We start from the raw sequence: 72,089 nt of genomic DNA, 5'->3' as shown, positions 1-72,089 counted from the left end.
CAATCAAAAAAGGTTGTTTATTGTAAACAAAACTATTAACATTAAACAAAGAAAAAGGAATGAGGTGTGCAAGTATCCTAATGTAAGGTGTATGCAAAGTGCAGGGATGTGTGAATCTGTGTGAATGACTGACTGATTGAAAACTATGCAACACTACAAAGGAACAAACAAAACAGGATCATACCTGGAGGAGCAGAGAGAAGAGTGATTAGAGAAGCCGTTTAAATGTCCTGAGCCCAGCTGACTCCAATCACTAATGACCCTCCTCTGCCTGCAGGAGGAACCGCCCCTGCACTGCAGAGGAGGAGCCGTGGCACTGTATATAGACTATTTGTTTTCTTTTGTTCTACTGTATTATTGACTGTTTTGCTTATTCCATGTGTAACTCTGTGTTGTTGTCTGTTCACACTGCTTTGCTTTATCTTGGCCAGGTCGCAGTTGCAAATGAGAACTTGTTCTCAACTAGCCTACCTGGTTAAATAAAAGTGAAATAAAATTTAAAAAATAAACATAGTGATCTCCAGCCTTGTCCTCGTCAACACTCACACCTGTGTTAACGAGAGAATCACTGACATGATGTCAGCTGGTCCTTTTGTTGCAGGGCTGAAATGCTGTGGAAATGTTTTTTGGGATTCAGTTCATTTTTATGGCAAAGAAGGACTTTGCAATTAATTGCAATTCATCTGATCACTCTTCATAACATTCTGGAGTATATGCAAATTGCCATCATACAAACTGAGGCAGCAGACTTTGAAAATTAATATTTGTGTCATTCTCTAAACTTTTGGCAATGACTGTACACACAATCACATTAGTGGAAACAGAGGGTGTTCTCAGGGCAGGCCTGGTTGTAGCTAGATCCTAACCCATTTCCTAACCTTAACCTAATTCGCCAAACCTGCCACTTTAATTATACTAACCTGCGTAAGTTCTCCTAATCTGCTACGAACAGTCACTTCTAGTCAAAACCGGCAGGCCTGCCCTGAGAACTGTGTGGGTCGTGAATAACGCGATACTCCTGCATATGCACCATTCAACCCAGGTATTTCTGCTGCGTTTCACAAACTAGTTGACTCAGAGATTGTGTGTGTGAACACGTTTTAATGCGGTTTACGAAAGTTCAGTAAATAAGGCTGGTCTGAATGTCTTGTCATTTTCACATTTTTATCCAGTAAGCACAATATAATTCACATCGTTTCCTATCCCAGTGGCATTGCGTGTCACATGGTAGTGTTTACAATGTGACCTCATGAGCAGAGCAGGTGTTTTATATGGTAGCTTTTAGTTCACCTTGGAAGCATAGCGTCACATCTCTCCTTCACTAGTGGCAAGCTTGCGGAATGTCACTCGTCTTTTCACTTCGGCCTATGAGCAAGGCACACTAAGGCAATTCCACCACACTTCCTGAATAACCTATGACCTCACTTGTGCAATAATCACTCGGTTCTTTTCAAGCAATGGGCATAAGCCTATGGGAGTATTGATGTCAACTCATCTCTTGTCTCTCACTTGCTGTTTTGTAGCAACAGTCTTCCAACGACCTTCCACCACCAACTAAAGGCCCGTCATCGTATGCATGTTCTCCTAGACAGGGGATCAATGCCAGCTGCTCAGCAGTCCTCTGAGACGAGGCCTACTCCAAACTATTCAAGACAATTCCATGTTGCGTTTTGTCTTTGTTGTCATTCAGTAAAGCCTGTACTCCCGGAAGTCCTCACCAGAACAGTAAACCAATCGGAAGTCCTCACCAGAACAGTAAACCAACCGGAAGACCTCACCAGAACAGTAAACCAACCGGAAGACCTCACCAGAACAGTAAACCAACCGGAAGTCCTCACCAGAACAGTAAACCCACCGGAAGTCCTCACCAGAACAGTAAACCAACCGGAAGTCCTCACCAGAACAGTAAACCAACCGGAAGTCCTCACCAGAACAGTAAACCAACCGGAAGTCCTCACCAGAACAGTGAAACCAACCGGAAGTCCTCACCAGAACAGTAAACCAACCGGAAGTCCTCACCAGCACAGTGAAACCAACTAAAATTCAGAGAACTGAGACTTTTTCTGGTCCTCACTTCTAAAAACTGTTTTAGGGGTTAGGGAAAATAGGAATTTGAATTGGAATCAATTGTTGGTCCTCAAGTATAGTAAGACATAGCTGTGTGTGTAGCTGTTTGGCACAGTGGATGCAGGCAGTCCCTGATGGAGTCTCAGTACCCAGGATTTTCTGTCCAGTATTGGTCACATTAAAGCCACAGAGCCTGTTTCATGGAAACCAATTCCACTAAGACGGAGTTACTTAGAAACACTTATTGGCAATGTACAGTAGTACCATGGTCTGTAGACTAAGGGGTTAAGGAGCTAAGGTGTTGGGATCATCCACTGTACATCTGGTCTGCTACGTACACACATAATCACATTAGTGGAAACGGAGGGTGATTTCAGGACAGGCCTGATTGTAAACTAGATATTTCCGAGTCGCTTCAGGGAGAATTTGAACATTTTAGCTAATCCTAAACTTTGCCTGACCTTAACCTAATTCTCCTTAACCTGCTGTGTAAGATCTCCTAACCTCTGCAAAATTCCCTTATTGTAGACAAAACCGGCATGCCTGCCCTGAGAACAGCGTGTGTTGTGAATAACGTGATACTCCTACATATGCACCATTTAACCCTGGTATTTCTGCTTCGTTCTCGTACGAGTCGGAACTCTGAAAAATCCGTCTTGCTAACTGGTGGAACGTGGCATGTGTATAACTACAACCAGTTAGCAAGTTGGAAATGTCTGAGTTCCGTCTAACACGTGAACGTGTCAGAAACCATGTCCCAGAGTTCAGCGCCCATATCCACTTCTAATAGGCTTGCCAGGCTACCACTACAGCTTCTCGGAAAGAGATTCCTTAATGAAACCCAGAAAAGAAGCTACGTGGTGACAGTCCCATCTGTTACTTTTATTTTTTCTACACTAATGACGCACTCTCTCCTCTGCCTCGCCAGCCCATCAGGAGCATCGAGTTCTAGTTCTAGTTCTAAATAGTTATTTGACCATCTCAGTCTCAGGACTTTAACCCCATTGATAACCTGTTGGTTTGAATTTAAGAGGACAGGACATAAGTGCAGATTAATGATATGAAAGATCGAGAAAGATTCTGTATGGAGGAATGGTCTAAGATCAGTGGAGGCTGGTGAGAGGAGCTTTAGGAGGACGGGCTCATTGTAATAGCTGGAATGGAATAAAATCAAATGCATGGAAACCACGTTTGACTCTGGTCCATTTATTCCATTCCATTACATTAAGCCTGTCCTATAGCTCCTCCCACCAGCCTCCTCTGTTTAAGATTCCTACCAATGTGTCCAATCTCATAAAAAATTATCCTCCCAAAGTAAGGTATTGAAAGTTATTGAAACAGGGGTGCCAATAATTTTGATAACTCTTTTTGGAAGAAATTATACTATATGTTAAACAAAATGTCTTTCTCCGAGCAATTGTATTAGTATAAAATAATATCATATTATTTTTATTTTTTTGCTTGCAATATACACTACATGACCAAACATCTCATTCCAAAATCATGGGCATTAATATGGAGTTGATTCCCCCTTTGCTGTTGTAACTGTCTCCACTCTTCTGTGAAGGCTTTCCACTAGATGTTGGAACATTGCTGCGGGTGTCATGCCCTGACCTTAGTATTCTTTGTTTTCTTTATTATTTTGGTTAGGTCGGGGTGTGACAAGGGTGATGTACAGTGCCTTGCGAAAGTATTCGGCCCCCTTGAACTTTGCGACCTTTTGCCACATTTCAGGCTTCAAACATAAAGATATAAAACTGTATTTTTTGTGAAGAATCAACAACAGGTGGGACACAATCATGAAGTGGAACGACATTTATTGAATATTTCAAACTTTTTTAACAAATCAAAAACTGAAAAATTGGGCATGCAAAATTATTCAGCCCCTTTACTTTCAGTGCAGCAAACACTCTCCAGAAGTTCAGTGAGGATCTCTGAATGATCCAATGTTGACCTAAATGACTAATGATGATAAATACAATCCACCTGTGTGTAATCAAGTCTCCGTATAAATGCACCTGCACTGTGATAGTCTCAGAGGTCCGTTAAAAGCGCAGAGAGCATCATGAAGAACAAGGAACACACCAGGAAGGTCTGAGATACTGTTGTGAAGAAGTTTAAAGCCGGATTTGGATACAAAAAGATTTCCCAAGCTTTAAACATCCCAAGGAGCACTGTGCAAGTGATAATATTGAAATGGAAGGAGTATCAGACCACTGCAAATCTACCAAGACCTGGCCGTCCCTCTAAACTTTCAGCTCATACAAGGAGAAGACTGATCAGAGATGCAGCCAAGAGGCCCATGATCACTCTGGATGAACTGCAGAGATCTACAGCTGAGGTGGGAGACTGTCCATAGGACAACAATCAGTCGTATATTGCACAAATCTGGCCTTTATGGAAGAGTGGCAAGAAGAAAGCCATTTCTTAAAGATATCCATAAAAAGTGTTGTTTAAAGTTTGCCACAAGCCACCTGGGAGACACACCAAACATGTGGAAGAAGGTGCTCTGGTCAGATGAAACCAAAATTGAACTTTTTGGCAGCAATGCAAAACTTTATGTTTGGCGTAAAAGCAACACAGCTCATCACCCTGAACACACCATATCCACTGTCAAACATGGTGGTGGCAGTATCATGGTTTGGGCCTGCTTTTCTTCAGCAGGGACAAGGAAGATGGTTAAAATTGATGGGAAGATGGATGGAGCCAAATACAGGACCATTCTGGAAGAAAACCTGATGGAGTCTGCAAAAGACCTGAGACTGGGACGGAGATTTGTCTTCCAACAAGACAATGATCCAAAACATAAAGCAAAATCTACAATGGAATGGTTCAAAAATAAACATATCCAGGTGTTAGAATGGCCAAGTCAAAGTCCAGACCTGAATCCAATCGAGAATCTGTGGAAAGAACTGAAAACTGCTGTTCACAAATGCTCTCCATCCAACCTCACTGAGCTCGAGCTGTTTTGCAAGGAGGAATGGGAAAAAATTTCAGTCTCTCGATGTGCAAAACTGATAGAGACTTACAGCTGTAATCGCAGCAAAAGGTGGCGCTACAAAGTATTAACTTAAGGGGGCTGAATAATTTTGCACGCCCAATTTTTCAGTTTTTGATTTGTTAAAAAAGTTTGAAATAACCAATAAATGTCGTTCCACTTCATGATTGTGTCCCACTTGTTGTTGAAAAAAATACAGTTTTATATCTTTGTTTGAAGCCTGAAATGTGGCAAAAGGTCGCAAAGTTCAAGGGGGCCGAATACTTTCGCAAGGCACTGTATGTGCAATCTTAATTTGGTCACTGCACAGCAAGAAATACAAACCTGTACTGTAAAGAGGCTACCAAAGTTTGTCATTTATACTTTAAAATATCAGACTTGATTTACCCTAACAATTTTTTTTATCAAACCCTACAAAAATGTTCATTCATTATAATTCCCATTTTCTGTTGATGTAGGATTAATTTCCTGCTGTGAGAAACTGGTAAAAAGATGACACACCTGACGGTCTTAGAAGCTACAACGTTGACCTTACCACCTCCACCTGGGCCACAAGTTTAGGGCAGGCACCTGAAGGTCTTAGGAGCTACAACGTTGACCTTACCTCCTCCACCTGGGCCACAAGATTAGGGCAGGCCGCCAAGAGAGGGAGGAACTCCACTGCGTTGTTACAGAGAATTTCAATACTTATTACATTGCTCACGTATATGCTTGTAGACTTTCAAGGACTTAGCTGGTTGGGAGGACGAGGTGCACTGCTACCAGAACTTCCATCTGCTGTCATTTACAACTTGTCAGATAGAGGAACCACAATGCACGGCTCAGCATTGGAAGAGGATGTGTGTACTGTAAGTTACCTGGATAGAGGTAAGTATATTTACACATGCTGCTACTGACATTACGGCTGTTTATTTTGATTTGATAGTACTACTACCACTTAGTTACAACTACTATTTGTTGTTGAAGATATCATTATTGTTCAAATAGATGTTCATTTCATTGCAGTCTGTTTTTCCAATGGCAAAAGGTATAGGCTACTTCATTTGAATAGATCTATTGTCTCTCCTTGAAAAATAAATAAAATCAAAGACAGGTTTAGAAGTTTTTTGGGGGGGGGAAAGTAACTACAGTATTTATTCATAGACCTATGTTTCAAGGGTCAAAGATTTACTGTTTCATCTTTCAACTGGTCCATTCCATACTTTATTGGTCTTGTTGATAAATGTAGCTAGCTGTACATAACATATGATTTGGTCTTGTTGATAAATGTAGCTAGCTGTACATAACATATGATTTGGTCTTGTTGATAAATGTAGCTAGCTGTACTTAATATATGATTTGGTCTTGTTGATAAATGTAGCTAGCTGTACATAACATATGATTTGGTGTTGTTGATAAATGTTGCTAGCTGTACATAACATATGATTTGGTCTTGTTGATAAATGTAGCCAGCTGTACATAATATATGATTTGGTCTTGTTGATAAATGTAGCTAGCGGTGCATAATATATGATTTGGTCTTGTTGATAAATGTAGCTAGCTGTACATAACATATGATTTGGTCTTGTTGATAAATGTAGCTAGCTGTACATAACATATGATTTGGTCTTGTTGATAAATGTAGCTAGCTGTACATAATATATGATTTGGTCTTGTTGATAAATGTAGCTAGCTGTACATAACATATGATTTGGTCTTGTTGATAAATGTAGCTAGCTGTACATAACATATGCTTTGGTCTTGTTGATAAATGTAGCTAGCTGTACATAACATATGCTTTGGTCTTGTTGATAAATGTAGCTAGCTGTACATAACATATGCTTTGGTCTTGTTGATAAATGTAGCTAGCTGTACATAACATATGCTTTGGTCTTGTTGATAAATGTAGCTAGCTGTACATAACATGTGATTTGGTCTTGTTGATAAATGTAGCTAGCTGTACATAACATATGATTTGGTCTTGTTGATAAATGTAGCTAGCTGTACATAACATATGATTTGATAAACACATGTTGATAATTTCAGATCAGATTTTTTAACTAACTGGCAAATTGACATTGTTTTTATGGAAGAGATACTGTATGTTAAAGCCAAGCGGTGCACATGTGACAAAGCCAGATACAGGAATAAGTCCAGGTACCTTCATGCATTGAACATAATGAATAAATGTCAGGTAGTATCAGATGTGAATTGTTCATATCAGCGTCAAATATACCCAAATGTTTTCCAACTGAAGGGAACTTGATTGTTACCGTAGTAATATGCATTAAAACCAATATGATTGTTACCGTAGTAATATGCATTAAAACCAATATGATTGTTACCGTAGTAATATGCATTAAAACCAATATGATTGTTACCGTAGTAATATGTATTAAAACCAATATGTCATTGCATAACCTTTTACTGCAGTGGTCTAAATCAGTGTCACACAGTGATTCTTGGTCGTGTTAAACAAATATACTTTGAAACAAAAGTATAAAACCTCACACACATGGTTATGACCTGCACCATGTCATATAGAGAGTTGAAATGTATTCCATGTTGAGTTTGCATCCCAATATTACACTTCATATACATCACAGAACACTGACATATAACAAAACCGTTTGACATAAAAACACTGGATTTTCGGTGCGCAAAACAAATATATGTTGACTAATTATGAAAAATATGAATAACATTCCACCCTTGAGGCCACTAGAGGGCATTTCTGGTCATTCGACTGCAGGAAAGGGCTACGAAACAATATTAGCAAGAGGCATATGCAAGTTGCACACGTGCACTTTCACAACAGACCCGTTCTGCAAAACCCTGTGTTCATGAGATCAACGTGTCTAACTACCCCTGTTTTACAGTCTGACAGGAAGTCCAAGGACAGACACATCTGCATCCCCCATCAAAGTGCTCTTTGACAACATACTGCTTTTCTTGGACATATTTGTCAATGGATACCTTGGGAATGATGAACGATGGCTGCCTGCCACCAGACAATGACATGGTGACGGGAGGAGGGTCAAGCGGAGGAGGCCGGCTCCGCAGCGCTGACCTGATCCTGGGCTTCAATAAGGACCAGTACATCCTGCTCACTCCCGTAGGGTCCGAACGGATCCATGAGGTGGACACTGAGGGCCTGGAGAACTACCAGGGGAAGCAGGGCCAGTCAGACCCCTACAGATACCTGGCCAGCCTGGAGGACAGCACCCACCACTCTGCCTTTCACGGTCAGTACCTTGGTTGTTATTGATTTATAGGCTCATTCATTGATTGACCAGGTGATGTTGTTTATTACATGAAGACAAGGTAAAGTGTGGCAGGTAGCCTAGTGGTTAGAGAGTTGGGCCAGTAACCAGCAGGTAGCCTAGTGGTTAGAGCGTTGGGCCAGTAACCAGCAGGTAGCCTAGTGGTTAGAGAGTTGGGCCAGTAACCAGCAGGTAGCCTAGTGGTTAGAGCGTTGGGCCAGTAACCAGCAGGTAGTCTAGTGGTTAGAGCATTGGGCCAGTAACCAGCAGGTAGCCTAGTGGTTAGAGAGTTGGGCCAGTAACCAGCAGGTAGCCTAGTGGTTAGAGCATTGGGCCAGTAACCAGCAGGTAGCCTAGTGGTTAGAGAGTTGGGCCAGTAACCAGCAGGTAGCCTAGTGGTTAGAGAGTTGGGCCAGTAACCAGCAGGTAGCCTAGTGGTTAGAGCGTTGGGCCAGTAACCAGCAGGTAGCCTAGTGGTTAGAGCGTTGGGCCAGTAACCAGCAGGTAGCCTAGTGGTTAGAGAGTTGGGCCAGTAAACGAAAGGTTACTAGATCGAATCCCTGAGTTGACAAGGTTAAAAATCTGTCGTTCTGCCCCCGAACAAGGCAGTTAACCCACTGTTCCTAGGCCGTCATTGTAAATAAGAATTTGTTCTTAATTATAACTGACTTGCCTAGTTAAATAAAGGTCAAATAAAATAAATAAAAGTAACACTTCCTATGAATACCCTCTTATGAGATATGCATAATGCATTATAATGGACAACATAGGCACTAATAACTGCTCATAAACATCTATAACATATACAGCAACAATATCAGTGAAATAGCAGTTCATATAAGACTTATATCCAAGACTTTCACTTCTCCACAGTAAAATGAGTCACAATGTTTACTTAGATTACCTCATCCAGGAGGAAAGGCAGAGACAGTTCTAACCTCATCCAGGAGGAAAGGCAGAGACAGTTGAAAGCATACAGCGCTAACCTCATCCAGGAGGAAAGGCAGAGACAGTTGAAAGCATACAGGGCTAACCTCATCCAGGAGAAAAGGCAGGGACAGTTGAAAGCATACAGTGCTAACCTCATCCAGGAGGAGAGGCAGGTATAGTTGAAATCATACAGTGCTAACCTCATCCAGGAGGAAAGGCAGAGATAGTTGAAAGCATACAGTGCTAACCTCATCCAGGAAGAAAGGCAGGGAAAGCTGAAAGCATACAGCGCTAACCTCATCCAGGAGGAAAGGCAGAGACAGTTGAAAGCATACAGTGCTAACCTCATCCAGGAGGAAAGGCAGAGATAGTTGAAAGCATACAGTGCTAACCTCATCCAGGAGGAAAGGCAGGGACAGTTGAAAGCATACAGTGCTAACCTCATCCAGGAGGAAAGGCAGAGATAGTTGAAAGCATACAGTGCTAACCTCATCCAGGAGGAAAGGCAGGGACAGTTGAAAGCATACAGCGCTAACCTCATCCAGGAGGAAAGGCAGGGACAGTTGAAAGCATACAGCGCTAACCTCATCCAGGAGGAAAGGCAGGGACAGTTGAAAGCATACAGCGCTAACCTCATCCAGGAGGAAAGGCAGAGACAGTTCTAACCTCATCCAGGAGGAAAGGCAGAGACAGTTCTAACCTCATCCAGGAGGAAAGGCAGAGATATTTGAAAGCATACAGTGCTAACCTCATCCAGGAGGAAAGGCAGAGATAGTTGAAAGCACACTGTGCTTGGATTGTAATTTTCTCAAGATTCAGAGACTACAGTTTATCACTACAGTATAGCTACAATGTTAAACTTAACGTTTCCACCTTTACACAACCAGATCTAGGACCAGGCTTGGATAAGAAATAGCAGGTTGGATATCGACTGACTGACTAAGTAGGCCTGGCTGGCATGAATAAGGGACTGGTGTACCAAGTATTTTGTTTATTAGAACATAACATTATATCCTTCTATTACTGTAACATTACAGCATAGTGACTTAAGGAGACCACTTTTCCTGCCTCACGTGTTTGTTACCAAGTCAACGATCTGATGATAATCTTGAGCCTCAATTGATTTGGATTAATACATTAACAAGGTCAGATTAGATATATCAGCCATGTGTAGTGGGGCTTCAACCTCACCCCGTTTTCTACTATCCATTAGCCATGTGTAGTGGGGCTTCATCCTCACCCCGTTTTCTACCATCCATTAGCCATGTGTAGTGGGGCTTCATCCTCACCCCGTTTTCTACCATCCATCAGCCATGTGTAGAGGGGCTTCGTCCTCACCCCGTTTTCTACCATCCATTAGCCATGTGTAGTGGGGCTTCAACCTCACTCTGTTTCCTTAGAAAAGATGATCTGGTCTGGGGCGGAGCAGAGGACAGTCTTGGTGTAGATTAGAGCTATCTATTCCCACATGAGGACACTCAGGTTCAACAGGTGGCATCTGTCCCCATGGGACTATGAGATCACCCGTAGAGAGAGCTGCATATTAGGTCGCCTTCTGATAAGTAGAGCTGGCACTGCCGAAGGAACCGAGCGCAAGAAGACAGATACCTAAACACACACGTCTCTCCTGTTCGACTGTCTCCTCTTCAGAGTCACGCCTTTTCTCCAGGGACGAGTGTGCCGGGGACCTGGGAGATCTCCAGAAGGAGCTGGGCAGCGGGGAGAAGTCCCCCGAGCCTCCAAAGGAGGAGCGCCCTAAGAAGAAGCACCGGCGTAACCGCACCACATTCACCACCTTCCAGCTCCATGAGTTGGAGAAGGCCTTCGAGAAGTCCCACTACCCCGACGTCTACAGCCGGGAGCTCCTGGCCATGAAGGTCAACCTCCTTGAGGTCCGTGTCCAGGTATGTAACCTCCACCTATCTAATAATACTATACACTATTAATACTGTATAGTCTCTACCTATCTAATACTACTACTATTATACACTATTAATACTGTATAGTCTCTACCTATCTAATACTACTACTATTATACACTATTAATACTGTATAGTCTCTACCTATCTAATACTACTATACACTATTAATACTGTATAGTCTCTACCTATCTAATACTACTACTACTATACACTATTAATACTGTATAGTCTCTACCTATCTAATACTACTACTACTATACACTATTAATACTGCATAGTCTCTACCTATCTAATACTACTACTATTATACACTATTAATACTGTATAGTCTCTACCTATCGAATACTACTACTACTATACACTATTAATACTGCATAGTCTCTACCTATCTAATACTACTACTATTATACACTATTAATACTGTATAGTCTCTACCTATCTAATACTACTATACACTATTAATACTGTATAGTCTCTACCTATCTAATACTACTACTATACACTTAATACTGTATAGTCTCTACCTATCTAATACTACTACTACTATACACTATTAATACTGTATAGTCTCTACCTATCTAATACTACTACTACTATACACTATTAATACTGTATAGTCTCTACCTATCTAATACTACTATACACTATTAATACTGTATAGTCTCTACCTATCTAATACTACTACTATTATACAATATTAATACTCTATAGTCTCCACCTATCTAATACTACTATACACTATTAATACTGTATAGTCTCTACCTATCTAATACTACTACTATTATACAATATTAATACTCTATAGTCTCCACCTATCTAATACTACTATACACTATTAATACTCTATAGTCTCCACCTATCTAATACTACTATACACTATTAATACTGTATAGTCTCCACCTATCTAATACTACTATACACTATTAATACTGTATAGTCTCTACCTATCTAATACTACTACTATACACTATTAATACTGTATAGTCTCTACCTATCTAATACTACTACTACTATACACTATTAATACTGTATAGTCTCTACCTATCTAATACTACTACTACTATACACTATTAATACTGTATCGTCTCTACCTATCTAATACTACTACAACTATACACTATTAATACTGTATAGTCTCTACCTATCTAATACTACTACTACTATACACTATTAATACTGTATAGTCTCTACCTATCTACTACTATACACTATTAATACTCTATAGTCTCCACCTATCTAATACTACTATACACTATTAATACTGTATAGTCTCTACCTATCTAATACTACTACTACTATACACTATTAATACTGTATCGTCTCTACCTATCTAATAATACTACTACTACTACTACTATACACTATTAATACTGTATAGTCTCTACCTATCTAATACTACTACTATACACAATTAATACTGTATAGTCTCTACCTATCTAATACTACTACTACTATACACTATTAATACTGTGTAGTCTCCACCTATCTAATACTACTACTACTATACACTATTAATACTGTATAGTCTCTACCTATCTAATACTACTACTACTATACACTATTAATACTGTGTAGTCTCCACCTAATACTACTATACACTATTAATACTGTATAGTCTCTACCTATCTAATACTACTACTACTATACACTATTAATACTGTATAGTCTCTACCTATCTAATACTACTATACACTATTAATACTGTATAGTCTCTACCTATCTAATACTACTATACACTAATACTACTGTATAGTCTCTACCTATCTAATCCTGCTACTACTATACACTAATAATACTGTATAGTCTCTACCTATCTAATACTACTATACACGAATAATACTGTATAGTCTCTACCTATCTAATACTACTACTACTATACACAATTAATACTGTATAGTCTCTACCTATCTAATACTACTACTACTATACACTATTAATACTGTATAGTCTCTACCTATCTAATACTACAACTACTATACACTAATAATACTGTATAGTCTCCACCTATCTAATACTACTATACACTATTAATACTGTATCGTCTCTACCTATCTAATACTACTACTATACACTATTAATACTGTATAGTCTCTACCTATCTAATACTACTACTATACACTATTAATACTATATAGTCTCTACCTATCTAATACTACTACTACTATACACTAATAATACTGTATAGTCTACCTATCTAATACTACTACTATACACTAATAATACTGTATAGTCTCTACCTATCTAATACTACTACTATACACTAATAATACTGTATAGTCTCTACCTATCTAATACTACTACTATACACTAATAATACTGTATAGTCTCTACCTATCTAATACTACTACTACTATACACTAATAATACTGTATAGTCTCTACCTATCTAATACTACTACTACTATACACTATTAATACTGTATAGTCTCTACCTATCTAATACTACTACTATACACTAATAATACTGTATAGTCTCTACCTATCTATTACTACTACTACTATACACTATTAATACTGTAGTCTCTACCTATCTAATACTACTACTACTATACACTATTAATACTGTATCGTCTCTACCTATCTAATACTACTACTACTACTACTATACACTATTAATACTGTATAGTCTCTACCTATCTAATACTACATTTACATTTACATTTAAGTCATTTAGCAGACGCTCTTATCCAGAGCGACTTACAAATTGGTGAATTCACCTTCTGACATCCAGTGGAACAGCCACTTTACAATAGTGCATCTAAATCATTTAAGGGGGGGGGTGAGAAGGATTACTTATCCTATCCTAGGTATTCCTTGAAGAGTTGGGGTTTCAGGTGTCTCCGGAAGGTGGTGATTGACTCTGCTGTCCTGGCGTCGTGAGGGAGTTTGTTCCACCATTGGGGGGCCAGAGCAGCGAACAGTTTTGACTGGGCTGAGCGGGAACTGTACTTCCTCAGTGGTAGGGAGGCGAGCAGGCCAGAGGTGGATGAACGCAGTGCCCTTGTTTGGGTGTAGGGCCTGATCAGTGCCTGGAGGTACTGCGGTGCCGTTCCCCTCACAGCTCCGTAGGCAAGCACCATGGTCTTGTAGCGGATGCGAGCTTCAACTGGAAGCCAGTGGAGAGAGCGGAGGAGCGGGGTGACGTGAGAGAACTTGGGAAGGTTGAACACCAGACGGGCTGCGGCGTTCTGGATGAGTTGTAGGGGTTTAATGGCACAGGCAGGGAGCCCAGCCAACAGCGAGTTGCAGTAATCCAAACGGGAGATGACAAGTGCCTGGATTAGGACCTGCGCCGCTTCCTGTGTGAGGCAGGGTCGTACTCTGCGGATGTTGTAGAGCATGAACCTACAGGAACGGGCCACCGCCATGATGTTGGTTGAGAACGACAGGGTGTTGTCCAGGATCACGCCAAGGTTCTTAGCGCTCTGGGAGGAGGACACAATGGAGTTGTCAACCGTGATGGCGAGATCATGGAACGGGCAGTCCTTCCCCGGGAGGAAGAGCAGCTCCGTCTTGCCGAGGTTCAGCTTGAGGTGGTGATCCGTCATCCACACTGATATGTCTGCCAGACATGCAGAGATGCGATTCGCCACCTGGTCATCAGAAGGGGGAAAGGAGAAGATTAATTGTGTGTCGTCTGCATAGCAATGATAGGAGAGACCATGTGAGGTTATGACAGAGCCAAGTGACTTGGTGTATAGCGAGAATAGGAAAGGGCCTAGAACAGAGCCCTGGGGGACACCAGTGGTGAGAGCGCGTGGTGAGGAGACAGATTCTCGCCACGCCACCTGGTAGGAGCGACCTGTCAGGTAGGACGCAATCCAAGCGTGGGCCGCGCCGGAGATGCCCAACTCGGAGAGGGTGGAGAGGAGGATCTGATGGTTCACAGTATCGAAGGCAGCCGATAGGTCTAGAAGGATGAGAGCAGAGGAGAGAGAGTTAGCTTTAGCAGTGCGGAGCGCCTCCGTGATACAGAGAAGAGCAGTCTCAGTTGAATGACTAGTCTTGAAACCTGACTGATTTGGATCAAGAAGGTCATTCTGAGAGAGATAGCGGGAGAGCTGGCCAAGGACGGCACGTTCAAGAGTTTTGGAGAGAAAAGAAAGAAGGGATACTGGTCTGTAGTTGTTGACATCGGAGGGATCGAGTGTACTACTACTACTATACACTAATACTGTATAGTCTCTACCTATCTAATACTACTACTACTCTGCACTTTTAATACTGTATTGCCTCTACCTATCTAATACTACAACTACACACTAATAATACTGTATAGTCTCTAACTATCTAATACTACTATACACAATTAATACTGTATAGTTATACACAATTAATACTGTATAGTCTCTACCTATCTACTACTATACACTATTAATACTGTGTAGTCTCTACCTATCTAATACTACAACTATACACTAATAATACTGTATAGTCTCTACCTATCTAATACTACTATACACAATTAATACTGTATAGTCTCTACCTATCTAATACTACTACTACTATACACTATTAATACTGTATAGTCTCTACCTATCTAATACTACTACTACTATACACTATTAATACTGTATAGTCTCTACCTATCTAATACTACAACTACTATACACTATTAATGCTGTATAGTCTCTACCTATCTAATACTACACGTACTATACACTAATAATACTGTATAGTCTCTACCTATCTAATACTACTACTACTATACACTATTAATACTGTATAGTCTCTACCTATCTAATACTACTACTACTATACACTATTAATACTGTATAGTCTCTACCTACTTAATACTACTACTACTATACACTATTAATGCTGTATAGTCTCTACCTATCTAATACTACTACTACTATACACTATTAATACTGTATAGTCTCTACCTATCTAATACTACTACTACCATACACTATTAATACTGTATAGTCTCTACCTATCTAATACTACTATACACTATTAATACTGTATAGTCTCTACCTATCTAATACTACTACTACTATACACTATTAATACTGTATAATCTCTACCTATCTAATACTACTACTAATATACACTATTAATACTGTATAGTCTCTACCTATCTAATACTACTACTACCATACACTATTAATACTGTATAATCTCTACCTATCTAATACTACTATACACTATTAATACTGTATAGTCTCCAACTATCTAATACTACTACTATACACTATTAATACTGTATAGTCTCTACCTATCTAATACTACTACTACTATACACTATTAATACTGTATAGTCTCTACCTATCTAATACTACTACTACCATACACTAGTAATACTGTATAATCTCTACCTATCTAATACTACTATACACTATTAATACTGTATAGTCTCTACCTATCTAATACTACTACTACTATACACTGTTAATACTGTATAGTCTCTACCTATCTAATACTACTACTACTATACACTATTAATACTGTATAGTCTCTACCTATCTAATACTACTACTACTATATAGTCTCTACCTATCTAATACTACACGTACTATACACTAATAATACTGTATAGTCTCTACCTATCTAATTCTACTACTACTATACACTATTAATACTGTATAGTCTCTACCTATCTAATACTACTACTACTATACACTATTAATACTGTATAGTCTCTACCTATCTAATACTACTACTACTATACACTATTAATACTGTATAGTCTCTACCTATCTAATACTACTACTACTATACACTATTAATGCTGTATAGTCTCTACCTATCTAATACTACACCTACTATACACTAATAATACTGTATAGTCTCTAACTATCTAATACTACAACTACTATACACTAATAATACTGTATAGTCTCTACCTATCTAATACTACTACTACTATACACAATTAATACTGTATAGTCTCTACCTATCTAATACTACTATACACAATTAATACTGTATAGTCTCTACCTATCTAATACTACTATACACTAATAATACTGTATAGTCTCTACCTATCTAATACTACTATACACAATTAATACTGTATAGTCTCTACCTATCTAATACGACTACTACTATACACTATTAATACTGTATCGTCTCTACCTATCTAATACGACTACTACTATACACTATTAATACTGTATAGTCTCTACCTATCTAATACTACTACTACTATACACTATTAATACTGTATCGTCTCTACCTATCTAATACGACTACTACTATACACTATTAATACTGTATCGTCTCTACCTATCTAATACGACTACTACTATACACTAATAATACTGTATAGTCTCTACCTATCTAATACTACTATACACTATTAATACTGTATAGTCTCTACCTATCTAATACTACTACTACTATACACTATTAATACTGTATAGTCTCTACCTATCTAATACTACTACTACTACTATACACTATTAATACTGTATAGTCTCTACCTATCTAATACTACATTTACATTTAAGTCATTTAGCAGACGCTCTTATCCAGAGCGACTTACAAATTGGTGAATTCACCTTCTGACATCCAGTGGAACAGCCACTTTACAATAGTGCATCTAAATCATTTAAGGGGGGGGGGGTGAGAAGGATTACTTATCTTATCCTAGGTATTCCTTGAAGAGTTGGGGTTTCAGGTGTCTCCGGAAGGTGGTGATTGACTCTGCTGTCCTGGCGTCGTGAGGGAGTTTGTTCCACCATTGGGGGGCCAGAGCAGCGAACAGTTTTGACTGGGCTGAGCGGGAACTGTACTTCCTCAGTGGTAGGGAGGCGAGCAGGCCAGAGGTGGATGAACGCAGTGCCCTTGTTTGGGTGTAGGGCCTGATCAGAGCCTGGAGGTACTGCGGTGCCGTTCCCCTCACAGCTCCGTAGGCAAGCACCATGGTCTTGTAGCGGATGCGAGCTTCAACTGGAAGCCAGTGGAGAGAGCGGAGGAGCGGGGTGACGTGAGAGAACTTGGGAAGGTTGAACACCAGACGGGCTGCGGCGTTCTGGATGAGTTGTAGGGGTTTAATGGCACAGGCAGGGAGCCCAGCCAACAGCGAGTTGCAGTAATCCAAACGGGAGATGACAAGTGCCTGGATTAGGACCTGCGCCGCTTCCTGTGTGAGGCAGGGTCGTACTCTGTGGATGTTGTAGAGCATGAACCTACAGGAACGGGCCACCGCCATGATGTTGGTTGAGAACGACAGGGTGTTGTCCAGGATCACGCCAAGGTTCTTAGCGCTCTGGGAGGAGGACACAATGGAGTTGTCAACCGTGATGGCGAGATCATGGAACGGGCAGTCCTTCCCCGGGAGGAAGAGCAGCTCCGTCTTGCCGAGGTTCAGCTTGAGGTGGTGATCCGTCATCCACACTGATATGTCTGCCAGACATGCAGAGATGCGATTCGCCACCTGGTCATCAGAAGGGGGAAAGGAGAAGATTAATTGTGTGTCGTCTGCATAGCAATGATAGGAGAGACCATGTGAGGTTATGACAGAGCCAAGTGACTTGGTGTATAGCGAGAATAGGAGAGGGCCTAGAACAGAGCCCTGGGGGACACCAGTGGTGAGAGCGCGTGGTGAGGAGACAGATTCTCGCCACGCCACCTGGTAGGAGCGACCTGTCAGGTAGGACGCAATCCAAGCGTGGGCCGCGCCGGAGATGCCCAACTCGGAGAGGCTGGAGAGGAGGATCTGATGGTTCACAGTATCGAAGGCAGCCGATAGGTCTAGAAGGATGAGAGCAGAGGAGAGAGAGTTGGCTTTAGCAGTGCGGAGCGCCTCCGTGATACAGAGAAGAGCAGTCTCAGTTGAATGACTAGTCTTGAAACCTGACTGATTTGGATCAAGAAGGTCATTCTGAGAGAGATAGCGGGAGAGCTGGCCAAGGACGGCACGTTCAAGAGTTTTGGAGAGAAAAGAAAGAAGGGATACTGGTCTGTAGTTGTTGACATCGGAGGGATCGAGTGTACTACTACTACTATACACTAATACTGTATAGTCTCTACCTATCTAATACTACTACTACTCTGCACTTTTAATACTGTATTGCCTCTACCTATCTAATACTACAACTACACACTAATAATACTGTATAGTCTCTACCTATCTAATACTACTATACACAATTAATACTGTATAGTTATACACAATTAATACTGTATAGTCTCTACCTATCTACTACTATACACTATTAATACTGTGTAGTCTCTACCTATCTAATACTACAACTATACACTAATAATACTGTAGAGTCTCTACCTATCTAATACTACTATACACAATTAATACTGTATAGTCTCTACCTATCTAATACTACTACTACTATACACTATTAATACTGTATAGTCTCTACCTATCTAATACTACTACTACTATACACTATTAATACTGTATAGTCTCTACCTATCTAATACTACTACTACTATACACTATTAATGCTGTATAGTCTCTACCTATCTAATACTACACGTACTATACACTAATAATACTGTATAGTCTCTACCTGTCTAATACTACTACTACTATACACTATTAATACTGTATAGTCTCTACCTATCTAATACTACTACTACTATACACTATTAATACTGTATAGTCTCTACCTATCTAATACTACTACTACTATACACTATTAATACTGTATAGTCTCCACCTATCTAATACTACTACTATACACTATTAATGCTGTATAGTCTCTACCTATCTAATACTACACCTACTATACACTAATAATACTGTATAGTCTCTACCTATCTAATACTACTACTACTATACACTATTAATACTGTATAGTCTCTACCTACTTAATACTACTACTACTATACACTATTAATGCTGTATAGTCTCTACCTATCTAATACTACACCTACTATACACTATTAATACTGTATAGTCTCTACCTATCTAATACTACTACTACCATACACTATTAATACTGTATAGTCTCTACCTATCTAATAATACTATACACTATTAATACTGTATAGTCTCTACCTATCTAATACTACTACTACTATACACTATTAATACTGTATAGTCTCTACCTATCTAATACTACTACTACTATACACTATTAATACTGTATAGTCTCTACCTATCTAATACTACTACTACCATACACTATTAATACTGTATAATCTCTACCTATCTAATACTACTATACACTATTAATACTGTATAGTCTCCAACTATCTAATACTACTACTACTATACACTATTAACATTTACATTACATTTAAGTCATTCAGCAGACGCTCTTATCCAGAGCGACTTACAAATTGGTGAATTCACCTTCTGACATCCAGTGGAACAGCCACTTTACAATAGTGCATCTAAGTCATTAAGGGGGGGGGTGAGAAGGATTACTTATCCTATCCTAGGTATTCCTTGAAGAGGTGGGGTTTCAGGTGTCTCCGGAAGGTGGTGATTGACTCCGCTGTCCTGGCGTCGTGAGGGAGTTTGTTCCACCATTGGGGGCCAGAGCAGCGAACAGTTTTGACTGGGCTGAGCGGGAACTGTACTTCCTCAATGGTAGGGAGGCGAGCAGGCCAGAGGTGGATGAACGCAGTGCCCTTGCTTGGGTGTAGGGCCTGATCAGAGCCTGGAGGTACTGCGGTGCCGTTCCCCTCACAGCTCCGTAGGCAAGCACCATGGTCTTGTAGCGGATGCGAGCTTCAACTGGAAGCCAGTGGAGAGAGCGGAGGAGCGGGGTGACGTGAGAGAACTTGGGAAGGTTGAACACCAGACGGGCTGCGGCGTTCTGGATGAGTTGTAGGGGTTTAATGGCACAGGCAGGGAGCCCAGCCAACAGCGAGTTGCAGTAATCCAGACGGGAGATGACAAGTGCCTGGATTAGGACCTGCGCCGCTTCCTGTGTGAGGCAGGGTCGTACTCTGCGGATGTTGTAGAGCATGAACCTACAGGAACGGGCCACCGCCATGATGTTGGTTGAGAACGACAGGGTGTTGTCCAGGATCACGCCAAGGTTCTTAGCGCTCTGGGAGGAGGACACAATGGAGTTGTCAACCGTGATGGCGAGATCATGGAACGGGCAGTCCTTCCCCGGGAGGAAGAGCAGCTCCGTCTTGCCGAGGTTCAGCTTGAGGTGGTGATCCGTCATCCACACTGATATGTCTGCCAGACATGCAGAGATGCGATTCGCCACCTGGTCATCAGAAGGGGGAAAGGAGAAGATTAATTGTGTGTCGTCTGCATAGCAATGATAGGAGAGACCATGTGAGGTTATGACAGAGCCAAGTGACTTGGTGTATAGCGAGAATAGGAGAGGGCCTAGAACAGAGCCCTGGGGACACCAGTGGTGAGAGCGCGTGGCGAGGAGACAGATTCTCGCCACGCCACCTGGTAGGAGCGACCTGTCAGGTAGGACGCAATCCAAGCGTGGGCCGCGCCGGAGATGCCCAACTCGGAGAGGGTGGAGAGGAGGATCTGATGGTTCACAGTATCGAAGGCAGCCGATAGGTCTAGAAGGATGAGAGCAGAGGAGAGAGAGTTAGCTTTAGCAGTGCGGAGCGCCTCCGTGATGCAGAGAAGAGCAGTCTCAGTTGAATGACTAGTCTTGAAACCTGACTGATTTGGATCAAGAAGGTCATTCTGAGAGAGATAGTCTCTACCTATCTAATACTACTAATACTACTACTACTATACACTATTAATACTGTATAGTCTCTACCTATCTAATACTACTACTACCATACACTATTAATACTGTATAATCTCTACCTATCTAATACTACTATACACTATTAATACTGTATAGTCTCTACCTATCTAATACTACTACTACTATACACTATTAATACTGTATAGTCTCTACCTATCTAATACTACTACTACTATACACTATTAATACTGTATAGTCTCTACCTATCTAATACTACTACTACTATACACTATTAATGCTGTATAGTCTCTACCTATCTAATACTACAACTATACACTAATAATACTGTATAGTCTCTACCTACTGTATAGTATCTATAATACTACTACTACCACTACTATACACTAATAATACTGTATAGTCTCTACCTATCTAATACTACTACTACTATACACTATTAATACTGTATAGTCTCTACCTACTTAATACTACTACTACTATACACTATTAATGCTGTATAGTCTCTACCTATCTAATACTACACCTACTATACACTATTAATACTGTATAGTCTCTACCTATCTAATACTACTACTACCATACACTATTAATACTGTATAGTCTCTACCTATCTAATACTACTATACACTATTAATACTGTATAGTCTCTACCTATCTAATACTACTACTACTATACACTATTAATACTGTATAGTCTCTACCTATCTAATACTACTACTACTATACACTATTAATACTGTATAGTCTCTACCTATCTAATACTACTACTACCATACACTATTAATACTGTATAATCTCTACCTATCTAATACTACTATACACTATTAATACTGTATAGTCTCCAACTATCTAATACTACTACTACTATACACTATTAATACTGTATAGTCTCTACCTATCTAATACTACTACTACTATACACTATTAATACTGTATAGTCTCTACCTATCTAATACTACTACTACCATACACTATTAATACTGTATAATCTCTACCTATCTAATACTACTATACACTATTAATACTGTATAGTCTCTACCTATCTAATACTACTACTACTATACACTATTAATACTGTATAGTCTCTACCTATCTAATACTACTACTACTATACACTATTAATACTGTATAGTCTCTACCTATCTAATACTACTACTACTATACACTATTAATGCTGTATAGTCTCTACCTATCTAATACTACAACTATACACTAATAATACTGTATAGTCTCTACCTACTGTATAGTATCTATAATACTACTACTACCACTACTATACACTAATAATACTGTATAGTCTCTACCTATCTAATACTACAACTATACACTAATAATACTGTATAGTCTCTACCTATCTAATACTACTACTACTATACACTATTAATACTGTATGGTGTCTACCTATCTACTACTACAACTACTATACACTAATAATACTGTATAGTCTCTACCTATCTAATACTACTACTACTATACACTAATAATACTGTATAGTCTCTACCTATCTACTACTACAACTACTATACACTAATAATACTGTATAGTCTCTACCTATCTAATACTACTACTACTATACACTATTAATACTGTATCGTCTCTACCTATCTAATACGACTACTACTATACACTATTAATACTGTATTGTCTCTACCTATCTAATACTACAACTATACACTAATAATACTGTATAGTCTCTACCTATCTAAGACTACTATACACAATTAATACTGTATAGTTATACACAATTAATACTGTATAGTCTCTACCTATCTAATACTACTACTACTATACACAATTAATACTGTATAGTCTCTACCTATCTAATACTACTTCTACTATACACAATTGATACTCTATAGTCTCTAACTATCTAATACTACAACTACTATACACTAATAATACTGTATCGTCTCTACCTATCTAATACTACTACTACTATACACTATTAATACTGTATAGTCTCTACCTATCTAATACTACTGCTACTATACACTAATAATACTGCATAGTCTCTACCTATCTAATACTACTATACACTAATAATACTGTATCGTCTCCAACTATCTAATACTACTACTACTATACACTAATAATACTGTATAGTCTCTACCTATCTAATACTACACCTACTATACACTAATAATACTGTATAGTCTCTACCTATCTAATACTACTACTACTATACACTCATAATACTGTATAGTCTCTACCTATCTAATACTACAACTATACACTAATAATACTGTATAGTCTCTACCTACTGTATAGTATCTATAATACTACTACTACCACTACTATACACTAATAATACTGTATAGTCTCTACCTATCTAATACTACAACTATACACTAATAATACTGTATAGTCTCTACCTATCTAATACTACTACTACTATACACTATTAATACTGTATGGTCTCTACCTATCTACTACTACAACTACTATACACTAATAATACTGTATAGTCTCTACATATCTAATACTACTACTACTATACACTAATAATACTGTATAGTCTCTACCTATCTACTACTACAACTACTATACACTAATAATACTGTATAGTCTCTACCTATCTAATACTACTACTACTATACACTATTAATACTGTATGGTCTCTACCTATCTACTACTACAACTACTATACACTAATAATACTGTATAGTCTCTACCTATCTAATACTACTACTACTATACACTAATAATACTGTATAGTCTCTACCTATCTACTACTACAACTACTATACACTAATAATACTGTATATTCTCTACCTATCTAATACTACTACTACTATACACTAATAATACTGTATAGTCTACCTATCTAATACTACACCTATACACTCATAATACTGTATAGTCTCTACCTATCTAATACTACAACTATACACTAATAATACTGTATAGTCTCTACCTATCTAATACTACTACTACTATACACTAATAATACTGTATAGTCTACCTATCTAATACTACACCTATACACTCATAATACTGTATAGTCTCTACCTATCTAATACTACAACTATACACTAATAATACTGTATAGTCTCTACCTATCTAATACTAATACTACTATACACTATTAATACTCTATAGTCCCCACCTTTCTAACACTACTACTACTATACCATATTAATACTCTATAGTCTCCACCTATCGAATACTACTATACACTAATAATACTGTATAGTCTCTACCAATCTAATACTACTGCTACTATACACTATTAATACTGTATAGTCTCTACCTATCTCATACTGCTATACACTAATAATACTGTATAGTCTCTACCTATCTAATACTACTACTACTATACACTATTAATACTGTATAGTCTCTACCTATCTACTACTACTACTACTACTATACACTAATAATACTGTATAGTCTCCACCTATCTAATACTACTACTATACACTAATAATACTGTATAGTCTTCACCTGTCTAATACTACTACTATACACTAATAATACCATACTACTACTATTAACACCACTACTATTACCACCACCACTATTACCACCACTACTATTACCACCACCCCCACTACTATTACCACCACCAGTACCATGACTACTAATACTATTACCACCACTACTACTACTACTATTACCACCATCACCACTACTACTATTACCACCACGACTACTAATATTACCACCACCACTACTACTACTATTGTCACCACCAACACCGCTACTATTACTATTACCACCACTACTATTGTCACCACCACCACCATTACTACTTCTATTACCACCACTACTATTGTCACCACCCTCACCACTACTACTATTACCACCACTACTATTACCACCACCACCACTACTATTACCACCACCATCATTACTATAACCACCACCACCACTACTACTATTACCACCACCACCATTACTATAACCACCACCACCACTACTACTACCACCACTACTATTACCACCACCACCACCACCACCACTACTATTAATATTACCACCACAACCACCACCACCACTACTACTATTAACACCACTACTACTATTACCACCACCACTACTATTACTATTACCACCACCACTATTACCACCACCATCAACACTACTATTACAACCACTACTACTACTAATATTACCACCACAACCACCACTACTACTATTAACACCAAAACCACCACCACCACTACTATTAACACCAAAACCACCACTACTATTAACACCAAAACCACCACCACCACTACTATTAACACCAAAACCACCACCACCACTACTATTAACACCAAAACCACCACCACCACTACTATTAACACCAAAACCACCACCACCACTACTATTAGCACCAAAACCACCACCACCACCACTACTATTAGCACCAAAACCACCACCACCACTACTACTATTAACACCAAAACCACCACCACCACTACTACTATTAACACCAAAACCACCACCACCACTACTACTATTAACACCAAAACCACCACCACCACTACTACTATTAACACCAAAACCACCACCACCACTACTACTATTAACACCAAAACCACCACCACCACTATTAACACCAAAACCACCACCACCACTATTAACACCAAAACCACCACCACCACTATTAACACCAAAACCACCACCACCACTATTAACACCAAAACCACCACCACCACTATTAACACCAAAACCACCACCACTACTACTATTAACACCAAAACCACCACCACTACTACTATTAACACCAAAACCACCACCACTACTACTATTAACACCAAAACCACCACCACCACTACTATTAACACCAAAACCACCACCACTACTACTATTAACACCAAAACCACCACCACTACTACTATTAACACCAAAACCACCACCACTACTACTATTAACACCAAAACCACCACCACTACTACTATTAACACCAAAACCACCACCACCACTACTATTAACACCACCACCACCACTACTACTATTAACACCAAAACCACCACCACCACTATTACCACCACCGCTGCTACAACTATTATCACAACGCCCACCAATACCAGCACTACTACTCTCACCACCACCACCACCACCATTACTATCACCACCAACACCACTACTACTACTATTACCACCACTACTATCACCACCACCACCACTACTATTACTATCACCACCACTACTATTACCACCACCACTACTATTACCACCACCACTACTATTACCACCACCACCACCACTACTACTACCACCACCGCTACTATTACCACCACCACCACTACTACCACCACCGCTACTATTACCACCACCACCACTACTACTACCACCACCGCTACTATTACCATCACTACTATTACCACCACCACTACTATTACCACCACCACTACAATTACCATTACCACCACTACTATTACCACCACCACTACTACTACTAATATTACCACCACTACTATTACCACCACCACTACTACTACTAATATTACCACCACTACTATTACCACCACCACTACTATTACCACCACCACTACTATTACCACTACTATTACCACCACCACTACTATTACCACCACCACTACTATTACCACCACCGCTACTATTACCACCACCACTAATATTACCACCACTACTATTACCACCACCACTACAACTACCATTACCACTACAACTACTATTACCACCACTGCTACTATTACCACCACCACTACTATTACCACCACCACTACTATTACCACCACCGCTACTATTGCCACCACCGCTACTACTACTAATATTACCACCACTACTATTACCACCACCGCTACTACTACTAATATTACCACCACCACCACTATTACCACCACCCCCACTACTATTACCACCACCACCACTACTATTACCACCACCACCACTACTATTACCACCACCACTACTACATCTATTACCACCACAACCACAACCACCACTACTAATATTACCACCACCACCACTACTACTATTACCACAACCACCACTACTATTGCCACCACCACCACTACTATTACCACCACCACCACTACTATTACCACCACCACCACTACTATTACAACAACCACAACTACTAATATTACCACCACCAACACCACTACTACTATTATTAACACCAAAACCACTACCACTACTACATCTATTACCACCAAAACCACCACCATTACTATTACCACAACCACCACTACCACTATTACCACTACTACTATTACCACCACCACCTCTACTATTACCACCACTACCACTTCTACTACTATCACCACCACCACCACTATTACCACCACCACAACTACTAATATTACCACCACCACCACTACTACTATTAACACCAAAACCACTACCACATCTATTACCACCAAAACCACCACCATTACTATTACCACAACCACCACTACCACTATTACCACTACTACTATTACCACCACCCCCACTACTATTACCACCACCACCACTACTATTACCACCACTACCACTTCTACTACTCTCACCAGCACCACCACTATTACCACCACCACAACTACTAATATTACCACCACCACTACTACTATTAACACCAAAACCACTACCACTACTACATCTATTACCACCAAAACCACCACCACTACTATTACCACCACCACCACTACTACTATTACCATTACCACCACTACTACTGTAATCACCACCACCAGCACACATTTTTGGACAAGTGTTCTCCTCTTTCAAATGTTGGAACGGGATGGGAAATTTCGCCCATGCTTTGGCTGAGAGATTCTATTTAGGAGACTTCTCATACATTTTCTCATACAGTTGCCTTCAAATATATTGGTACACTGGCACTTTTTAAACTGGAGTGAAGCAAAATGTTTTCTCTTTTTAAAAACTGGTTCAATTACTATGTTTAACCTGTAGGGACCAGTAGCTTACCACAGGTTAAATAAATTACACAGAATTACACAGCCTCTAACTAAATTACACAGCCTCTAACCAAATTACACAGAATTACACAGCCTCTAACCAAATTACACAGCCTCTTACACAGCCTCTAACCAAATTATTTTGAATTCTGAATAATTTAGTCCAGGTCATAAAAAAAAAAAAAAAAAAAATTAAGCAAAACATCAACAACAACAAAATCTACAAATACTATTATGACTACCATTATTGTGATGTAGTGTGCACTACGTCGATGTAGTGTGCACTGCTGAATGACTACTGTAGACTAATACTATGGTATCCTCTCTTCCGTGTCCAGGTGTGGTTCCAGAACCGTCGGGCTAAGTGGAGACGTCAGGAGAAGATGGACTCCAACTCAACAAAGCTCCGCCACTCCCCCATGTTGTCTTTCAACCGGTCGCCCATGCCCTCCAATGTGGGGCTCATGTCCAACCCATTACCCCTGGACCCCTGGCTGGCATCGCCCATGTCCAGCGGCAACCCAATGCACACTATCCCCGGATATGCAGGCCCAGGGCAGGGCCCTCACTTTCAGCCTGCCTACCCCAGCCACTCCCACTCCCACTCTCACAGCCACAGCTTCCTCGACAGTCCCCCAGGACATGGCATGGTGCACCAAGGGATGGTACAGGGCATGCAGGGGATGCAGTCTGTGGCCCCGTCACTCTACCAGTGCCCCTGCAGCTTCAATGATAAGTACCCTCTGCTAAGGACCTGGAACATGGTTCCAGCATCGCAGCACTGAGGTTGAAGGCTAAGGAGCACATCCGTTCCATGGATAAAACCTGGAAGCCTGACATTCATTTAAGGATGGTCAACCACAACAAGTGATCACAACAAAGATATTATGTTAAGGATGGTCAACCACAACAGGTGATCACAACAAAGATATTATGTTAAGGATGGTCAACCACAACAGGTGATCACAACAAAGATATTATGTTAAGGATGGTCAACCACAACAGGTGATCACAACAAAGATATTATGTTAAGGATGGTCAACCACAACAGGTGATCACAACAAAGATATTATGTTAAGGATGGTCAACCACAACAGGTGATCACAACAAAGATATTATGTTAAGGATGGTCAACCACAACAGGTGATAACAACAAAGATATTATCTTAAGGATGGTCAACCACAACAGGTGATAACAACAAAGATATTATCTTAAGGATGGTCAACAGCAACAGGGGATCACAACAAAGATATTATGTTAAGGATGGTCAACTTCGACATGATCAAAACAAAGATATTTTTATAAAGGATGCTAAACTTCAACATAATCAAAACAAAGACATTCTATAAAGGATGATTACTTCAGCAGGTAATCAAAACAAAGATATTCTGTAAAAGGGATGGTGAACTTCAGAACAAAGACATTCTGTATAGTTTATACATTTTTTTTGTTAATTTTATTTAACCTTTATTTATTTAAGTCAGATAAAGAGATATGGTCAAAAGTTATACATGATATAGGGAATAGGGTGCCTTTTAGGTTGTGTTCTGTGTATTTAAAAGGCTTATTGTCTCCATTAAGTTTTTTTCTTATCACTTATTTATATTTGCATATTTGTACTCAGTAAATTCCTTCTGGATGTGAAATAAAATGAACTTATGTTTTTTTTTTTTTTTTAGGAATAATTCAGAGGTGCTACCATATTGAAATGTCAGTACTAGTGATCATGTGAAATGTTATCATATTGGGATTGATTAAAGATTGTTTACACCTAATATTAGCTTTGTGTTACAGTAACTAGATGGGGGCAGAGTGGGGTGTGTTACAGTAACTAGATGGGGCAGAATGGGGTGTGTTACAGTAACTAGATGGGGGCAGGGTGGGGTGTGTTACAGTAACTAGATGGGGCAGAGTGGGGTGTGTTACAGTAACTAGATGGGGGCAGGGTGGGGTGTGTTACAGTAACTAGATGGGACAGGGTGGGGTGTTACAGTAACTAGATGGGGGCAGGGTGGGGTGTGTTACAGTAACTAGATGGGGGCAGGGTGGGGTGTGTTACAGTAACTAGATGGGGGCAGGGTGGGGTGTGTTACAGTAACTAGATGGGGGCAGGGTGGGGTGTGTTACAGTAACTAGATGGGGCAGAGTGGGGTGTGTTACAGTAACTAGATGGGGGCAGGGTGGGGTGTGTTACAGTAACTAGATGGGACAGGGTGTGTTACAGTAACTAGATGGGGGCAGGGTGGGGTGTGTTACAGTAACTAGATGGGGGCAGGGTGGGGTGTGTTACAGTAACTAGATGGGGGCAGGGTGGGGTGTGTAACAGTAACTAGATGGGGGCAGGGTGTGTTACAGTAACTAGATGGGGCAGGGTGTGTTACAGTAACAAGATGGGGCAGGGTGGGGTGTGTTACAGTAACTAGATGGGGAAGGGAGGGGTGTGTTACAGTTTTATTTTTATTTTTTTATTTCACCTTTATTTAACCAGGTAGGCTAGTTGAGAACAAGTTCTCATTTACAACTGCGACCTGGCCAAGATAAAGCATAGCAGTGTGAACAGACAACACAGAGTTACACATGGAGTAAACAATTAACAAGTCAATAACACAGTAGAATAAAAAAGGGGAGTCTATATACAATGTGTGCAAAAGGCATGAGGAGGTAGGCGAATAATTACAATATTGCAGATTATCACTGGATTGATAAATGATCATGTACAGGTAGAGATATTGGTGTGCAAAAGAGCAGAAAAGTAAATAAATAAAAACTGTGGGGATGAGGTAGGTGAAAATGGGTGGGCTATTTACCAATAGATTATGTACAGCTGCAGCGATCGGTTAGCTGCTCAGATAGCTGATGTTTGGAGTTGGTGAGGGAGAGAAAGGTCTCCAACTTCAGCGATTTTTGCAATTCGTTCCAGTCACAGGCAGCAGAGTACTGGAACGAAAGGCGGCGAATGAGGTGTTGGCTTTAGGGATGATCAGTGAGATACACCTGCTGGAGCGCGTGCTACGGATGGGTGTTGCCATCGTGACCAGTGAACTGAGATAAGGCGGAGCTTTACCTAGCATGGCCTTGTAGACGACCTGGAGCCAGTGGGTCTTGCGACGAATATGTAGCGAGGGCCAGCCAACTAGAGCATACAAGTCGCAGTGGTGGGTAGTATAAGGTGCTTTAGTGACAAAACGGATGGCACTGTGATAAACTGCATCCAGTTTGCTGAGAAGAGTGTTGGAAGCAATTTTGTAGATGACATCGCCGAAGTCGAGGATCGGTAGGATAGTCAGTTTTACTAGGGTAAGCTTGGCAGCGTGAGTGAAGGAGGCTTTGTTACGGAATAGAAAGCCGACTCTTGATTTGATTTTCGATTGGAGATGTTTGATATGGGTCTGGAACACAGTAACGAGATGGGGGCAGGGTGTGTTACAGTAACTAGATGGGGCAGGGTGGGGTGTGTTACAGTAACTAGATGGGGCAGGGTGGGGTGTGTTACAGTAACTAGATGGGGCAGGGTGGGGTGTGTTACAGTAACTAGGTGGGGCAGGGTGGGGTGTTACAGTAACTAGATGGGGCAGGGTGTGTTATAGTAACTAGATGGGGCAGGGTGTGTTACAGTAACGAGATGGGGCAGGGTGGGGTGTGTTACAGTAACTGGATGGGGCAGGGTGGGGTGTGTTACAGTAACTAGATGGGGCAGGGTGTGTTACAGTAACTAGATGGGGCAGGGTGTGGTGTGTTACAGTAACTAGATGGGGGCAGGGTGTGTTACAGTAACTAGATGGGGGCAGGGCAGGGTGTGTTACAGTAACTAGATGGGGCCAGGATGGGGTGTGTTACAGTAACTAGATGGGGCAGGATGGGGTGTGTTACAGTAACTAGATGGGGCAGGGTGGGGTGTGTTACAGTAACTAGATGGGGCAGGGTGTGTTAGTGTAACTAGATGGGGACAGGGTGGGGTGTGTTACAGTAACTAGATGGGGCATGGTGGGGTTTGTTACAGTAACTAGATGGGGGCAGGGTGTGTTACAGTAACTAGATGGGGGCAGGGTGGGGTGTGTTACAGTAACTAGATGGGGCAGGGTGTGTTACAGTAACTAGATGGGGCAGGGTGTGTTACAGTAACTAGATGGGGGCAGGGTGGGGTGTGTTACAGTAACTAGATGGGGCAGGGTGTGTGTTACAGTAACTAGATGGGGCAGGGTGGGGTGTGTTACAGTAACTAGATGGGGCAGGGTGGGGTGTGTTACAGTAACTAGATGGGGCAGGGTGGGGTGTGTTACAGTAACTAGATGGGGCAGGGTGTGTGTTACAGTAACTAGATGGGGCAGGGTGGGGTGTGTTACAGTAACTAGATGGGGCAGGGTGGGATGTGTTACAGTAACTAGATGGGGCAGGGTGGGGTGTGTTACAGTAACTAGATAGGGCAGGGTGTGTTACAGTAACTAGATGGGGGCAGGGCAGGGTGTGTTACAGTAACTAGATGGGGCAGGGTGGGGTGTGTTACAGTAACTAGATGGGGGCAGGGTGGGGTGTGTTACAGTATCTAGATGGGGGCAGGGTGGGGTGTTACAGTAACTAGATGGGGGCAGGGTGGGGTGTGTTACAGTATCTAGATGGGGGCAGGGTGGGGTGTTACATTAACTAGATGGGGGCAGGGTGTGTTACAGTAACTAGATGGGGGCAGGGCAGGGTGTGTTACAGTAACTAGATGGGGGCAGGGTTTGTTACAGTAACTAGATGGGCAGGGCAGGGTGGGGTGTGTTGCAGTAACTGTATGTGGCAGGGCAGTGTGGGGTGTGTTGCAATAGCTAGATGTGGGGTGAATGTGGAAATGTGTGTTGTGTGTGGGGTGTGTGTTTGTGTGGGGTATGTGTGGTAGGTGTGTTGTGTGTGTGTGTGTGGGGTGGGGTTGTATGGGAAGTGTGTAGGGTGTGTGTGTGTGTGTATTGGGTGCATGTGGGAGGTGTGTGGAGGGGTATGTGGGGGGTGGGTGGGTGTGTGTGGGAGGTGTGTGTGGTGTGTGTATTCGGTGTGTGTGTATTGGGTGCATGTGGGAGGTGTGTGTGGTAGGTGTGTTGGGTGTGTAGGGGGTGGGTTTGTATGGGAGGTGGGTGGGTGTGTGTGTTGGGTATGTGTTGGGTGTGTGTGGGGTGGGTGTGTGTGGGAGGTGTGTTGGGTGTGTGGGGGGGGTATGTGTTGGCTGTGTGTGGGGTGGGTGTGTGTGGGAGGGAGGTGTGTGGGGTGTGTGTGTATTGGGTGTGTGTGTGTATTGGGTGTGTGTGTGTATTGGGTGTGTGTGTAATGGGTGTGTGTACGGTGGGTGTGTGTACGGTGGGTTTTTATTTTTTTTAACCTATTTTACTAGGCAAGTCAGTTAAGAACAAATCCCTATTTTCAATGACGGCCTAGGAACAGTGGGTTAACTGCCTGTTCAGGGGCAGAACAACAGATTTGTGCCTTGTCAGCTCGGGGATTTGAACTTGCAACCTTTCGGTTACTAGTCCAACACTCTAACCACGAGGCTACCCTTTGTATGGGAGGTGGGTGGGTGGGTGTGTGTGTGTGGGGGGGGGGTGTGTATGTGTTGGGTTTGTGTGGGGTGGGTGTGTGTGGGAGGGAGGGAGGTGTGTGTATTGGGTGTGTGTGCATTGGGTGTGTGTGTATTGGGTGTGTGTGTATTGGGTGTGTGTGCATTGGGTGTGTGTGTATTGGGTGTGTGTGCATTGGGTGTGTGTGGGAGGTGTGTGTGTTCTGTAGATAACAGTTTGTGCTGTATAACCTCAGCTGATACCAGTGTGTCACTGTCAGAGCAGCAGTAGTTGCTAATATTAAGGGATATGCCTATAATAAATATTATTATAGCATTGCAAGGACAATCTGTCTCCAAAATGTACTTTCATATTGCTATTCATAACAAAGGGCCACAATATTATGCCTTGGTGTTTCCATTTCCATGGACCTAATTACCAAATTGACACATTTCTCCAGTAAGCAGGGTTCTACAAACATGTCAATTGAAAATGTGTTTTTTTGTAATAAACGTATGGCTGGACGAGGGTCGAAGTTTAATAGTAAATCACAACAAAACATTGAGTTTGTAACTCTCTGTTCATTGAAAAACATGATGCAGGGAGGGGTGTGTTACAGGGTTGGGTGTGTGTGTGTGTGTGTGTGTGTGTGTGTGTGTGTGTGTGTGTGTGTGTGTGTGTGTGTGTGTGTGTGTGTGTGTGTGTGTGTGTGTGTGTGTGTGTGTGTGTGTGTGTGTGTGTGTCAGGCATATGTGTATAGGTGGCAGGAAGACATGCACAGGAGAGTCAAATGGAGTGTAAAATGGAGTCTTTAAATAATTGTCCAAGTAACATGCTCCATAACACTAAATAGACAAACGTATGGCTGGACGAGGGTTGAAGTTTAATAGTAAATCATAACAAAACATTGAGTTTGTAACTCGCTGTTCATTGAAAAACATGATGCAGGGAGGGGTGTGTTACAGGGTTGTGTGTGTGTGTGTGTGTGTGTGTGTGTGTGTGTGTGTGTGTGTGTGTGTGTGTGTGTGTGTGTGTGTGTGTGTGTGTGTGTGTGTGTGTGTGTTCCAATGTGGCGGCTGTGTGCCCACGTCTGTGTGCGTACGTGGGTGGGCTGTGTGTGTAGGCTGAAGATCTGTTGACAGTCCAAGAGGAGTTGTTTGTGTAACATGACAGGGGTTATCTGTCTTGGCATTTCAAGTCCACGGGTCTGCAAAAATGTCCTTTGAAAATGTTTTTGTGTCATAAATGTATGGCTGGTTGAGGGTTGTAATTTAATATTAAATACTAACAATGCATTGAATTTGTAACGCACTGTTCATTGAAAAATAATCTCAACGTTCTATAGTTTGTGTGTGTGTGTGTGTGTGTGTGTTCATACTCAGAGAAAAGTATCCCTGCCCACCAGGTAAACTGGGGATGGGTCTGGAATAAGCAGGGCTTTCTCCTATAGAGCTCCATTTTTATGGAATGGTCTGCCTACCCATGTGAGAGACGCAAACTCGGTCTCAACCTTTAAGTCTTTACTGAAGACTCATCTCTTCAGTGGGTCATATGATTGAGTGTAGTCTGGCCCAGGAGTGGGAAGGTGAACGGAAAGGCTCTGGAGCAACGAACCACCCTTGCTGTCTCTGCCTGGCCGGTTCCCCTCTTTCCACTGGGATTCTAACCCTATTACAGGGACTGAGTCACTGGCTTACTGGTGCCCTTTCATACCATCCCGAGGAGGGGTACGTCACTTGAGTGGGTTGAGTCACTGATGTGATCTTCCTGTCTGGGTTGACGCCCCCCCCTTGGGTTGTGCCGTGGCGGAGATCTTTGTGGGCTATACTCGGCCTTATCTCAGGATGGTAAGTTGGTGGTTGAAGATATCCCTCTAGTGGTGTGGGGGCTGTGCTTTGGCAAAGTGGGTGGGGTTATATCCTTCCTGTTTGGCCCTGTCCGGGTATCATCGGATGGGGCCACAGTGTCTCCTGACCCCTCCGGTCTGAGCCTCCAGTATTTATGCTGCAGTAGTTTGTGTGTTGGGGGGCTCGGGTCAGTTTGTTATATCTGGAGTACTTCTCCTGTCTTATCCTGTGTCCTGTGTGAATTTAAGTATGCTCTCTCTAATTCTCTCTTTCTCTCTTTCTTTCACTCTCTCGGAGGACCAGAGCCTCAGGACCATGCCTCAGGACTACCTGGCATGATGACTCCTTGCTGTCCCCAGTCCACCTGGCCGTGCTGCTGCTCCAGTTTCAACTGTTTGCATGCGGCTATGGAATCCTGACCTGTTCACCGGACGTGCTACCTGTCCCAGACCTATTATTTGACCATGCTGGTCATTTATGAACATTTGAACATCTTGGCCATGTTCTGTTATAATCTCCATCCGGCACAGCCAGAAGAGGACTGGCCACCCTTCATAGCCTGGTTCCTCTCTAGGTTTCTTCCTAGGTTTTGGCCTTTCTAGGGAGTTTTTCCTAGCCAATGTGCTTCAACACCTGCATTGTCACGTTCTGACCTTAGTTCCTTTTTTATGTCTTTGTGTTAGGTTGGTCAGGGCGTGAGTTGGGGTGGGTAGTCTATGTCCTTTTTCTACGTTGTTATATTTCTATGTGTTTGGCCTAGTATGGTTCTCAATCAGAGGCAGGTGTCGTTCGTTGTCCCTGATTTTGAGAATCATATTTAGGTAGCTTGTTTTCCCCATGTTGGTTGTGGGTGTTTGTTTTCTGTGTCTGCACCAGACAGGACGGTTTCGGTTTCATTTTCGGTCTCTTGTTGTTTTTGTCATTCAGTGTTCTGTTCTATTAAATAATCATGAACACCTACCACGCTGCACTTTTGTCCTCACCTTCGTCCACTACCAAAAACTGTTACATGCATTGCTTGCTGTTTGGGGTTTTAGGCTGGGTTTCTGTGCAGCACTTTGAGATATCAGCTGATGTAGAAGGGCTATATAAATAAATGTGATTTGATTTGGAATACTCCATTGCACCTGGTTGACCCGGCCACTAAGTACGGCTTGTTTGAAAGACGGTTTCAGCTGTCGTGGGCTGCCAGCTGTTTGGAGAAGGAGGTGCTTTCTGTACCCTTGAGTGCCACGCATACAGGGACCTTTGAAATGTTCAGATCATTTTTTTGTAAATTTGATTAGTGGATTCAAAGTATGCGTCCGTGTGTGGTGAGTTTATGGCCATTGGCAACAGACAGCCACAATTATTTTAAACCATTATTGAACTAGGCAAGTCAGTTAAGAACAAATTCTTATTTACAATGACGGTCTACACCGGCCAAACCCGGATCAATTGCGCGCCGCCCTATGGGACTCCCAATCACGGCCGGATGTGATGCAGCCTGGATTCGAACCAGGTGCCTTAGACCCACTAGTAACACTTGACTTACTATAAGCCATCTGTTTCTAATTGACAGTTCAGTCATTTAGCAGATGCTCTCATCCAGAGAAACTTACAGTTAATGCATTAAGATAGCTCGGTGAGACAACAACACATCACTGTCGTATCAAGTACATTTTCCTTCAATGAAGTAGCTATAAGCAGTCAGTCAATGGTGAGTTATTGAAGAGAGTCTTCAAAGAGGTTTCAGATGTTTTCTGAAGATGGGCAGAGACACCGCTGTCCTGACTTCAAGGGGAAGCTTGTTCCACCATTGGGGTGCCAGGATAGAGAAGAGTTTTGACTGGGCCGAGCGGGATGGGAGGACCAAGAGACCAGCGCTGGCGAGATGGAGTGCTTGGGATGGGGTGTAGGGTTTGAGCACAGCCTGAAAGAAGGGAGGGCAGTTCTCCTTGCTGCTCTGTAGACAAGCACCATGGTCTTGAAGATGATGCAAGTTTCGACTGGAAGCCAGAGGAGTGTGCGGAGGAATGGGGTGACATGGGAGAACTCAGGAAGGTTGAACACCAGGTGGGCTGCGGCATTCTGGATAAGTTACAGGGTTGTGATGGCACAATCTATCATTTAGTTGGTGGGTTAGCATGGGAACAGTTTGGAGACATATTATCTGGTTAGCTGGTTAGCTGGCTGGTTAGTGTTGAATTATACTACACTTGCTCCGACGCTCGTCAGATGTGGCAGGGCTTGCAAACTATTACAGACTACAAAGGGAAGCACAGCCGAGAGCTGCCCACAAGACTACCAGATGAGCTAAATCACTTCTATGCTCGCTTCGAGACAAGTAACACTGAGGCATGCATGAGAACATCAGCTGTTGCGGACGACTGTGTGTTCACACTCTCAGTAGCCGACATGAGTAAGACCTTTAAACAGGTCAACATACACAAGGCTGCGGGGCCAGACGGATTACCAGGACGTGTGCTCCAGGCATGAGCTGACCAACTGGCAGGTGTCTTCACTGACATTTTCAACATGTCCATGATTGAGTCGGTATTACCAACATGCTTCAAGCAGACCACCATAGTCCCTGTGCCCAAGAACACAAAGGCAACCTGCCTAAATGGCTACAGATCCGTAGCACGTCCGTAGCCATGAAGTGCTTTGAAAGGCTGGTAATAGCTCAAACAGATCCACAGATGATGCAATCTCTATTGCACTCCACACTACCCTTTCCCACCTGGGCAAAAGGAACACCTACGTGAGAATGCTATTCATTGACTACAGCTCAGCGTTCAACACCATAGTATCCTCAAAGCTCATCACGAAGCTAAGGAACCTGGGACTAAACACCTCCTTCTGCAACTGGATCCTGGATTCCTGACGGGCCGCCCCAGGTGGTGAGGGTAGGTAGCAACACATCTGCTACGCTGATCCTCAACACTGGAGCTCCCCACGGGTGCGTGCTCAGTCCCCTCCTGTACTCCCTGTTCACCCACAACTGCATGGCCAGGCACGACTCCAACACCATCATTAAGTTTGCAGACGACAGAACAGTGGTAGGCCTGATCACCGAAAACGACGAGACAGCCTATAGGGAGGAGGTCAGAGACCTGGCCGGGTGGTGCCAGAATAACAACCTATCCCTCAACGTCACCAAGACTAAGGAGGTGATTGTGGCTTACAGGGGCTGTAGTGGAGCAGGTTGAGAGCTTCAAGTTCCTTGGTGTCCACATCAACAACAAACTAGAATGGTCCAGACACACCAAGACAGTCGTGAAGAGGGCACGACAAAACCTATTCCCCCTCAGGAAACTAAAAAGTGTTGGCATGGGCCCTGAGATCCTCAAAAGGTTCTACAGCTGCAACATCGAGAGCATCCTGACCGTTTGCATCACTGCCTGGTACGGCAATTGCTCGGCCTCCGTCCGCAAGGCACTTCAGACGGTAGTGCGCCCGGCCACCCCAGTCATAGACTGTTCTCTCTACCACCGCATGGCAAGCGGTACCAGAGTGCCAAGTCCAGGACAAAAAGGATTCTCTATTGTTTTTACCCCCAAGCCATAAGACTCCTGAACAGGTAACCAATGGTTACCTGGACAATTTGCATTGTGTGCCCCCCACCCCCAACCCCTCTTTTACACTGCTGCTACTCTCTGTTTATCTTATATGCATAGCCACTTTAACTATACATTCAGGTACACACTACCTCAATAAGCCCGACAAACCGGTGTCTGAATATACCCTTGCTACTCCTTTTTCAGATGTCTTTTTACTGTTGTTTTTATTTCTTTACTTACACCCCCCCCACACACACACACACACAGATACACACCTTTTTTGCACTATTGGTTAAGTAAGCATTATCTGGTCAGATGGTGCAGGTTACCATGGGGACAGTTTGGAAACAGATTACCTGGTCAGATGGTGGGTTACCATGGGGGCAGTTTGGAGACAGATTATCTGGTTAGATGGTGGGTTACCATGGGGACAGTTTGGAGACATATTACCTGGTCAGATGGTGCAGGTTACCATGGGGACAGTTTGGAGACATATTACCTGGTCAGATGGTGCAGGTTACCATGGGGACAGTTTGGAGACATATTACCTGGTTAGATGGTGCAGGTTATCATGGGGCAGTTTGGAGACATAGTACCTGGTTAGATGGTGCAGGTTACCATGGGGACAGTTCGGAGACAGATTATCTGGTCAGATGGTGCAGGTTACCATGGGGACAGTTTGGAGACATAGTATCTGGTTAGATGGTGCAGGTTACCATGGGGACAGTTTGGAGACATAGTATCTGGTTAGATGGTGCAGGTTACCATGGGGACAGTTCGGAGACATAGTATCTGGTTAGATGGTGGGTTACCATGGGGCAGTTTGGAGACATAGTACCTGGTTAGATGGTGCAGGTTACCATGGGGACAGTTCGGAGACAGATTATCTGGTCAGATGGTGCAGGTTATCATGGGGACAGTTTGGAGACATAGTATCTGGTTAGATGGTGCAGGTTACCATGGGGACAGTTTGGAGACATATTACCTGGTTAGATGGTGCAGGTTACCATGGGGACAGTTTGGAGACATAGTATCTGGTTAGATAGTGCAGGTTACCATGGGGACAGTTTGGAGACATAGTATCTGGTTAGATGGTGCAGGTTACCATGGGGACAGTTCGGAGACATAGTATCTGGTTAGATGGTGGGTTACCATGGGGCAGTTTGGAGACATAGTACCTGGTTAGATGGTGCAGGTTACCATGGGGACAGTTCGGAGACAGATTATCTGGTCAGATGGTGCAGGTTATCATGGGGACAGTTCGGAGACATAGTATCTGGTTAGATGGTGCAGGTTACCATGGGGACAGTTTGGAGACATATTATCTGGTTAGATGGTGCAGGTTACCATGGGGACAGTTTGGAGACATAGTATCTGGTTAGATGGTGCAGGTTATCATGGGGACAGTTTGGAGACAGATTACCTGGTCAGATGGTGGGTTATCATTGGGACAGTTTGGAGACATATTTTCTGATCTCATGGTGGGTTACCATGGGGATAGTTTGGAGACAGACTATCTGGTTAGCTGGTGCAGGTTATCATGGGGGCAGTTTGGAGACACATTTTCTGATCTCATGGTTGGTTAGCATGGGGACAGTTTGGAGACAGATTACCTGGTTAGATGGTGGGTTACCATGGGGGCAGTTTTTAGACACATTTTCTGATCTCATGGTTGGTTACCATGGGGACAGTTTGGAGACAGATTACCTGGTCAGATGGTGCAGGTTACCATGGGGACAGTTTGGAGACAGATTACCTGGTCAGATGGTGCAGGTTACCATGGGGACAGTTTGGAGACAGATTATCTGGTTAGATGGTGCAGGTTATCATGGGGACAGTTCGGAGACAGATTACCTGGTCAGATGGTGCAGGTTACCATGGGGACAGTTTGGAGACATATTACCTGGTCAGATGGTGCAGGTTATCATGGGGACAGTTCGGAGACAGATTATCTGGTTAGATGGTGCAGGTTACCATGGGGGCAGTTTGGAGACAGATTACCTGGTTAGATGGTGCAGGTTACCATGGGGACAGTTTGGAGACAGATTACCTGGTCAGATGGTGCAGGTTACCATGGGGACAGTTTGGAGACAGATTACCTGGTCAGATGGTGCAGGTTACCATGGGGACAGTTTGGAGACATATTACCTGGTCAGATGGTGCAGGTTATCATGGGGACAGTTCGGAGACAGATTATCTGGTTAGATGGTGCAGGTTACCATGGGGGCAGTTTGGAGACAGATTACCTGGTTAGATGGTGCAGGTTACCATGGGGACAGTTTGGAGACAGATTATGTGGTTAGATGGTGCAGGTTACCATGGGGACAGTTTGGAGACAGATTACCTGGTCAGATGGTGCAGGTTACCATGGGGACAGTTTGGAGACATATTACCGGGTCAGATGGTGCAGGTTATCATGGGGACAGTTTGGAGACAGATTACCTGGTCAGATGGTGCAGGTTACCATGGGGACAGTTTGGAGACAGATTATCTGGTCAGATGGTGCAGGTTATCATGGGGACAGTTTGGAGACATAGTATCTGGTTAGATGGTGCAGGTTACCATGGGGACAGTTTGGAGACATATTACCTGGTTAGATGGTGCAGGTTACCATGGGGACAGTTCAGAGACATAGTATCTGGTTAGATGGTGGGTTACCATGGGGCAGTTTGGAGACATAGTACCTGGTTAGATGGTGCAGGTTACCATGGGGACAGTTCGGAGACAGATTATCTGGTCAGATGGTGCAGGTTACCATGGGGACAGTTTGGAGACATAGTATCTGGTTAGATGGTGCAGGTTACCATGGGGACAGTTTGGAGACATAGTATCTGGTTAGATGGTGCAGGTTACCATGGGGACAGTTCGGAGACATAGTATCTGGTTAGATGGTGGCTTACCATGGGGCAGTTTGGAGACAGATTACCTGGTCAGATGGTGCAGGTTACCATGGGGACAGTTTGGAGACAGATTACCTGGTCAGATGGTGCAGGTTACCATGGGGACAGTTTGGAGACAGATTATCTGGTTAGATGGTGCAGGTTATCATGGGGACAGTTCGGAGACAGATTACCTGGTCAGATGGTGCAGGTTACCATGGGGACAGTTTGGAGACATATTACCTGGTCAGATGGTGCAGGTTATCATGGGGACAGTTCAGAGACAGATTATCTGGTTAGATGGTGCAGGTTACCATGGGGGCAGTTTGGAGACAGATTACCTCGTTAGATGGTGCAGGTTACCATGGGGACAGTTTGGAGACAGATTACCTGGTCAGATGGTGCAGGTTACCATGGGGACAGTTTGGAGACAGATTACCTGGTCAGATGGTGCAGGTTACCATGGGGACAGTTTGGAGACATATTACCTGGTCAGATGGTGCAGGTTATCATGGGGACAGTTCGGAGACAGATTATCTGGTTAGATGGTGCAGGTTACCATGGGGGCAGTTTGGAGACAGATTACCTGGTTAGATGGTGCAGGTTACCATGGGGACAGTTTGGAGACAGATTATGTGGTTAGATGGTGCAGGTTACCATGGGGACAGTTTGGAGACAGATTACCTGGTCAGATGGTGCAGGTTACCATGGGGACAGTTTGGAGACATATTACCGGGTCAGATGGTGCAGGTTATCATGGGGACAGTTTGGAGACAGATTACCTGGTCAGATGGTGCAGGTTACCATGGGGACAGTTTGGAGACAGATTACCTGGTCAGATGGTGCAGGTTATCATGGGGACAGTTTGGAGACATAGTATCTGGTTAGATGGTGCAGGTTACCATGGGGACAGTTTGGAGACATATTACCTGGTTAGATGGTGCAGGTTACCATGGGGACAGTTCAGAGACATAGTATCTGGTTAGATGGTGGGTTACCATGGGGCAGTTTGGAGACATAGTACCTGGTTAGATGGTGCAGGTTACCATGGGGACAGTTCGGAGACAGAGTATCTGGTCAGATGGTGCAGGTTACCATGGGGACAGTTTGGAGACATAGTATCTGGTTAGATGGTGCAGGTTACCATGGGGACAGTTTGGAGACATAGTATCTGGTTAGATGGTGCAGGTTACCATGGGGACAGTTCGGAGACATAGTATCTGGTTAGATGGTGGCTTACCATGGGGCAGTTTGGAGACATAGTACCTGGTTAGATGGTGCAGGTTACCATGGGGACAGTTCGGAGACAGATTATCTGGTTAGATGGTGCAGGTTACCATGGGGACAGTTCGGAGACATAGTATCTGGTTAGATGGTGGGTTACCATGGCGCAGTTTGGAGACATAGTACCTGGTTAGATGGTGCAGGTTACCATGGGGACAGTTCGGAGACAGATTATCTGGTCAGATGGTGCAGGTTATCATGGGGACAGTTCGGAGACATAGTATCTGGTTAGATGGTGCAGGTTACCATGGGGACAGTTTGGAGACATATTATCTGGTTAGATGGTGCAGGTTACCATGGGGACAGTTTGGAGACATAGTATCTGGTTAGATGGTGCAGGTTATCATGGGGACAGTTTGGAGACAGATTACCTGGTCAGATGGTGGGTTATCATTGGGACAGTTTGGAGACATATTTTCTGATCTCATGGTGGGTTACCATGGGGATAGTTTGGAGACAGACTATCTGGTTAGCTGGTGCAGGTTATCATGGGGGCAATTTGGAGACACATTTTCTGATCTCATGGTTGGTTAGCATGGGGACAGTTTGGAGACAGATTACCTGGTTAGATGGTGGGTTACCATGGGGGCAGTTTTTAGACACATTTTCTGATCTCATGGTTGGTTACCATGGGGACAGTTTGGAGACAGATTACCTGGTCAGATGGTGCAGGTTACCATGGGGACAGTTTGGAGACAGATTACCTGGTCAGATGGTGCAGGTTACCATGGGGACAGTTTGGAGACAGATTATCTGGTTAGATGGTGCAGGTTATCATGGGGACAGTTCGGAGACAGATTACCTGGTCAGATGGTGCAGGTTACCATGGGGACAGTTTGGAGACAGATTACCTGGTCAGATGGTGCAGGTTACCATTGGTACAGTTTGGAGACATATTACCTGGTCAGATGGTGCAGGTTATCATGGGGACAGTTCGGAGACAGATTATCTGGTTAGATGGTGCAGGTTACCATGGGGGCAGTTTGGAGACAGATTACCTGGTTAGATGGTGCAGGTTACCATGGGGACAGTTTGGAGACAGATTACCTGGTCAGATGGTGCAGGTTACCATGGGGACAGTTTGGAGACAGATTACCTGGTCAGATGGTGCAGGTTACCATTGGGACAGTTTGGAGACATATTATCTGGTCAGATGGTGCAGGTTATCATGGGGACAGTTCGGAGACAGATTATCTGGTTAGATGGTGCAGGTTACCATGGGGGCAGTTTGGAGACAGATTACCTGGTTAGATGGTGCAGGTTACCATGGGGACAGTTTGGAGACAGATTATGTGGTTAGATGGTGCAGGTTACCATGGGGACAGTTTGGAGACAGATTACCTGGTCAGATGGTGCAGGTTACCATGGGGACAGTTTGGAGACATATTACCGGGTCAGATGGTGCAGGTTATCATGGGGACAGTTTGGAGACAGATCACCTGGTCAGATGGTGCAGGTTACCATGGGGACAGTTTGGAGACAGATTACCTGGTCAGATGGTGCAGGTTATCATGGGGACAGTTTGGAGACATAGTATCTGGTTAGATGGTGCAGGTTACCATGGGGACAGTTTGGAGACATATTACCTGGTTAGATGGTGCAGGTTACCATGGGGACAGTTCGGAGACAGATTATCTGGTCAGATGGTGCAGGTTATCATGGGGACAGTTCGGAGACATAGTATCTGGTTAGATGGTGCAGGTTACCATGGGGACAGTTTGGAGACATATTATCTGGTTAGATGGTGCAGGTTACCATGGGGACAGTTTGGAGACATATTATCTGGTTAGATGGTGCAGGTTACCATGGGGACAGTTTGGAGACATAGTATCTGGTTAGATGGTGCAGGTTATCATGGGGACAGTTTGGAGACAGATTACCTGGTCAGATGGTGGGTTATCATTGGGACAGTTTGGAGACATATTTTCTGATCTCATGGTGGGTTACCATGGGGATAGTTTGGAGACAGACTATCTGGTTAGCTGGTGCAGGTTATCATGGGGGCAGTTTGGAGACACATTTTCTGATCTCATGGTTGGTTAGCATGGGGACAGTTTGGAGACAGATTACCTGGTTAGCTGGTGGGTTACCATGGGGGCAGTTTTTAGACACATTTTCTGATCTCATGGTTGGTTACCATGGGGACAGTTTGGAGACAGATTACCTGGTCAGATGGTGCAGGTTACCATGGGGACAGTTTGGAGACAGATTACCTGGTCAGATGGTGCAGGTTACCATGGGGACAGTTTGGAGACAGATTATCTGGTTAGATGGTGCAGGTTATCATGGGGACAGTTCGGAGACAGATTACCTGGTCAGATGGTGCAGGTTACCATGGGGACAGTTTGGAGACATATTACCTGGTCAGATGGTGCAGGTTATCATGGGGACAGTTCGGAGACAGATTATCTGGTTAGATGGTGCAGGTTACCATGGGGGCAGTTTGGAGACAGATTACCTGGTTAGATGGTGCAGGTTACCATGGGGACAGTTTGGAGACAGATTACCTGGTCAGATGGTGCAGGTTACCATGGGGACAGTTTGGAGACAGATTACCTGGTCAGATGGTGCAGGTTACCATGGGGACAGTTTGGAGACATAGTACCTGGTCAGATGGTGCAGGTTATCATGGGGACAGTTCGGAGACAGATTATCTGGTTAGATGGTGCAGGTTACCATGGGGGCAGTTTGGAGACAGATTACCTGGTTAGATGGTGCAGGTTACCATGGGGACAGTTTGGAGACAGATTATGTGGTTAGATGGTGCAGGTTACCATGGGGACAGTTTGGAGACAGATTACCTGGTCAGATGGTGCAGGTTACCATGGGGACAGTTTGGAGACAGATTATGTGGTTAGATGGTGCAGGTTACCATGGGGACAGTTTGGAGACAGATTACCTGGTCAGATGGTGCAGGTTACCATGGGGACAGTTTGGAGACATATTACCGGGTCAGATGGTGCAGGTTATCATGGGGACAGTTCGGAGACAGATTATCTGGTTAGATGGTGCAGATTACCATGGGGACAGTTTGGAGACAGATTATCTGGTTAGATGTTGGGCTACCATGGGGGCAGTTTGGAGACAGATTACCTGGTTAGATGGTGCAGATTACCATGGGGACAGTTTTGAGACAGATTATGTGGTTAGATGGTGCAGGTTACCATGGGGACAGTTTGGAGACATATTACCTGGTTAGATGGTGCAGGTTACCATGGGGACAGTTCGGAGACAGATTACCTGGTCAGATGGTGCAGGTTACAATGGGGACAGTTTGGAGACATAGTATCTTGTTAGATGGTGCAGGTTACCATGGGGACAGTTTGGAGACATATTATCTGGTTAGATGGTGCAGGTTACCATGGGGACAGTTTGGAGACATATTATCTGGTTAGATGGTGCAGGTTACCATGGGGACAGTTTGGAGACATATTATCTGGTTAGATGGTGCAGGTTACCATGGGGACAGTTTGGAGACAGATTACCTGGTCAGATGGTGGGTTATCATGGGGACAGTTTGGAGGCACAACGGGCAGTGGACTTTGTCTTTCAGACCTTTATTTACTGACAGATCACTGTGTGCAAAGACCAGTTGTGAAACACAGTCCCAGTTCCAAATGAAAGAGAGGCAGAGAGAGAGAGGTAGAGAGAGAGAGGTAGAGAGAGAGAGAGAGAGAGAGAGAGAGAGTGGAGAGAGAGAGGTGGAGAGAGAGAGAGGTGGAGAGAAAGAGAGAGAGAGAGAGAGAGGTGGAGAGAGAGAGAGAGAGAGAGAGAGGTGGAGAGAGAGAGAGAGGTCAGCTAATGATTGACAGATTCCACAATAGTATAAAGGAGCCCTGCATTTCTCCATTCCTCGGCTCAATCGCTAGATCCCGTCCTCCATCCATCCCTCCTTCTCTCCATCCATCCCTCCGTCCGTGCGCCTGTCCTTTCATCATGCAGTGGTTGTCTGTCTGCAGCCTGTTGGTGCTGCTGAGTGTGTCAGCCCAGTCTCAGGCTCAGAACCAGATCTGTACCATCTTCACGGAGGCCAAGGAAGATGGATTCAAATCTTTGTGAGTAGTGCAGCCTCATGTTGCAGTAGTAGATGTCTCATGTTGCAGTAGTAGATATGCCTCATGTTGCAGTAGTAGATGTCTCATGTTGCAGTAGTAGATATGCCTCATGTTGCAGTAGTAGATGTCTCATGTTGCAGTAGTAGATATGCCTCATGTTGCAGTAGTAGATGTCTCATGTTGCAGTAGTAGATATGCCTCATGTTGCAGTAGTAGATGTCTCATGTTGCAGTAGTGGATATGCCTCATATTGCAGTAGTAGATGTCTCATGTTGCAGTAGTAGATATGCCTCATGTTGCAGTAGTAGATGTCTCATGTTGCAGTAGTAGATATGCCTCATATTGCAGTGGTAGATGTCTCATGTTGCAGTAGTAGATATGCCTCATGTTGCAGTAGTAGATGTCTCATGTTGCAGTAGTAGATATGCCTCATGTTGCAGTAGTAGATATGTCTCATATTGCAGTAGTAGATATGCCTCATATTGCAGTAGTAGATATGCCTCATGTTGCAGTAGTAGATATGCCTCATGTTGCAGTAGTAGATATGTCTCATATTGCAGTAGTAGATATGCCTCATATTGCAGTAGTAGATATGCCTCATGTTGCAGTAGTAGATATGTCTCATATTGCAGTTGTAGATGTCTCATGTTGCAGTAGTAGATATGCCTCATATTGCAGTAGTAGATATGTCTCATATTGCAGTAGTAGATGTCTCATGTTGCAGTAGTAGATATGCCTCATATTGCAGTAGTAGATATGTCTCATATTGCATTAGTAGACATGTCTCATATTGCAGTAGTAGATATGTCTCATATTGCATTAGTAGACATGTCTCATATTGCAGTAGTAGATATGCCTCATATTGCAGTAGTAGATATGCCTCATATTGCAGTAGTAGCTCCTGAGAGAGGACCGTCTTATGAAGAGCTCTTTGCTTTTTTTGCTGATTAAAACCTTAGCTGTAAGTAGCAGTAGAAGTATTGTTGTCCAGGACGGTAGGGAGAACAAGTATAACAAAACATTTCTTTATTTAACTAGGCAAGTCAGTTAAGAACAAATTCTTATTTACAATGACAGAAAGGTGGGTTAACTGCCTTGTTCAGGGGCAGAACGAAAGATTTGTCAGCTCGGGGATTCGATCCAGCAACCTTTCGGTTACTGGCCCAACACTCTAACCACAAATAACAATGAGTTCAGTCAGTAAACTGCACTGTGTGTTCATGTTTTGGCTTAATGCATCATCTGACTGTGCGTGCAGGATCCTTGTAGGGCTGGCTCAGAATCTTCCGGATAGTACGTTGGGTGACTTGGTGCCTCTCATCGCGGAGGCCTTAGCCATGGGCGTCAAATGCTGCTCAGACACTCCTCCAGAGGACTGCGACAGAGATGTGGTGAGAGACACCTATCATTTCATCATCCGTATCACACCTCATCATCCGTATCACACCTCATCATCCGTATCACACCTCATCATCCTAATCACATCTCATCATCCTTATCACACCTCATCATCCGTATCACACCTCATCATCCTTATCACACCTCATCATCCTTATCACACCTCGTCATCCTTATCACACCACGTCATCCTTATCACACCACATCATCCTTATCACACCACGTCATCCTTATCACACCTCATCATCCTTATCACACCCCATCATCCTTATCACATCTCATCCTTATCACACCTCATCATCCTTATCACACCTCATCCTTATCACACCTCATCATCCTTATCACACCTCATCATCCTTATCACACCTCATCCTTATCACACCTCATCCTTATCACACCTCATCATCCTTATCACACCTCATCATCCTTATCACACCACATCAACCTTATCACACAACTTTACATTTAAGATTTGGCCAGCCTGGCCAGGTGTAGGTAGGGGCCAGAGGTATGGGTAGGTATGGAATTGGGCATTAGTGACTAATGTTTCCTGTCTGTTTCAGTTGAAACTGTTCTGATATAATAGCACTCTCTGCTGGCTAAACGGTGTACTCCTATTTGTGTGTGTGTGTGTGTGTGTGTGTGTGTGTGTGTGTGTGTGTGTGTGTGTGTGTGTGTGTGTGTGTGTGTGTGTGTGTGTGTGTGTGTGCGCGCAGGCGGACCTGTTCCAGAGCGCGGTGTGTTCCTCTGAGACACTGGTGGAGAAGAACCATCTGAAGATGTGCTGTGAGAAGACTGCTGCTGAGAGGACACACTGCTTCCTGGACCACAAGGCCAAGGTAGAATGGACCACCCCTCCCTCTGAGCCAGGTTTCCTATCTAGGTTTCTTCCTTCTGCTTACTCTTTGGGGTGTAGACCGGGTTACTGGAAGTCAAAAAGGCTTTTATGGATACATTTGACTGATTGATTGAGTGGTTGATTGATTGATTGTAGATTCCTCGGGACCTGTCCCTAAAAGCTGAGCTGCCCGCTGCAGACCAGTGTGAAGACTTCAAGAAGGACCACAAGGCTTTTGTTGGGAGGTAAGTGTCCACACTCGACTAGAGACCACACTCGACTAGAGACCACACCATCGACTTAGAGACCCCAACTTCGACTAGAGACCACACCATCGACTAGAGACCACACCATCAACTAGAGACTAAACCATCAACCTGAGTCCACACCATCAACTAGAGACTACACCATCGACCAGAGACCATCGACTAGAGACCACACCATCGACTAGAGACCCCACCATCGACTAGAGACCCCACCATCGACTAGAGACCCCACCATCGACTAGAGACCCTACCATCGACTAGAGACCACAATATCGACTAGAGACCACAATATCGACTAGAGACCACACCATTGACTAGAGACCACACCATCGACTAGAGACCACACCATCGACTAGAGACCACCACACCATCGACTAGAGATCATCGACTAGAGACCACACCATCGACTAGAGACCACACCATCGACTAGAGACCACACTATCGACTAGAGACCACACCATTGACTAGAGACCACACCATAGATTAGAGACCACACCATCGCCTAGAGACCACACTATCGACTAGAGACCACACTATCGACTAGAGACCACACCATCGACTAGAGACCACAATATCGACTAGAGACTACACCATCGACTAGAGACCATCGACTAGAGACCACACCATTGACTCGAGACCATCGACTAGAGACCACACCATCGACTAGAGACCACACCATCAACTAGAGACCATCGACTAGAGACCACACCATCGACTAGAGACCACACCATCGACTAGAGACCACACCATCAACTAGAGACCATCGACTTGAGACCATCGACTAGAGACCACACCATCGACTAGAGACCACACCATCGACTAGAGACCATCGACTTGAGACCACACCATCGACTAGAGACCACACCATCGACTAGAGACCATCGACTTGAGACCACACCAGCTAAAATACTGTGTTAGGCCGCTGAGCAGTATGGAGTGTTTTTCTGGAATTTACTGTGTGTGTGTGTGTGTGTGTGTGTGTGTGTGTGTGTGTGTGTGTGTGTGTGTGTGTGTGTGTGTGTGTGTGTGTGTGTGTGTGTGTGTGTGTGTGTGTGTGTGTGTGTGTGCGTGTGTGTGTGTGTGTGTTTCAGGTTCATCTTCAAGTTCTCCAAGAGTAACACAATGCTACAACCACATGTGATCCTGGCTATCGCCAAAGGTTATGGAGAGGTTCTGACTAGCTGTTGTGGAGAGGCCGAGGCCCAGACCTGCTTCGACACCAAGGTCAGGAGGCGTCAGATCGCACCCTATTTTCTATACAGTACTCTACTGTTGACTAGAACCCTATGAGAGAATAGGGTGCCATTTTGTATGCAGTCTCTCAATTCATTTCAATAATATTTATTGGCATGGACAGATAAAGGACATATATAGCCAATGTAAACATTCTCTCGCTCTCTTTTCCAGAAAGCTACTTTCCAACGCGCCGTCGCGAAACGCGTGACTGAACTCAGGGCCCTGTGCATCGTCCACAAGAAATATGGAGACCGCGTTGTCAAGGCCAAGTAGGACACGTCAATCTAAAATTCTATGGTTCTAATTGGCTGAGAGCCAGCTGAGCCCGCCCTTGGGCCAGTCCCATTGGTTGACGCGTGTGTCTGTCTGTTCTAACAGGAAGCTGATCCAGTACAGCCAGAAGATGCCTCAGGCCTCTTTCCAGGAGATGGGAGGCATGGTAGACAAGATCGTAGCGACTGTTGCCCCCTGCTGCAGCGGAGACATGGTCACATGCATGAAGGAGAGGGTAAACTATGTCTTAGAGATTCCTCTCTTTTTATTGGTGGATTTCTCTTTTAGTTCCTCCTCTCTTTCAAAACTCTTTCATTTCCTCTCTGTTTACCTTTTAACCTTTCACTCTGTCTCTAAACTCTCAACCTCTCACCTCTCAGCCTCTTAGCCTCTCACCTCTTAGCCTCTCACCTCTCAGCCTCTCACCTCTCACCTCTCAGCCTCTCACCTCTTAGCCTCTCACCTCTTAGCCTCTCACCTCTTAGCCTCTCACCTCTCAGCCTCTCATCTCTTAGCCTCTCATCTCTTAGCCTCTCATCTCTCATCCTCTCATCTCTTAGCCACTCATCTCTTAGCCTCTCATCCTCTCAGCCTCTCACCTCTCAGCCTCTCATCTCTTAGCCTCTCAGCCTCTCACCTCTCAGCCTCTCCCACCTCTCAGCCTCTCATCTCTTAGCCTCTCAGCCTCTCACCTCTTAGCCTCTCATCCTCTCTCTTAGCCTCTCACTTCTTAGCCACTCAGCTCTCACTTCTTAGCCTCTCAGCTCTCACTCTTTCAGCCTCTTACTCTCAGTCTCTCACTCAGCCTCTCACCTCTCACTCTCAGCCTCTCACCTCTCACTCTCAGCCTCTCACTTCTTAGCCTCTCAGCTCTCACTCTTTCAGCCTGTTACTCTCAGCCTCTCACTCTCAGCCTCTCACCTCTCAGTCTCTTAGCCTCTCACCTCTCAGCCTCTCACTCTCAGCCTCTCACCTCTCAGTCTCTCACCTCTTAGCCTCTCAGCCTCTCAGCCTCTCACCTCTCAGCCTCTCACTCTCAGCCTCTCACCTCTCAGTCTCTCAGCCTCTCACCTCTTAGCCTCTCACCTCTTAGCCTCTCAGCCTCTCACCTCTTAGCCTCTCACCTCTCAGCCTCTCACCTCTCAGTCTCTCAGCCTCTCACCTCTTAGCCTCTCACCTCTTAGCCTCTCACCTCTCAGCCTCTCACCTCTCAGCCTCTCACCTCTCAGCCTCTCACCTCTTAGCCTATCACCTCTCAGCCTCTCACCTCTCAGCCTCTCACGTCTCACTCTCAGCCTCTCACCTCTCAGCCTCTCACTCACTCTCAGCTCTCAGCCTCTCACCTCTCACCTCTCAGCCTCTCACCTCTCACTCTCAGCCTCTCAGCCTCTCACCTCTCAGCCTCTCACCTCACTCTCAGCCTCTCTCTCACTCTCACCTCTCAGCCTCTCACGTCTCACTCTCAGCCTCTCACCTCTCACCTCTCAGCCTCTCACCTCTCACTCTCAGCCTCTCACCTCTCAGCCTCTCACGTCTCACTCTCAGCATCTCACCTCTCTGCCTCTCAGCCTCTCACCTCTCAGCCTCTCACGTCTCACTCTCAGCATCTCACCTCTCTGCCTCTCAGCCTCTCACCTCTCACCTCTCAGCCTCTCAGCCTCTCAGCCTCTCACCTCTCAGCCTCTCACCTCTCAGCCTCTCACCTCTCACTCACTTTCTATTGGATGTGTTTGTGTGTGTCTGCATATACATGTATTTGTGTCCTTGACTGTTCCTGTCTGTGTGTGTATCCCCCCCAAACAGAAGACCCTGGTGGATGAGGTGTGTGCTGATAAGAGTGTGTTGTCTCGCGCGGTGGGTCTGTCTGCATGCTGTAAGGAGGATGCGGTACACAGAGGGTCCTGTGTTGAGGCCATGAAGCCAGACTCTAAGCCAGACGGTCTGTCTGAGCACTACGACGTTCACGCTGACATAGCAGCAGTCTGCCAGACCTTTACCAAGACCCCGGATGCAGCCATGGGGAAGTATGTATTCACGCACACACACACACACACACACACACACACACACACACACACACACACACACACACACACACACACACACACACACACACACACACACACACACACACACACACACACACACACACATCTGGAAAAGCTGCCTATACACACAATTCTGACTTTGCATGGGGTATTGCTATTGGCTAAACGACTGTGAACGGTCTGTCCTGATTGGCTGTCTGACTACTGACTCTCTGTATATGGTCTGTCCTGATCGGCAGGTTGGTGTATGAGATCTCAGTGCGTCACCCTGAGTCGTCTCAGCAGGTGATTCTGAGGTTCGCCAAGGAGGCTGAGCAGGCCTTGCTCCAGTGCTGTGACAAGGAGGACCATGCAGAGTGTGTCAAAACCGCTGTATGTATTAATCATGTGTGGTTTCCATACTAACCCCAACCCAAGACCAATTCCCTCTGGGGACAACAAAGATGTCCATACTAACCCCAACCCAAGACCAATTCCCTCTGGGGACAACAAAGATTTCCATACTAACCCCAACCCAAGACCAATTCCCTCTGGGGACAACAAAGATGTCCATACTAACCCCAACCCAAGACCAATTCCCTCTGGGGACAACAAAGATGTCCATACTAACCCCAACCCAAGACCAATTCCCTCTGGGGACAACAAAGATGTCCATACTAACCCCAACCCAAGACCAGTTCCCTCTGGGGACAACAAAGATGTCCATACTAACCCCAACCCAAGGGGACAACAAAGATGTCCATACTAACCCCAACCCAAGACCAATTCCCTCTGGGGACAACAAAGATGTCCATACTAACCCCAACCCAAGACCAGTTCCCTCTGGGGACAACAAAGATGTCCATACTAACCCCAACCCAAGACCAGTTCCCTCTGGGGACAACAAAGATGTCCATACTAACCCCATCCCAAGACCAATTCCCTTTGGGGACAACAAAGATGTCCATACTAACCCCAACCCAGGACCAGTTCCCTCTGGGGACAACAAAGATGTCCATACTAACCCCAACCCAAGACCAGTTCCCTCTGGGGACAACAAAGATGTCCATACTAACCCCAACCCAAGACCAGTTCCCTCTGGGGACAACAAAGATGTCCATACTAACCCCAACCCAAGACCAATTCCCTCTGGGGACAACAAAGATGTCCATACTAACCCCAACCCAAGACCAATTCCCTCTGGGGACAACAAAGATGTCCATACTAACCCCAACCCAAGACCAATTCCCTCTGGGGACAACAAAGATGTCCATACTAACCCCAACCCAAGACCAATTCCCTCTGGGGACAACAAAGATGTCCATACTAACCCCAACCCAAGACCAATTCCCTCTGGGGACAACAAAGATGTCCATACTAACCCCAACCCAAGACCAATTCCCTCTGGGGACAACAAAGATGTCCATACTAACCCCAACCCAAGACCAATTCCCTTTGGGGACAACAAAGATGTCCATACTAACCCCAACCCAAGACAAATTCCCTCTGGGGACAACAAAGATGTCCATACTAACCCCAACCCAAGACCAATTCCCTCTGGGGACAACAAAGATGTCCATACTAACCCCAACCCAAGACCAATTCCCTCTGGGGACAACAAAGATGTCCATACTAACCCCAACCCAAGACCAATTCCCTTTGGGGACAACAAAGATGTCCATACTAACCCCAACCCAAGACCAATTCCCTTTGGGGACAACAAAGTTGACCATGTCTTGTCTTCTCTTATCAGAAGACCTGGCTAGTTATACTATATATCAGTCTCTGATGTGTAACCTGGCTAGTTATACTATATATCAGCCTGTGATGTGTAACCTAGCTAGTTATACTATATATCAGTCTCTGATGTGTAACCTAGCTAGTTATACTATATATCAGTCTCTGATGTGTAACCTAGCTAGTTATACTATATATCAGTCTCTGATGTGTAACCTAGCTAGTTATACTATATATCAGTCTCTGATGTGTAACCTAGCCTTGACCTGAATACTTGCATTAGCTCCCCTGAGCTAATAGCTGATGGTTGTTGGCTTTACCTCAGCAGGCTAGCACCGAATTCCTAGTATTTTTAGACCATAATAATGGCCTCTGCCCTGTTATGTGGCATCATGCCAACTGTATGAATTGTTCTGTCCCCAGCTGGCAGGAAGTGATATTGATAAGAAGATCACTGATGAGACTGACTACTACAAGAAGATGTGTGCTGTTGAGACTGGCATGAACAATAACGCCTTTGAGAAGAGGTGAGGGGTCACGCTTTAACACAGAGATATTAACGGTCAGAGTAGATGATATTCATGTGGTATGAGATCTTAAACATCACATTTAGGCCTAACTTATGGGTGAATTGATCGTTACTTTATGGCTTACTAATCATTTATGAATGGTTTATTTTTAATACATTACTACTTAATGACTGATTAACAATCAACTCATGCTCCTCTTCCTCCTCCTCCTCTTTCCCCTCCTCCTCCTCTACCACCTCCTCCCACTCCACCTCCTCCTCTACCACCTCCTCCCACTCCTCCTCCTCCTCCACATGCTACTCCTCCTCTATCACCACCTCCTCCTCCTCTGCCACCTCCTACACCACCTCCTCCACCTCCTCCTCCACCTCCTACTCTACCACCTCCTCCACCTCCTTTACCACCTCCTCCACCTACTCCATCTCCTCCTCCTCTACCACCTCCTCCACCTCCTCCTCTAGTATGATGGTGCACTACACCAGGATAATGCCCCAGGCCTCCTTCGACCAGCTCCACTTGGTGTCAGAGAGGGTGCATGATGTCCTCCATGACTGCTGCAAGGACGAGCCAGGCCACTTCATCCTGCCTTGTGCAGAGGAGAAGGTCTGACACACACACACACACATCCTCCCTACCTTTCCCTCCACTACCCCCTCCCTCCACTATCCCCTCCCTCCACTACATCCTCCCTACCTTTCCCTCCACTACCCCCTCCCTCCACTACCCCCTCCCTCCACTACATCCTCCCTCCACTACATCCTCCCTCCACTACATACTCCCTACCTTTCCCTCCACTACCCCCTCCCTCCACTACATCCTCCCTCCACTACATCCTCCCTCCACTACATCCTCCCTACCTTTCCCTCCACTACCCCCTCCCTCCACTACATCCTCCCTCCACTACATCCTCCCTCCACTACATCCTCCCTACCTTTCCCTCCACTACCCCCTCCCTCCACTACATCCTCCCTACTTTCCCCTCCACTACCCCCTCCCTCCACTACATCCTCCCTACCTTTCCCTCCACTACCCCCTCCCTCCACTACATCCTCCCTACCTTCCCCTCCACTACCCCCTCCCTCCACTACATCCTCCCTACCTTTCCCTCCACTACCCCCTCCCTCCACTACATCCTCCCTACCTTCCCCTCCACTACCCCCTCCCTCCACTACATCCTCCCTACCTTTCCCTCCACTACCCCCTCCCTCCACTACATCCTCCCTACCTTCCCCTCCACTACCCCCTCCCTCCACTACATCCTCCCTACCTTTCCCTCCACTACCCCCTCCCTCCACTACATCCTCCCTACCTTTCCCTCCACTACATCCTCCCTCCACTACATCCTCCCTACCTTTCCCTCCACGTCTCTCTAGATATGTCACATCCTCTCATATTAAATCACTCTGCTCTTCCCAGTGTTGACCCCTCCCCTTTCTGTTTCTGTCACCACAGCTGACCAACACCATGTACTCTACTGTACTCTACTCTCCTGTACTCTGCTGTACTCTACTCTACTGTAATCTACTGTACTGTAATCTACTGTACTGTAATCTACTGTACTGTACTCTACTGCACTGTACTGCACTCTACTGCGCTCGACTGCGGTCTACTGCGCTCAACTGCGCTCTACTGTACTGTACTGTGCTCTACTGTACTGTACTGTGCTCTACTGTACTGTACTGTGCTCTACTGTACTGTGCTCTTCTCTACTCTACTGTACTGTACTGTGCTCTTCTCTACTCTACTGTACTGTCCTCTTCTCTACTCTACTGTACTGTCCTCTACTCTGCATTACCCATGTGTCCTCTACTCTACTCTGCATTACCCATGTGTCCTCTACTCTACTCTGCATTCGCCATGTGTCCTCTACTCTACTCTGCATTACCCATGTGTCCTGTCCTGTCCTCTACTGTACTGTGCTCTTCTCTACTCTACTGTACTGTGCTCTTCTCTACTCTACTGTACTGTGCTCTACTGTACTGTGCTCTTCTCTACTCTACTGTACTGTGCTCTTCTCTACTCTACTGTACTGTGCTCTACTGTACTGTGCTCTTCTCTACTTTACTGTACTGTGCTCTTCTCTACTCTACTGTACTGTGCTCTACTGTACTGTGCTCTTCTCTACTATACTGTACTGTGCTCTTCTCTACTCTACTGTACTGTGCTCTGCTCTACTCTACTGTAGTGTCCTCTACTCTGCATTACCCATGTGTCCTCTGCTCTACGCTGCATTACCCATGTGTCCTCTACTGTACTGTGCTCTACTGTACTGTGCTCTGCTCTACTCTGCATTGCCCATGTGTCCTCTACTGTACTGTACTCTACTGTACTGTACTCTACTGTACTGTGCTCTACTGTACTGTGCTCTACTGTACTGTACTGTGCTCTACTGTACTGTGCTCTTCTCTACTCTACTGTACTGTACTGTGCTCTTCTCTACTGTGCTCTTCTCTACTCTACTGTACTGTGCTCTTCTCTACTCTGCATTACCCATGTGTCCTCTACTGTACTGTGCTCTACTGTCCTCTACTGTACTGTGCTCTTCTCTACTCTACTGTACTGTCCTCTTCTCTGCATTACCCATGTGTCCTCTACTCTACTCTGCATTACCCATGTGTCCTCTACTCTACTCTGCATTCGCCATGTGTCCTCTACTCTACATTACCCATGTGTCCTCTACTCTACTCTGCATTACCCATGTGTCCTCTACTCTACTCTGCATTACCCATGTGTCCTCTGCATTACCCATGTGTACTCTACTCTACTCTGCATTACCCATGTGTCCTCTACTCTACTCTGCATTACCCGTGTCCTCTGATCTACTCTGCATTACCCATGTGTCCTCTGCTCTACTCTGCATTACCCATGTGTCCTCTGCTCTACTCTGCATTACCCATGTGTCCTCTGCTCTACTCTGCATTACACATGTGTCCTCTGCTCTACTCTGCATTACCCATGTGTCCTCTATTCTACTCTGCATTACCCATGTGTCCTCTACTCTATTCTGCATTACCCATGTGTCCTCTGCTCTACTCTGCATTACCCGTGTGTCCTCTGCTCTACTCTGCATTACCCACGTGTCCTCTATTCTACTCTGCATTACCCATGTGTCCTCTACTCTATTCTGCATTACCCATGTGTCCTCTGCTCTACTCTGCATTACCCATGTGTCCTCTGCTCTACTCTGCATTACCCATGTGTCCTCTCCACAGCTGACCGACGCCATCGACGCCACATGTGAGGACTACGACCCCTCCAGCATTAACCCCCACATCGCCCACTGCTGCAACCAGTCCTACTCCATGAGGAGACCCTGTATCCTGGCCATCCAGCCTGACACAGAGTTCACGCCCCCTGAGCTGGATGCCAGCAACTTCCACATGGGCCCCGAGCTCTGCACCAAGGACAGCAAGGAGCTGCTGCTCTCTGGGAAGAAGTGAGATATATTACCAACGCTCTGTGTATAAACACGTGGGCACAAATTAAACACACGTAGGCATGAAACTAACACACATGAGCTCACACATACACACACTCCAACAACAACAAAAATGAATGTGTGTGTGTGTGCGTGCGTGTGTGTGTGTGTGCGTGCGTGTGCGTGTGCGCGTGCGTGCGTGCGTGCGTGCGTGCGTGTGTGTGCGTGTGTGTGTGTCCTCAGACTACTGTATGGTGTGGTCAGACATAAGACCACCATCACTGAGGAGCAGCTGAAGTCCATCTCTACTAAATATCACAGTATGAAGGAGAAGTGCTGTGCTGCTGAGGACCAAGCAGCATGCTTCACTGAGGAGGTAAACACTCACCGCTCCACACTGGTCAAACCCTTTCATCCTTATTGAGGAAAAGATCACTCAAAACACCATATTACCTTAAGACTGTTTGTGTGACTGTTTCTGTTCGAGAGGTGATACAGAACAGTAGAGAGAACATCATGTTTCATTAAGAGAGGTGATACAGAACAGCAGAGAGAACATCATGTTTCATTAAGAGAGGTGATACAGAACAGTAGAGAGAACATCATGTTTCATTAAGAGAGGTGATACAGAACAGTAGAGAGAACATCATGTTTCATTAAGAGAGGTGATACAGAACAGTAAAGAGAGAACATCATGTTTCATTAAGAGAGGTGATACAGAACAGTAAAGAGAGAACATTAATTGATTTTAACAACTGATCACCTTGTTTTCTCCTACAGGCACCCAAGCTGATTTCTGAGAGTGCAGAGCTGGTCAAGGTTTAAGATAGAATTGTGATGATTTTAATTTCAAAAGATGAACTGATGATTTAAAAAAATAAAAAAATAAAAGGTTCTGTCTGCATCGATCCATCTACCTCCCCAGCCTACATTTACACCATGGTGACCTCATCCTCCTATCCGCAACGTAAAGTCATCCACTCATAAGTCTGTCTATCAGTGATCTGTGATTGACTCATAAGTCTGCCTATCAGTGATCTGTGATTGACTCATAAGTCTGTCTATCAGTGATCTGTGATTGACTCATACGTCTGTCTATCAGTGATCTGTGATTGACTCATAAGTCTGTCTATCAGTGATCTGTGATTGACTCATAAGTCTGTCTATCAGTGATCGACTCATAAGCCTTACAGCCAATCCTCATCAAACATCTATCTGGGATGAATCACGCCGCTGGTTAATTTCTGATAGACATGAATGACTCCTGTCAATCAAATACACATGAATAACTGAATAAAGTCATGTTTATCAACTGTATTACTGCCGTGGATATTTATTAATTATGTGATCGGAGGATTCTCAAGACTTTAATACTTGTCCATGCGTTAGTTTCATTATGACGCTATCACAATTTTAACCCATGAGTTTTCTTAGAACTGTTTATGAATTATTTGTCTTCACATTGTGTTTTATTAACAGTTGATGAACTAAGTATAAATCCTTCATAAACCCTTCATGAAGGCAACGTTAATGTAAAGAGTTGCACATTTTTCTTGTTCAGAAATTCTTAGCTTTCTCTCTCTCTCTCTCCATGGCTCCCTCCTCACTAAAAGAGAAACATATTGACACATTTCATCTGAATAATTCACAATGCAATAAATAAAAGTAGTGATGAAGTCAATCTCTCCTCCACTTACAGCCAGGAGAGATTGACATGCATATTATTAATATTAGCTCTCTGTGTACATCCAAGGGCCAGCCGTGCTGCCCTGTTCTGAGCCAATTGCAATTTTCCTAAGTCCTTTTTTGTGGCAAACGACTGAACAGTAGTCCAGGTGCAACAAACCTAGAGCCTGTAGGACCTGCCTTGTTGATAGTGTTGTTAAGAAGGTAGAGCGGCACTTTATTATAGACAGACTTCTCCCCATCTTAGCTACTACTGCATGAATATGTTTTGACCATGACAGTTTACAATCTAGCATTTCAACTTGCTCAATTTCCAAATTTTAGTTGAGGTTCAGGGTTTAGTGAATGTTTTGTTCCAAATACAGATGCTTTCCGTTTTAGAAATATTTAGGGCCAACTTATTCCTTTGCCACCCACTCTGAAACTAACTGCAGCTCTTTGTTGAGTGTTGCAGTCATTTCAGTCACTGTAGTAACTGACGTGTATAGTGTTGAGTCATCCGCATACATAGAAACTCTGGCTTTACTCAAAGTCAGTTGCATGTCGTTAGTAAAAATAGAAAAAAGAAAAGGGCCTAAACAGCTACCCTGGGGAACTCCTGATTCTAACTGGATGATATTCGAGAGACTTCCATTAAAGAACACCCTCTGTGTTCTGTTAGACAAGTAACTCTTTATTCACATTATAGCAAGGGATGTAAAGCCATAACACATATGTTTGTCCAGCAGCAGACTATGATCAATAATGTGAAAAAGCTGCACTGAAGTCTAACAAGACAGCCCCCACAATAATTTTATCATCAATATCTCTCAGCCAATCATCCGTCATGTCCATTAACAGTGACTGGGGTCAGGAACCCAGGGCCGGCCCACTCATTAGACAGGATTACACAGCTGCCTCTGCCAACCCTGTCCATTAACAGTACCCTCGTAAAACTGACTATTCTACCAATCCTCGACTTCGGCGACGTCATTTACAAAATAGCCTCCAACACTCTACTCAGCAAACTGGATGCAGTCTATCACAGTGCCATCCGTTTTGTCACCAAAGCACCATTTAACACCCACCACTGCGACCTGTATGCTCTCGTTGGCCCTCGCTACATATTTGTCGCCAAACCCACTGGCTCCAGGTCATCTATAAGTCTTTGCTAGGTAAAGCTCCACCTTATCTCAGCTCACTGGTCACCATAACAACACCCACCCGTAGCATGCGCTCCAGCAGGTATATCTCACTGGTCATCCCCAAAGCCAACACCCACTTTGGCCACCTTTCCTTCCAGTTCTCTGCTGCCAATGACTGGAATGAATTGCAAAAATCGCTGAAGTTGGAGACTTATATCTCCCTCACTAACTTTAAGCATCAGCTATCTGAGCAGCTTACCGATCGCTGCAGCTGTACATAGCCCCTTTGTATATAGCCCACCCAACTACCTACCTCATCCCCATATTGTTTTTATTTACATTTTTGCACACCAGTATTTCAACTTGCACATCATCATATGCACATCCATCACTTCAGTGTAAATTGCTAAATTGTAATTACTTCGCTACTATTGGCCTATTTATTGCCTTACCACCTTACTCCATTTGCACACACTGTATATAGATTTTCTATTGTGTTATCGACTGTACGTTTGTTTATCCCACGTGTAACTCTGTGTTGTTTTTTGTCACACTGCTATGCTTTATCTTGGCCAGGTCGCAGTTGTAAGTGAGAACTTGTTCTCAACTGGCCTCCCTGGTTAAATGAAGGTTAAATCAAATAAAAACCAGTGACTGGAGTCAGGAACCCAGGGCCGGCCCGCTCATTAGACAGGATTACACAGCCGTCTATGGCGGCATGTTGACGAGGGCGGCACATTTCATGCACCGCTGTAGGCCAGGGACGGGCAACTCCTATCCCCTGGGGTCTGATTGGTGTCACAATAACACATCTGACTCCAATAATCAACTAATCATGATCTTCAGTTTAGAATGGAATTAGTTTCATCAGTTGTGTTGATTGGGGATGGGGGGGGTGACATCACTCTGGCCCCTGAGGACTGGAATTGCCCCTCTCTGCTGTGGGCTATACCTCAGGCATTTTTTTGGGCCCAGACTGGACTTGTTTTTTTGGTGCAGTCCGGACTGGCCTTGATTTCCACGCCCACGGACGTTGTTTTTAAGTCGAGTCTGGACCAAATCTGAACCAATTATAGACGTCTATGTTTGGTTCAGATTTGGTCAGGTCTGGACCAGCATTGATTTGGCCCAAACCAGGGATGTCACTAGACATTCAGAACATCCGGGGCTCAACCCTAAAGACCTGGGGCCAACTCCGGGTGGGGGGGGGGGTTGATCTCTGCGCGACCGAAATGAAGCACCCCACACTCTTGGCCTGGCACCCTAGCAGTGAACATTTAGTAGAAACATAACGTGATGTGTCCTATCTCACTGCTTTCTTCCATGCACTGTGTTCTCCTGAAGTCAAATAATCAACACTTATTCATATTAATTCAATAGATCGTGGTCAGTAAACCCATGGAATATGGTGTTAATAAAATGTATAAAAATCTATTAGCAAGTACAAATTACAAGTGCATAACTATATTGTAATTTTCCATTAAGAATAATTGTTTGGAAAAAGTATTTGTATCATTTTGTTGCAATGTTTTCACAAACCATGCCCAATATTTTATTGGCAATATAAAGAAAAAGCCTCATGTTGATGTTGGTCACATCACTGCTAACTAACGTGAGCGAGTCAATGCTGCGCACACTGTGCAGTTCCAAAACAATCCAAAGGGTGGCAGCCTAGACCACAAATTAATGTTTTGCATTAAATAATGTTGTATAGTTAGGTGCAATATAGCAGGATTGGGATTGTAGGCTGCCAACCTTGATTATGATGGAATTGTATCAACTCAGATTAGCAGAAGGCATGGAATATAACTGTAGAGAGTGTGCGTGGGGGCGGGGGTGTGTGTGGGGGGCGGGGGTGTGTGTGGGGGGCGTGGGTGTGTGTGGGAGGCGGGCGGGGGGGTGTGTGTGTGGGGGGGGTTAGTTAGTGATACTTGTTGGTTAGTTAGTGATACTTGTTGGTTAGTCAGTGATACTTGTTGGTTAGTCAGTGATACTTGTTGGTTAGTCAGTGATACTTGTTGGTTAGTCAGTGATACTTGTTGGTTAGTCAGTGATACTTGTTGGTTAGTCAGTGATACGTGTTGGTTAGTTAGTGATACTTGTTGGTTAGTCAGTGATACTTGTCGAACAAAGCTCCAAAAGTTGGATTCAGTGTCCAGATAGCTAATCAATTACTGTCAAAACCCTGCTCATAAAATTGGCTAGGTAGCTAATGTTAGCAGCACTGCTAGCTAGACTGTGTAGTCCCTAACATTCCGCTTTGACATTGCTCATCCAAATATTTATATATTCTTAATTCCATTCCTTGACTTTAGATTGTGTGTATTGTTAGATATTACTGCACTGTTGGTACTATAAACACAAGCATTTTGCTAAACACATGTATGTGATAAATAAAATTTGATTTGATATAGTTTAATGTTATCTGTCAGTACAGCTTTGAGTCAACATGTTGAAATGTAAATTATTCTAATCTGGTTTACTGTGAGGTCAATAACTCTGAATAGCATCAACATGGGCTAACAAAATGTGTTACAGTAGTAGCAAGAGAACAAAGTTTACCTCCAGTTCTCCATCTTTGCGCTCTCTCCCTCAGAGAATGAACATCGGTGTGCCGACATTTCTTTGGATGAATCAGAAATGTCTTGGAAAACCACTTTGACTCCGCCTCCTAAAGTGCCACCTTACACAAAAATGCTGCTTTTAGGCAGCACTAAAAAGGGCAGGACAGGTTCATTCATGATTGGAGTATTCATTGCAGTGTGTAATACAGTGTAGACTCGTTTGTTTTTTCACCATCCCAGCAGGGAAAAAGACTCTCCGGGCTGAGACAAAATCATTCGGGGCTCAACACCCGAAATCCCTGGTCTGGTGACTTCCATGGCCCAAACATTGACGTCTCTAAATTTCATATTTTCAACTTTCATTCAAAACCGAAAATGAACCTGATTTCAACGTACAGAAAATACCTATGTTCAACTTTCACTCAGAACCTAAATTGAATTACCTTCAACGGCTGGAGAATTGTTTTTACATTTTAGACGTCTTTTCACCTTCATTTTACTCACAGTGACTATTCTTGTAGGGGCGGCAGAAAGGCCAGGACCAGAACTGCATCAACCGCTGTGTGCGTCAAAGATTTGAATGGCTTTGAATGGATGGAAAGAAGGGCGATAATACCTTTCCTGAGTTAAAAAAAAATCAAATATTATGAGCATAAAAACCACCAGAATCATTGAGAAAAACATTAGATATCAAAAGAAAATGACAATTATTTATCATTTGTCTTTTCATAACAGCTTTTTTGTATGACATTATCACAGGGTGAACACTGCCTACCCTCCTACACTGACTGTACGTCACTGGCGCACAGTACCTCACCAGAGTTCGACAGCATGTGAGCAAATACGCTTCTGTAATCCCCAAAATCAATGACACACAATGACCAATTACCTCCAAATTTGTCATTAAAAAAATCTAAAAAGTCTTGTTGTGCGCCCCTTTTATACTCATAATAAAACCATGCGAGATGGTAGCTTCAGATAGTTTTACTCATCATGTGTACATTTGCTAAAATATGATATAAATTATTACATTAATGTGAATAAAATATAGATAGGAAATAAGTATTGTTGTTTCATCTACTTCCTTGTTCTGTATTAGTTGGGAGATTCCCACTGAATTGTGGGCGTTCAACGTCTCGAGGGGATTACCCCAACTCAACACTGAGAATGCCGCTCAAATACAGACATGTTTACAGGTAACCAAATGATATTACTCTCGTGCAATATTCAATACATTATTGGTAGTCAACGCATAGGCAAAATCTCCGCAAGTGTAGACTGGTCTATTATCAACGTAATCTGTACATTTAATTCATTTGGGTGAATTCCCTTAGCCTATGTCATCTGATCTCACTGTGCATTCCTACTGATCACACGTTTCATTTAAAGTTGTCCCAAGTTAAAAACGTAAATGCGAAAGTTATGTGCTTTTCAGAGGAATAGCTAATTGATCTATCGATAAATGTGTTTTTAGCGTTCCCATCCATATTTACACAGCAGCACATTCGTTCGCGCATCTGAGGCTGTGATATTCTGGGCGGAGACACCGGGGATTTCCCAGGCGACTCTCTCTCTCTCTCTCTCTCTCTCTCTCTCTGTCTCGCTCTGTCTCTCACACACTTTCTCTCTCTCTCCCAGCTGGAGCTTCTCATTCAGACAACAACCCGTGATAAGGTTGTACACACCAACACCATGGATGGTAAGTAATCTACAGATATTATTCATATTATGAGGCGACTGCTAAAAATGGTCTTTCAGCAGGATACTATAACACCTTTAGGCTACACATGTAATTATTATTTAACGTTTTTTTTTATGTGGTTTGTCATTGACATAATAGTGATGATCTTAGAAGTATTTTTTGCGGAAAAATAAGACATTTAAAAAAATGCTATGGTTTGCTTACACGTTATTATTAAATGTTTAACATGTTTCTTTTTGGTCAACATTGCTAACTGTAGCCTAACATATGCCAAAATGACTAGTCTTCGAATCAACACCGATCACCGGCATGGAAAGAAGGTTTCAGTGCTTGTCTATTTGCGCGTGATAGTTTTCAGATTGGGTTTCCTTGAGAAACTTTTTTTTTTAAACAAGACAAAACTTTGTTGACTAAATTATATAAAAGCACTTGGTTCCCATATACTGATAATAGTCTATATAGCCACTGTGCACGATATGTTAGGAGGAAGTGTCTGTTATTTACTTGAAATTTGGCACGGGTTGCAGAACGTGTCTCATCTAATAGCCTGAGAACAACTATTGTGAATATCTAGTTTGGTATAGCTGTCACTCATTCATCCTGTTTTCACATTCTTTCATTGATAACTTAATTAATTTGGTTACACACTCTCGTGTGTATGTGCCTGTGTGTGAGCAGCTTGGGCGTGATAACGTTCCTCCTCATTCACTTCCTCAATTGTATTCTTGGGTTGGCAGAGATGTCAGTCATATTTTTGCTAGAGAATGTGAATGTACAGACAGACGGGCGGGCGGGCGGACAGGCAGACAGACAGGCAGACAGACAGACAGACAGACAGACAGACAGACCAAGGCTCAGCAGCAGGTGGTGGAGAGAAGGTCTGAGTTGGTAAGGTGGTTTGTAGGTAGCGTGAGAATGTGAAAGGGTGAGAGAGGGGGAATGAGAGGGGGGAGGCAAGTGTGTGTAAGCATGCTTCAGGTGTCTCATTAGGAAGAATTGCTAAAGCATAGCTGTGCGTGTGTGTGTGTGTGTGTGTGTGTGTGTGTGTGTGTGTGTGTGCGTGTGTGTGTGTGTGTGCGTGCGTGCGTGTGTCTCTGGTTAGGTTTAGGTTGGGTTTATGAGAAGTCAATGTGTGGTTGACTGTCAATGAGTTCCCCATGTACTAACATACTGTACCGATCCTTGCTATATGAGCCACGTTACAATTCCCACCAAGCGGCTTAACCCTCATTGGCACAATGCCTTTGGGTGTTCGTCTTTCACACCAGTGACCTGGGTTCACTTCCCTGCTCCAACGTTTGCTACAAAACTCACCGACCAGAATTGTTAATGAGCCGGTAAATATGGAGACAATTTCTCAGGATTTGTCTACATATTTGATAAGTAATACATTATCTACCCAATATATTATCTATCCAATACATGATCTACCCAATACATTATCGATCCAATACATTATCTACACAATACATTATCTACCCAATACACTATATACACAATACATTATCTACCCAATACACTATATACCCACTACATTATCTATCCAATACATTATATATCCAATGCATTATACATCCAATACATTATCTGCCCAATACATTATCTACCCAATACATTATATATCCAATACATTATCTACCCAATACATTATCTATTCAATACACTATATACCCAATAAATTATCTACCCAATACATTATCTATTCAATACACTATATACCCAATACATTACCTACCCAATACATGATCTATTCAATACACTATATACCCAATACATTATCTACACAATACATTATCTACCCAATACACTATATACCCAATACATTATCTACCCAATACATTATATACCCAATACATTATATACCCAATACATTATCTACCCAATACATTATCTATCCAATATATTTTCTATCCAATACATTGTCTATCCAATACATTGTCTATCCAATACATTATATATCCAATACATTATCTATGCAATACATTATATACCCAATACATTATCTATCCAATACATTATATATCCAGTACATTATCTACCCCAATACATTATCTACCCATAGCCTTTGTTCTCTCAGTGACTATTCAGAACCTTTGATGACTGCCTTTTGCACTATAGTTGTATAGTATTTGAGTGTGTATTGTCATCTATAAACAGTATAAATACATATGTACACTACCAGTCAAAATATTTAGAACACCTACTCATTTCAAGGGTTTTTCTTTATTTTTACTATTTTCTACATTGTAAAATAATAGTGAATACATCAAAACTATGAAATAACACATGTAGTAACCAAAAACGTGTTCAAATCAAAATATATTTTATATATGAGATTCTTCAAATAGCCATCCTTTGCCTTTATGATAGCTTTGCACACTCTTGGCATTCTCTCAACCAGCTTCTTGAGGTAGTCACCTGGAACGCATTTCAATTAACAGGTGTGCCTTGTTAAAAGTTAATTTGTGGAATTTCTTTCCTTCTTAAATGCGTTTGAGCCAATCAGTTGAGTTCTGACAAGGTAAGGGGGGTATACAGAAGATATATATACTGAGTATACAAAACATTAAGAACACCTGCTCTTTCCATGACACAAACCAAGTTTCCATCCACAGTTTATGTGAGTAAAATCATACTGTAAAGGAAAATCATGGCAGTTGTGATGGAAACCAGCCTGGTCTCATAGACTAACGTAACATAGCAAACATAAATCCAGAACACTCATATGGTATGTTTGGTATTGTTACACAAGACAGGTGGTTACTTCTAGCTACTTTTCAACTACATAATACTTTTAAGCTACTTTGCAACTACTTAGCATGATAGCTAACCCTTCCCCTAACTCTAACCTTAACCCTTCCCCTAACTCTAACCTTAACCCTTCCCCTAACTCTAACCTTAACCCTTCCCCTAACTCTAACCTTAACCCTTCCTCTAACTCTAACCTTAACCCTTCCCCTAACTCTAACCTTAACCCTTCCCCTAACTCTAACCTTAACCCTTCCTCTAACTCTAACCTTAACCCTTCCCCTAACCTTAACCCTTCCCCTAACTCTAACCTTAACCCTTCCCCTTCCCCTAACCTTAACCCTTCCCCTAACCTTAACATTAACCCTTCCCCTAACTCTAACCTTAACCCTTCCCCTAACTCTAACCTTAAGCCTTCCCCTAACCCTAACCTTAACCCTTCCCGTAACCCTAACCTTAACCCTTCCCCTAACCCTAACCTTAACCCTTCCCGTAACCCTAACCTTAACCCTTCCACTAACCTTAACCTTAACCCTTCCCCTAACCCTAACCCTTCCCCTAACCCTAACCTTAACCCTTCGACCTAACCCTAACCTTAACCCTTCCCCTAACCCTAACCTTAACCCTTTAACAAATAGGAGGGTGGGGGGTGGAATACTAAACTATATGGAATACTAAACTATATGGAATACTAAGCTATATGAAATACTAAACTACAGTGGGGCAAAAAAGTATTTAGTCAGCCACCAATTGTGCAAGTTCTCCCACTTAAAAAGATGAGAGAGGCCTGTAATTTTCATCATAGGTACACTTCAACTATGACAGACAAAATGAGATGTAGGATTTTTAATGAATTTATTTGCAAATTATGGTGGAAAATATTTGGGGGGGGGGGGTCTAACTCAATATTAGGAAAGGGGTTCTAATGTTTGGTATACTCAATGTATAGTAATAGTACTGTATTCAACACGACTAACAGTCATTTGTGTATAAATGTTTCATTTTTTTTGCCTTTATTTAACCAGGCAAGTCAGTTAAGAACAAATTCTTATTTTCAATGACAGCCTAGGAACAGTGGGTTAACTGCCTGTTCAGGGGCAGAACGACAGATTGGTACCTTGTCAGCTTGGGGGTTTGAACTTACAGCCTTCCAGTTACTAGTCCAATGCTCTAACCACTAGGCGACCCGGGTGGTCCCGGGAATCTAATCCATTATCCTGGCCTTGCAAGCACCATGCTGCACCAACTGAGCTACAGGGGACCATATCTAACCCTCTCTCCCTGTGTTGTTGTCCAGTGGCAGAGCCCAGTGTTCAGATCTTTGAGCAGCCCAAACAGAGGGGCATGCGCTTCAGGTACAAGTGCGAGGGCCGCTCTGCAGGCAGCATCCCTGGCGAGAGGAGCTCTGACAACAACAGGTCGTACCCCACTATACAGGTAAGCAAATAATATCATAGTCATATGCCATTTAACAGACACTTTTATCTGACTTACAGTCATTTGTGCGTACATTTTACATACGGTCCTGGGAATTGAACCTACTGTCCTACTGTAGTTATATACTACATAGTGTTGAACGATCAACCGAATATTCGGGGGGGCGCGGTTATTAAAAAACGAATTCACCGAGATCGGTTCAATTACTTGAATTCCATTTAGTCCAACGCGTCGTTTCTCTGGAGAGAAATCAAATCAAGAACTATATGGGACGCTGGGCTGAAGGGAGTTGTAGTTTTCATAAAGCAAATATTCCACCTAGTTCAGCGCAGGGACTGCGTAATTACTACAATGACCATAATCCATTGCGCCTGTTCTTTTCCGGCTCTGACACAGATGGATACACTTTTATGCCTGGTAAATTAGGTTAGATACACACAGACCGCATACGCCATCGCATGAGAGAGGAATGTACACAACACAACGATGAAATAGAGAGGGATAGAGAGTTCATGAAAGCATGCCTTATCTACTTTGAAGAGCCAGTGAAAGGATTTTGTCAGACAACTCGGCAGCATACTTAGGCAGGCTAGGCTAGCTAAACAGGATGACTACAGACAGCTCTGCAGTATATTTAGGCAGGTTAGCCTAGCTAAACAGGATGACTACAGACAGCTCTGCAGTATATTTAGGCAGGTTAACCTAGCTAAACAGGATGACTACAGACAGCTCTGCAGTATATTTAGGCAGGTTAGCCTAGCTAAACAGGATGAATACAGACAGCTCTGCAGTATATTTAGGCAGGTTAGCCTAGCTAAACAGGATGACTACAGACAGCTCTGCAGTATATTTAGGCAGGTTAGCCTAGCTAAACAGGATGACTACAGACAGCTCTGCAGTATATTTAGGCAGGTTAGCCTAGCTAAACAGGATGACTACAGACAGCTCTGCAGTATATTTAGGCAGGTTAGCCTAGCTAAACAGGATGACTACAGACAGCTCTGCAGTATATTTAGGCAGGTTAGCCTAGCTAAACAGGATGACTACAGACAGCTCTGCAGTATATTTAGGCAGGTTAGCCTAGCTAAACAGGATGACTACAGACAGCTCTACAGTATATTTAGGCAGGTTAGCCTAGCTAAACAGGATGACTACAGACAGCTCTGCAGTATATTTAGGCAGGTTAGCCTAGCTAAACAGGATGACTACAGACAGCTCTGCAGTATATTTAGGCAGGTTAGCCTAGCTAAACAGGATGACTACAGACAGCTCTGCAGTATAATTAGGCAGGTTAGCCTAGCTAAACATATACACAACTGAAATATTTTATTATTTCATAGT

The 72,089-nt window shown here is 43.5% G+C and overlaps 3 protein-coding genes across 3 annotated transcripts in view; all 3 read left to right on the top strand.

Annotated features, from left to right (window-relative positions):
* Window positions 1–8,012: 8,012 nt before the first annotated feature.
* Window positions 8,013–29,512, top strand: LOC135529167 (retinal homeobox protein Rx1-like). The gene is made up of 3 exons (XM_064958030.1): window positions 8,013–8,289; window positions 10,888–11,141; window positions 28,967–29,512. Exons 1-3 carry the CDS (start codon window positions 8,013–8,015, stop codon window positions 29,411–29,413), a joined length of 978 nt encoding a protein of 325 aa, XP_064814102.1. The 3' UTR covers window positions 29,414–29,512.
* Window positions 29,513–47,553: 18,041 nt separating this feature from the next.
* Window positions 47,554–60,804, top strand: LOC135529173 (albumin 1). Its single transcript, XM_064958036.1, has 14 exons — window positions 47,554–47,764; window positions 49,023–49,155; window positions 49,879–50,001; window positions 50,157–50,245; window positions 51,358–51,490; window positions 51,674–51,771; window positions 51,881–52,010; window positions 53,579–53,799; window positions 54,063–54,195; window positions 55,963–56,066; window positions 56,531–56,672; window positions 59,282–59,505; window positions 59,731–59,863; window positions 60,268–60,804. Exons 1-14 carry the CDS (start codon window positions 47,646–47,648, stop codon window positions 60,310–60,312), a joined length of 1,827 nt encoding a protein of 608 aa, XP_064814108.1. The 5' UTR covers window positions 47,554–47,645; the 3' UTR covers window positions 60,313–60,804.
* Window positions 60,805–66,468: 5,664 nt separating this feature from the next.
* The window catches only part of LOC135529172 (proto-oncogene c-Rel-like), a 27,248-nt gene continuing 21,627 nt past the window's right edge, over window positions 66,469–72,089 (top strand). The window contains exons 1-2 of the mRNA XM_064958035.1: window positions 66,469–66,560; window positions 70,609–70,748. Of these exons, the coding sequence (XP_064814107.1) occupies window positions 66,554–66,560; window positions 70,609–70,748 (147 nt within the window). The 5' untranslated portion in view covers window positions 66,469–66,553. The remainder of the gene's footprint in view (window positions 66,561–70,608; window positions 70,749–72,089) is intronic.

The sequence above is a fragment of the Oncorhynchus masou genome, unplaced genomic scaffold, assembly GCF_036934945.1.
Source record: "Oncorhynchus masou masou isolate Uvic2021 unplaced genomic scaffold, UVic_Omas_1.1 unplaced_scaffold_1111, whole genome shotgun sequence".
NCBI lineage: Eukaryota > Metazoa > Chordata > Actinopteri > Salmoniformes > Salmonidae > Oncorhynchus > Oncorhynchus masou.
The sequence above is the reverse complement of the archived record's forward strand: the minus strand, read 5'-3'. Positions and strand labels throughout refer to the sequence as shown.

Excerpts from the sequence above, each read along its gene's own strand:
- LOC135529167 (XM_064958030.1), top strand. The coding sequence starts at position 8,013 with ATGGATACCTTGGGAATGATGAACGATGGCTGCCTGCCACCAGACAAT. Across the intron at positions 8,290-10,887 it reads CCACCACTCTGCCTTTCACG|AGTCACGCCTTTTCTCCAGG; the intron begins GTCAGTACCTTG and ends TCTCCTCTTCAG. Across the intron at positions 11,142-28,966 it reads TCCTTGAGGTCCGTGTCCAG|GTGTGGTTCCAGAACCGTCG; the intron begins GTATGTAACCTC and ends TTCCGTGTCCAG.
- LOC135529173 (XM_064958036.1), top strand. The coding sequence starts at position 47,646 with ATGCAGTGGTTGTCTGTCTGCAGCCTGTTGGTGCTGCTGAGTGTGTCA. Across the intron at positions 50,002-50,156 it reads TCCTGGACCACAAGGCCAAG|ATTCCTCGGGACCTGTCCCT; the intron begins GTAGAATGGACC and ends GATTGATTGTAG. Across the intron at positions 50,246-51,357 it reads CACAAGGCTTTTGTTGGGAG|GTTCATCTTCAAGTTCTCCA; the intron begins GTAAGTGTCCAC and ends TGTGTGTTTCAG.